We start from the raw sequence: 72089 nt of genomic DNA, 5'->3' as shown, positions 1-72089 counted from the left end.
ACTTGTCACTCAAAAATATTGACTAACTGTGTTAATGTTTTGTATTATCCCTAAATAGGCATGTTGAAATTAACTGACAAAATAAGCAACATAGTTGCCAGCTGATAAGAATTTCTAAAACGTGCTGGCTGCTTTGTGGGAGGATTTCATCCCCGGGGGAAAAGAGATTTTCTGCACTAAAAAGGGGACTTTGTAGCACATCCTTCCCTGATGAAACAATGTGACTCATCTGCACTCAGTCTGAAGCTGTGCAAATTATGGTATTTGTGCTGGGATTAAAGCATGCAATGTTTACATTGTTTGAGTTCACAGAGCTGCTGCAAAAATAAATTGTTTTGTGTGATCCGGTGGGTAGGCACTAGACTGGGACTTAGGACACCTGGGTTCTATTCCTGGCTCTGCTACTGATGTGTTCTGTGGCTTTGGGTGAGTCATTTCGCCTCTCTGTGCCTACTTCCCCCCCCCCCCCCCTTTCTCTGTAAGGCTATAAGCTCTTTGGGGCATGGACGGTCACTTACTAAGTCTTTGTACAGTGTCTAGCACAAGAGGCTCGGATCTTTATAGGGGCTTCTAGTAACTATTATAATATACATAATAATTTTGTGTAGTAGGCATCGGTGATTTTCAGGAAATGGTCTGTAGAGATCATTTAAACACATAAGATTTTTTTCTTGGGGGGAGGGTAGCGGGTGGGCACCGGAATAGAAGGGTGTGGGGCCTTGTATAGATTTGGACAGTTGAGATAAAGACCAAAATTTTCAGATATTTATCCAAAGAAAACTCTCAACCTTTAAAGGTTTCCACATTCCAGTCTATTGTATGTTGTTTTGAGGCTGATTGATGGGGAAATACAAGGGACAAGGGGTCAGTGTGAGTAGCTCAGTACTCAGATCTTTTGAAGGTCAGGCCACTTATTTTGCTGCTTAAATAAGAATTTAGTAGCCTAACTCATTTCCGAAAATCTGGACCAGGAAATATGCCTCTCAAAAGTGCTAGCTATAGAGTAGAGTGGAAAATGCAACAAAACTGTCCTACTGACCTTTCAAATAGAACATTAACCCAATAAACAGCTCACAAAAGCAAAGTCTGCACACGTACCTTACATCACACCAAAATGTTTAGTGCTTGCCACACGGATGTTAAACTGCTGTCACAGTCTCTCCAGTTATACAGTGATGAAGGTGGCAGCATGAGGAAGGATTAGGGCTAAGCACTTGGATTCTGAGTATCTTGGTGTTTGTAATTTTCATGAAGCAAAACAAAAATGAGATCTGGTCTTTTCATGGTAGTATCACGATCCAGACCATGTCTTGTGTTGGTAGGGGCCCATTATGGGCTCTGTGAGGCATGTAAAAATCTTGTGGGGGAAAAACAACAAATACAAATACAAATGCAGGATATTGTGCATACCCTTTGTGAAAATGAGAGTAACTAAAGAATGAACTGATAGAGTGTTATAGTTATTTTTTTTCAGCACTCAAGAATAGGCCAGTACTTAAGAGTGAAACATAGGACTGGTTATATACTGTTCTTGTGTCAGGATGACTATACTGTTTAGGGTACTGGTTTTACCAAAACAACTATATTGGTACAACCCCTATTGTGAATGCAGTTATATCCCTTCCCTCTCACAGGAGTAAGTCATTCTACTATAAGCACCTGTATGCACAACTTTTGTGTGTAGACAAGCCCATAATCCATATCTGGAAGAGTTTAGGTAAACTCTAGAAAGAACAATTATGGTTTTTTTGATTTACTTAATTTTTTTAAACCAGTCATTTTTAGCCAAGTTCCATCACCAAAAATATTCTCTTTAATGAAACTAAAACCTTTGCAGACAGTGTAATGAATTTTCTTTCTTGAAAGAAAAGTACAGTTGTAACCACAATTTAATAGCTTCTCAAACAGTGGAGAGGTGGGGGGGGAACTAAACACCAGTGTCCTTGAGAATGGTTAATACATATTTCATGGTTGGCTTTTACTTCCGAGATTATGTAAAGTGGATGTTTTTGGTGTCTAAAACATTGTCCTTCAAAACATTCAGTGCTCCTTTATCAGCATCATTTTTAATTTGTAGCCCTTTGTTTTTTTGAATTGGAGTATTTCGGCAAAGCTTTCCAATCAGTGTTTATGAAACTTTGGCACAAGGCTGAGCATTTTTGTTGGGCAAAAAAAGGTCAGATTCCGCCCCTACTTCTGAGGCATGAGAGCACAAATCCAGTAATCGGCAATACCTCATATAATGTGAAGAGAACACCTTTCTTTAGACACAAAATGCATCAACTTTAGGAGATACACATTGATGTTAAGTTACTGTTTGAAATGGGGAAAAGTTAGTGATGGTTTGAAAACATTTCCAGATTTGAGTGTCATTTTTCCCAAGCCTCCAAGCAAATGTTGACCAGAATAATAAATGGCTCCGGTTTGGGTCACTCTCCATTTTTTTTTTTTTTTTTTACATACCTGCCCAGCTAATCTCCAAGGATAAAACAATGAACAACAACTTCATTTAAACAGCAAAGGAGGAGGACAGGTAAAGGCTGAGAGCCAAAAAAAATGCATGCAGTAACATTTAGAACTGTACAAAACTAGATTTTATTTTCACCTTGCAGAACCACAGATGTTAAATTTGTAACTTACACAGGCTGTCAAAGAAATGAATGCATCAAGTGCAGGTAAATAATAAATTCTTACGATTGGGTTTCTACTGAGTGCACAGACTTACTTTAAAAAAATAAAAATAAAAATAAAAAAAAGTGAAGTGGACCTATGCTACACCCCCAATCCTGACTCATGGTAGGGGAAGACTATCCTACATCCTTTCTAAAGGTGTAGCGGCAGCCATGCTGGAGTCACACCAACATAAAACTGGAATAATGTATTGGTGAATCAGGCCCACAATATGAAGCATAAATAATCAAACCACTAAGCTTCAGTTTTGCTGAGCAAGTTTTACTTGATTTGGGTATGTCTAGCCCAAAGACAGTGTTCACAAAAGCCAGAAACAGCTGCAAAATAAACTAAAAACATTTGTAAACCAGATTGACAGGTGTCTTAGAAGAAAGGAAGGATGATTTAGGAAGAAGAATGATCTTGTAATTAAGGCACTGGAACTGATCCACAGCATCCTGCAGTCAGTAGGAGTCTTTCCATTGACTTCAGTAGTCTTTGGATCAGGCCCTTAGGATCTGGGCTCTAGTCCCTTCTCTGCCACAGACTTCCTGAATTACCTTGAGCAAGTTGCTTCACCCTGTGTACTAGACTGTTGGTAACATTCCTGTACTGTCCTCCAGAAGGATAGGCTGTGTCCTAATAGATTGTTTTGTACTCTAATTGCTACACCACACATGCAGTTTATGTTCAAAATCTCTTGCTTTTGCATATCTACCCAGCTCAGCTCTGCAGTTAAGCATATAAGGCAGCGTCTATTGCTAAGGACTGCACACAGCAATATTGTTTTAACAGCTAGTAGAAATTATACAGTGATGAATTTAAATAAGTTACTTGAGCAAAAATATAGGCCCCATCCGAAAAGACTTTTGCAGGACAATAATCTTTATCCACAGGAGCAGTCCCATTGCCTTCAATGTAACTAAGCACACGAGTAAAAATTTTCATGGAAAAGGACTGTAGGATCAGGATCCATTTTTTCCAGTGAGAGAAAAATATTCTTTTCAAATCATATGAACAAGAAACAGGCGATAACGTATCTCAAGTGTTACTTATGTAACAGTGTAACTGCAAAGTTGGAATTATTATGTCCTGAATTCTGCAGACTTCTGAAAGCTTTGAAAAGCTTCATGCGGTCTTATAAAATCATGCTACAACCTTCTCTCAGGTTTTTCCTGGTGATATCAACATTCTCTTGAATCAAAATTAAATTAAGTGCTTAGTGGAAGCTAACATCCCTGAAATCAATTTCAGAAGTCAATTTAGTGTACATGGTATCTCAAACAACCATAGCAATGCTATTATTAATGTAAGCAAATCTACTACTGCTTTGTTTTTCTAGGTTCACAACCCACAAGATCTACTGTGATGGGGTGGATAGCCCCGGTCAAATGGATGAAGAAGGGGCCAGAGAGGCCCTTGTGTTAGACTCCTCCAGCCCTGTCAACCATGCATGATAGGGAGGACGCCTTTAAAAGGGAGGAAACTGCAATCAGCCGGAGGGGATGGAGAGCAGGATTGCCCTTAGCAGCCGACTGTAGGAGTGACTTCTGAAGCTGTGCAGGGAACTCCTAGGCAGGAGACCTTCATGCTGACCCAGAGGAGAGTACAGCTGATTCCCAGCATAAGATGGCTGAGCCTGTTTCAAGAGACCCAGCCACAGAGATTTCCCCAAGCTCCTTACACTGGGACTGGATCATTGGCAGCACTGTAAACTTGCCACCCCCTGTTTTGCTGGGACCACAGGGAAAGAGTATCCTTGAAATATGTGGAGATTTGTGACTTTCATTTTGATCCCCCAACTGGAGAGACTTAAGAAGGCCCACAAAAGGACAGTTCTCCCCACGTTCCCCCCCACACAAACAGTAGGGAAATGGGGCCTGTGTTGTGACCACCCAGTGTAGATAACTCGGCATGATCATGTTCTCCCACACTCTGAGGGAGGAATCACCAAGGACTCTTGCACCTACCTTATGTGAGCAAAGCCTGCATTTCAATCCCCCCAACGGTTGAGGATCTCTGTAAGGAAGATTGATTCAAACTGCCCAATTTGGTAAAGCCAAAAGAAGTATCACTGTTTGAATAAACCTTGTGTCCCTTTGTTATTGCTTGCTAACCCGGCAAAATAAGTCTGGTCTTTCCCAAAATACAAACAACTTTGGTACATGCTGCTAGGAAGATGATGTCTGTCATCTCTGTAGCATCAGTTGGGTGCAAACACGTTGATCTTGCAAGGAAAATTAAATTTGGCAAAAGTCTAGAATTTTCTCCAGGACCCACCTTTGGCCATTGAATAGCTGTGTGCCAACATCAGGGACAGCAAACAGGATGTTGTATCCTGTGGGACATCCCGTTTGGAAACTCGTCCCACTATGTGGATAGATGAATCAGCAGATTTAAATACTGAGAGTGACTGTTCCCTTTTAGAACCCCCACAACCTCCCTTCGGAGTAAAGGTGGAGGAATCTCCTATGTGGACTATGACGTTAAATCTGCTGATTTATCTATCCACATAGTGAAAAGAGTTTCCAAACGGGATGTCCCGCAGGATACAAAATCCCGTTTGTAGTCCCCGATGCTGGCACACAGTTATTCAATGACCAAAAGGGGCATCGGGAGTTTGGCATCTACCTGACATTTGTGACTTTTTAAATCTTTCCCAGAGTTTTTAAATGGTAGATTTGCCCATGTTCCAAATTGTTGGGCTGGGTGTGTGTGTGTGTGGGGGGGGGGGCAGCATTCACCCTCTAACACAATACATTTCCTTGTCAAAACTGAGGAAGAATGCAAACTTCTAGCTTAATCACAGAAGTCAACCACAAGCATACTACCAAGAAAAGGTGTGAAATGAGAACTCAAGGCTACCATAATGAATACACAATTTGGTTAAGGAAATTTAACCCCTCAAAGTGGACTTTTAGAGAATACAGCCCCACTTCTCCATTATGTCTGAGGCTGTGTTTGGATGTGGTGAGGAACAGTGGGCACAGGGAGCCAATGGCAGCTCCCTAGGCCTTGGCAACCCAGTCCCAAGGGCCCGCACTGATTTCTGCAACTTGTGTAAAGTACAGTAACTCCTCACTTAAAGTCGTCCCGGTTAACGTTGTTTCGTTGCTGATCAATTGGGGAATATGCTCATTTAAAGTTATACAATGCTCCCTTCTAACGTCGTTTGGCAGCTGCCTGCTTTGTCCACTGCTTGCAGGAAGGGCAGCCCGTTGCAGCTAGCTGGCGGGGGCTTGTAACCAGGGTGGACCAGCAGCCCCCCTATGAGCTCCCCGCTCCCCTAAGTTCCCTGTGCTGCAGCTGCCCAGCAGGCTAGCAATTGCAGGCTATCAACTGCCGGCAGTTCAGCTGTCCCTCCCCCCACTGCCATGTGCTGCTCCTGCCCTCTGCCTTGGAGCTGCTCCCAGAGACTCCTGCTTGCTGTGCAGGGAAGGAAGGGGCGGGCTAATGTCAGGGTGTCCCCCTCCCCCCTGCTCCTGCACCCCACTTACCCCTTCTCCATATAGAGCAGGGAGGGGACATGGAGGGAGAGAGACCGAGAGAGCTTGGGGCAGCAGCTGCTGTCTCAACTTCCTGATCCACTTAAAAAAGACAATGCACTTAAGAGTGGGTCAGCTTACTTAAAGGGGCAGTGTGCATCTCTCTCTCTCTCTCTCTCTCCCACACACAAGGTGTGTGTCTGTCTCTGTCTGCCATGCTGTCTCCCCTCCCTCGTGTTCGTGCTGCCTTGTGTGAGAGGCTACATTAACAACAATGTGTTAACCCTTGAGGGCTCAGCCGAGTGCTAGTTCATCATTTAGCAGCAAGGCGTTCCCTGGGAAATTCCCCTCCCTCTTCCATCCTCTAACTTCACCATCTCAACCAAGCTTCACAATCATCATAGCTGTGAACAGTATTAAATTGTTTGTTTAAAACGTATACTGTGTGTATATCTATATAATATATAGTTTTTGTCTGGTGAAAAAAAATTCCCTGGAACCTAACCCCCCCTATTTACATTAATTCTTACAGGAAAATTGGATTCGCTTAACATCGTTTCGCTTAAAGTCGCATTTTTCAGGAACATAACTACAACGTTAAGCGAGGAGTTACTGTAACTAGCACATGTGGTGGCACCACCACTCAAATTAGGCCTATCCACCCCTCCGCACATGGAGACGGAGGGATGGGATGGCCAAACCTGAATGCGGGAAATATTTGCCTTTTGGGATAGAGGTTTTGGGGGTCAAAGCAGGACAGTTCTACAAAATCTGGGACTGTGGGGAGGTATGTGGTGAACCAAAGAATATGGCTTTTTATGCTCCTCAATTCCTTTATGAAATACAAATGGGGGAACTCCTATTCTTCCCCCCCCCCAATTAAAAAAACATGAGCAAATATTCTGCCAACGCTGCAGCATAGCTCTGTGCTACTAAGGTCTTAAAGAAGTGTTGTGGAGGGATTCTAAATTTGCTTTGTAGCTGCAGAAATGAATAGAAATTATTCATGGAGTATAAGTCTGCAATTATCTCAATTCCTTTTTTCTCTGCATGACCTTACAAACCTAGCATTTTCAGACAGGAGTAATGAATTGTTGTTAAATACTACTTGGACTATATACAGAGCGTTTAAATGCTTTTCATCTGCATTTTCATCAGTTGCAGAAAACCCTTTCTTTAAAAAATAAATCTCTTCAGTGATGATCAACAGGAGCAGAGATAATTTTGAAAGGACATGCAAAGAGTTAATGGATTTATATTTAAATATGAATTTACAGTTGTGCCCTGCCTGGTAGCTTTCAGAAGTAATGGCTACTTCATTGGCTAGAAATGGCTAGTTCAGTCAGTGATAAAATTGACATATTTGAAGAGGGGAAACTGAGAGTCTCATATTTTTCCTCCCCTTGTAGCAAGCTTTCCAAGGGGAGGTTTCTGGATCTTCCCAAGTACCAGCTTTTGGCAGACCCTTCAGGGGTTGAGTTTAAGAGTGTTTTACACTACCCTTCCAGCCCGCTGTCTGTCTGTTTGCAAATGCAACTAAACTTCCCAGCCCCTGGGAACTACTCTTCCCACTCTGTTTTCTCCTAACATGAAATTCAAGCTCCATGGCTTCTCCTTCAAGACTCTGTGCCACTTTCTCTTGCTAATATCTCTGCTCTCAAGTCCTCCCACCTGGCCTCTCACTCACTTTCCTTCTAACTGCATCCTTTCTTCTAACTGCATCCTCTGCTTCCTTCCACTCCCTGATTCATGCCTTCTTTCATATTTAAAGTACCCCGCTCCCACTGTGCCAGCTATCTCCTTCCACCTCAAAATCGTGCCTTAAACTCTGTGCTGATCTCATCTCAAAAAATACAGTCCTTCTCATACCTCTGTCTAATCTGCATAAGATTTGAATATAATGATCATTGCCAAAGTCTGAGCACTTACATTCACCTTCCATGAATCGTATTTGTCTGGATTATATGGGAAGATCTTTGAGTCAGGGACCTTGGATGAAATCCCGTTTCCTTGAAGTCAATGGCAAAACTCCTATTGATTTCAATGGGGAGAGGATTTCACACCTTATCTTTTTTGTGTTTTTGAGACAGGCTGTTAGAGAGAGGTTGTCTCTCATCTTTATACCAAGTTAGGTGCAAATGCTTTCTATGTCATGATGTACACATACGGCTCTATAACTAATCAGCAATGATACATACAACTGTACAAGCAAGTTTGGGGTAAATATACTGCTTTTTCACTAATGGAAAATAGTGCAAAAATTCTTTGTGGAAAAATTAAATATTAAGTGAAAAAGTCAAAACGTTGTCTTTACACCCTTATCTGGGAGGTAGGGGCATAGAGGAGGGAAGGGGCCAGGAAAATGTTTCTCAGCTCCACAGTGGGGATTTTTTCACACTACTAAACCTAGAGGGAATATCTTCCTAAAGACAAGAAGAATTCCGTTTCCATAGTAACTCAGTGAAAGGGCTCCCTTACAGTCCAAATTTAGCAGAATTGTGTGTGCTGGTTTATTCAGCAGACTACCATTCACTTGAGGCTACAGTGTAACCACTACATTCGTTATATCTAGGATGGCAGGTTGAACTGGAACTGGGATTGACAAGATGGCCCGCTAAAAATGTGTAAAGCGAAAAATAACAACATGGCCTTGAAAACCAGTGGAAAAATCACAAGTGAAAAGAGGAGATAAAATAATGTCTTTATATTGACTTGAAATATCACATTATGCTATAAAACTATTAAGTATTTACTATGGATTATTTTCATCCCAGTACGTACCGTTCATTTACTTAACCTCCCTTCTTTGATACAGATATCACCTATCAACCTCATTGTAGAGACCACCACCATTCTCTGCCAGCTTTCATTCACATGCAGCCTACCTGTCTACTCTAGGATATTATATTGTGCTTTCCTGGGAGGATACATATGACAGAACAGGATGGGCAGTAATTGTCTATTGTTTAAATTTAGGGTAAAAAAAATCTGATCTAGCCAATAAATGTACTGTACATAAAGAAAATTGAAGAGTATATTACAGTTCTGAAATATGTCAGCTGTATAATTTATAATTGTAATTACTTAGCTGTGAGAGGCCCAGTGAAGTTCAGGCAGCATCAGAAAGAAGAAGAAACGGAAGTTGTCCTAATGAAGAGGTTGATTAGAGTGAAAGTTAGCACTAAGTGCTGATGAGGATTTTCATTTTAAGATTACTTAGAGTAAATGACCTAAAATTAATGCTCTCAAAATTTCTGTTCCAAATGACCAAGCACAGCTTGAAGTTGGTTGTGACCAAAATAGCTTTGACACACTTTGCCAGGCCAGTGTCAACGAGCTGAGTCCCTCCGCGTCCTCAACAGAACACAGACAGTGAAGCCTCGATCACATGATGGCATTTTCAGGACCAACTCAGTTGTGGTAGCAGGATTGGTGTGGGCAAAACTGTCACCACTTTAATCACCATGGCATGTGCTTGAAAAACCAGCAACACATTGCAATATCCAAGTGTGAGGTGCTTCAACTATCTTTGCATACATAAAGGAGCAAATTTTTCACAACAGGCAGCCTCTATTTTGAGGGCACAATTTGCATTTTTTATCAGCAAATCAGTTGCAGATTCAAATCTGGCTACTTTTACTTGTAACTACTTGGCTGTAGGTATAATTTTCTGTGCACACCACCCAGCTGCTGGCACACCCTGTCTCCATTCCAATGCCAATAACTGTGGAGCATGGGTCATCAGCAGGACTGAACCCAGGACCTTCAGCACCAAACACTTTACACATTAGCTAATGGAGTAACTCCATTATTTTTATCAGCAAGCAGTAACCTGCTATAGTTGCTGGATCCAGCAAGAAGAGCTCGACAATCACACACACTAAAACAGTGTATTTATTACATATGCAGCAGCAGATGTACTGCTGGCTCAAAAGAAGAACAGAGAGAAAAAGGAACAGTATTATGTGTGCATATATGCCCAAGAACCAAAATAACCCACTAATAATGGTAGGTTGACTTGACATCAACAATTCAATGGCTTTGTGGCTGAAATAAGAGAAAAGTAAACAGATTTTACATGATAATCACCTTTCAAACGATTACTAAAAATGCTTGTTCAATTAAATGACAGCTAAATAAATTAAAGCTTCTGTTAACACTTTAACTCTACTCAAAGAGACAAATTAAGAGAGTTAAATGTCTGTCTCTTGGGGTATTGACATTGCTGAAGGCACTAGAGAGAACTAATCAGCTAATTGTAATTTACATATATTAATAAGTTATTAAATATTAAGAAGGACAATGTTTGAGTGAGATTTAACAGGGGGTGTTCAGAGGAGAGACTCTAGCTAGCTAGCTACTACCCTCCAGGAACTTTCTAATCATAAATATGCTGTAACATAAAATGTTAAGTGAAGTCCTGCTAAGCAGTATGATTGACTGTAGAAATGCTGGTATAATGCAAGGTTCAGAGAGTAACAAGAAGGACATATCTTGCCACCTGCTGAGAACTTTTGTTAATTGTTAATAAAAACTCAAACCATGTTCAAAGCCCAACGTTACATATATACACAAGGCTAGTAAGTCATAACAGGATTTGTTTGTGTGATTCCTCATGCAACGGTCTGAGGATACAGCCTACTGTGATGTTTATGATTTTATTTTTGCTAATAGAGCAAATTCTTTTCAGTTAGCAGGCAGGAGTTATATCCCATGTTCCAGAAACACTGCTGTGCCTCAGAGTCAGTTTCTCTGCAAAGAATCCTGCATCACTTCTGTTACCGCGATAACTTCAAAGCACTATTTGTCCATACTGGCAGAATATACTGCCAGCCGACATGTTCTAAGGCTGCCTACTCTACACAGTTCCAAGGCCACCAGTAGTTGCACTGGCATATGAGATTAGCATTACAGGCAATGTCACATAGCGAATTACAGGATATCATGTCATCACTGGGGCTGCTACTACAGAACAAAGCAAGCACTAAGGACCCAAAAACTAGTTTTCCAAAAGTGTTAAATAAACGCTATTAAGGGCACACACTCTATTTCAACTTTACTTTGCACTGCCAGCTGGACCGGTGATGTGATAACATATAACTGACCTGATGACATTAGACATCTGTCTAAACAGTTACTTTAAGGATACCCCAGTATCATTGCCAATGATGTCTTGTGTGAAAAGAGCAGTGTGAAGTTTTCTTCATCCCTCTCCAATTGTGGAAAACCTGAGGACTTTTCACAGCTCCGAGGCCAGAGAATTTTGACTGCTTAGGAACTTTACTATCTGATCAGAATCATTGAGTGGCATGCATAGTTGGAGACATGGGGCAAGGGTCTCTTCTCTCTCCACGCAAGCTGCCAGCCATCAGCATGTTAAGTGCCATCAGCTCATTCCCCAGCCTGTACACCATGACCCACTGAAGGCTGGGTGTGTGGATTAAAGGGATATGTCTCGCCCTGCAGTTGTCTGGCAGGTAAAATGGTCATCAGCAGCAGCCAGCACGGGGGTGGTCGCATACAATGCTCCTGTTGAAAGGATCAGTGATATCCACCCCACAGTGCTTTCCCCTGGTTTGCTCTGTGCTCTCCAGACATTGTACCAACATCTGTGATCCGCCACAATGCACAAGCCAGGGCAGGACTGTACCTTCCTACATAAACAGCCAACTAAGAAATATTTGGAAAAGTTTGTATTTTCCATGTTGCTTTTATTTATATAGTAAAAACAAATCAGCCATTTAAAAAGCCAAAGTAAAGATACAATTTGGGGTACATTTTCCCCTCCTCCCCAGTATTTACCTGTGCTTCCAGGGGAGTCAGGTTAGCCTGTGTCTTATTTAACTCGGCCACGTAAATGGCTACCTTGGCACATTGGATATCCCATCATTTTTCAAGCTGACCTTTACTTTTACTAACTTGGCTGCTGCTGTAGCTATGAAAGAGCAACTCATGCATCATGGCAATCTTTTGTAAAATGTGCTAATGAGAAGCTGTTCTGCCTTTTCCCATCTATAGTCTGTGTTTTTGTTTCCTCACTCTTTATTACCAAGGGCATGTGCATTAACTGGAAACAGGAAGCCAGATTTTCAGTCACACATACACAATTGCACACAAATGTGTATATCCATTAAGTGTGTACACATCAGCCATTCACACATGCACACAGCCACTTAGGCACCTAACTTCATGTAAAGTGCACTGAGATTCTAAATGGCCATATGCATGTACAAATGACTGATATACGCACGCACACTGGATACTTGCACACATGTTAGGCATATGCTAATGTATATGAGCAACTGTGTGTACCTAATCTTGCCCAACATCCTTTTCTTTAATTAGTTCGTCTTCTACTCCTATCTATCCTTCATTTGAAGTTCAAATGCTCTTTTGTGATATCACAATTGCTTGCAGTAGAAATGACGGTCATCAAAATCAAAGGGGGGAGTAACCCCAGCTGTGGAATAAAGTAACAAGATGATACAAACTTTGAAGGAACAAAGATTCTGTTTCGATGCAAATAACCAATTTGATAAAGAAATCCATAATTGATCAAGGTTGGATCCTCTGCGCAACAAGGATATCGGTCCTTCTCTGCAAGGGCTTTCCATTTGATTTGTGTGGTAAGAGTTAAATCATCCTACAAAGCCCATCATCATGCTGCTGCTGCTGCTGCCACCGCCAACCTCCCTAAGAAGGATGGAGAAAGTCAACATTCCCGGCTTGGAAGCACTGATGAGAAAAAGAGCTCTCTGCAAGGTCAGTGTGTGATCCCGGACTTCATGAATTAATGTGCCTAAAGTGCCTTGAGATCCTCAGATGGAAGAGTTTACAAACTATCATAGCAGCGACTGATGGTGGTTTTCTAATGCTTCTGGTCTGTTACCCTGGAGAACAGAGAAGAGCAGAAAACAAGCTGACCATCTGCGGGACCTAGTGGGGGGAATGAGCACCAGCCCTAGCAGGATCAGTATTACTCCTTGCAAAGCCAAATATCCAAGAGGAAAAACTGAGGAAAGGGGTAACTCAGGGTAGAGGAAACTAGAGACAGCTGAGCCTATAAATAATAATGTTTTGCTCTTCTATTGTGACTTCCATTCAAAGAACTCATAGCTCTTTATAAAGGGCCTGATTCTGAGACTCTTGGCCGAGCACTGTATACACTTGAGAAGTCCCACGGAATGTGAGTAAGCATTGCTGCATCATGATCTAAAAATATTATTCTCAGCAACCCAGTGAGATAGGCAGGCATCATTCTCCATTTAGCAGATGGGCAAATTAAAGCAGAGAGTGTCTAGGTGACTTGCTTAAGGTCACACAGGAAATTGGTGGCAGCATCAGAAACCTCCAGCTCTTATCATTCCCAGTCTTGTAGTTTAACCCCATGAGTGGAATTGGTCCTAACGAGGCTGGCATGGGACTTCACTGTAGGGGCAGGTCAGAGGTGATCCAGGGGAATGGAAGTGTCCAAGATCTGCATCTCTGCCAATCCTGTGCTTCATGTAACTGGCAGGGGGGGGCTGTGGATGCTGATCCAGACCCTAGGCTGCAATAGGAGGCACTGGGCGGGAGGCGCTGTGTGGTAGATCCACAGGCTTGTCCTGGGTTCGGTGTGGGAGGTGAATTTTACCTCCTCATACTCCCTGTGCTCCACCCACACAGAGCCAAATGTGCAGGTTTCATGCATGTGAAGTGATTTTCACCCTGCAAGCACAAAAGAGGGAGTGGTGGGAGAGTACTCCAGTGGCTATGTACATTGAGAATGAGGCCAGTGCCCCATTTATACTCAGGAACCAATGAGCGTACAAAGGCCAGCTCTGAAACAAAGACCTAGAAGGGTGGTGTAAGGACACCCCCAGGCAGCCACTCATTCCAGACACTCTGCTGCCCTAGCTGCTGCACACAGCTCTGGCTGCAAAAGCCACAATAGAGTATCCTCAGAATGAGCCAATGATGGCATAAGATAAGCAAAGCTGTTTTTAAATAACGTGGCTTTCTATGAACTGCTCTATACATATTGTTGATCAGATAATTATTTTGTTTAGGATTGTAATTAATGAGGGAGTATTCATCCATAGCATACAGAGAACACAGCTATTAATAGAGTTTTTGAACAAGACTATCACAACAATCGAATCAGATTTATAATGCGCAGGTCCATGATCTGCTCTGTTATACTTATGCAATTCCAGGGAAATCAGTGGGGTTTGCACTGATATAATGGAAAGATTAATTTAGCTCACAGTTTTTTAATACCAAAGTCAGTAATTTCATCCACTAGGCTACACAGATTCTTTATTATAGCAAAATCAAGAACTTTCATGTAAATTGGCTACAGTGTGTGCCAAGCCTTCTCCATGAAGCATATTCATGCTGGCAAAATAATTATACATTTTCTAGCAGAACTACAGAGCTCAAAGTGTGCTCCTTAGTTCACACAAGGTCTAAACACATGCAAAATTTTAGGAGCCAGGTTGTTGTTTTTTTTACTCAGTTTTGTTTGTTCATTAAAAAAAATCATCACACACACACACACACACACACACACACACACACACAGAGTAGCCAGTATCTTCCTAGCCCTTCGCTGACATTAACCAATTTACACTCCTGAGAGGTAAGGAGGTATAACTCTCCATTTTAAGGAGGTGGAAAACAGAGACAGAGAGCTTAAGTGACTTGCCCAAGGCAAAAGTCCATTGATAAAGCAGGGACTCAAGAGTTCCTAGTTCCCTGCCCTGGGCTGTTCAGGATATCCACCGTGCACCCCCTTGCACAATTATGGTGTAGGAAAAGGAAAAGAATGTTCTTAGCTTTTCATTAAACGTTTTTGGTATAAATTCCACTCCTGCTTACAAATTATGTCTGTACATGATGGAAGACTGTACATGTCTCTTCAAAGTACATGAAAAATAAAGTTCCAATATTTAGTATTACCATGGTGATTCTCTTGATTTTTCACCATGTTAGGCCTGGTCTACACTAGGAGTTTATGTCAAATTTAGCAGCGTTACATCGAATTAACTCTGCACCCGTCCACACAACGAAGCTATTTAGTTCGACATAGAGGTCTCTTAAATTCGACTTCTGTACTCCTCCCCAATGAGGGGAGTAGCGCCAAATTCGACATGGCCATGTCGAATTAGGCTAGGTGTGGATGGAAATCGACGGTAATAGCTCCGGGAGCTATCCCACAGTGCACCACTCTGTTGACGCTCTGGACAGCAGTCCGAGCTCGGATGCTCTGACCAGCCACACAGGAAAAGCCCCGGGAAAATTTGAATTCCTTTTCCTGTCTGGGCAGTTTGAATCTCATTTCCTGTTTGGACAGCGTGGCGAGCTCAGCAGCACTGGCAACGATGCAGAGCTCTCCAGCAGAGATGGCCATGCAATCTCAGAATAGAAAGAGGGCCCTAGCATGGACTGATCGGGAAGTCTTGGATCTGATCGCTGTGTGGGGCGATGAGTCCGTGCTTTCCGAGCTGCGATCGAAAAGACGGAATGCAAAGATCTACGAGAAGATCTCAAAAGCCATGGCAGAGAGAGGATACAGCCGGGATGCAACGCAGTGCCGCGTGAAAATCAAGGAGCTGAGACAAGGCTACCAGAAGACCAAAGAGGCAAACGGACGCTCCGGATCCCAGCCCCAGACATCCCGTTTCTACGAGGCACTGCATTCCATCCTAGGTGCAGCCGCCACCACTACCCCACCACTGACCGTGGACTCTGAGGATGGGATATTGTCGACGGCCGGTTCCTCAGACATGTTAGCGGACGGGGAAGATGAGGAAGGAGATGAGGAGGACGAGGCAGTCGACAGCGCTTACAACGCTGATTTCCCCGACAGCCAGGATCTCTTCATTACCCTTACAGAGATCCCCTACCAACCGTCCCCAGGCGTTAACCCGGACACAGAATCAGGGGAAGGATCAGTCAGTAAGTGTTTTAAACATCTAAACATTTATTTTTAACAGAACAGGAATATTAACAATATTAACAATGGGTTTTTCATGATTACTTTGCCCTAGGCGCTTAACGTTTCAGTCCTTGGCAGTGCAACTACTGAAAAAAAAAATCTAACAATGTCCAGTTTAGCATGATTGTTTTGCCCTAGGCGCTCTACTGTTTAGTCCCTGCCAGTGCAGCTACAGTAAAATCCGGTCTATATGTCCGGGGATAGAGCAGAAATCCTCCTGGGACATCTCCACGAAGCTCTCCTGGAGGTAATTGGAAAGCTTTTGCATCAGGTTCCTGGGGACAGCGGCCTTATTGGGTCCTCCGTGGTAGGAAACGTTTCCGCGCCAGGAGACAAGCAAGTACTCGGGGATCATTGCCTTGCAGAGCATGGCGGCATATGGCCCTGGTCTTTGCAGGCTTTCCCGAAGCATCCTTTCTTTCTCGGTCTCTGAAATCCTCATCAGAGTGATGTCGCTCATGGTGACCTGCTTTGAATTAGGTAGGGGAATGTTAGTATTGGGACTGCTTGCCTGTTCCTTTACAGAACTGTAACCGGCGGTTTACAGCCACGCGGTGGAGGTGGGAGAGGGGCAGCATACAGGGATCTTTCCCTGGGACAGCCGCGAGGGGGTGGGACAGGGGCAGAGTTCATGCTTGCCGGATTGCTGGCAGCAGGGACTGGCATTGCTTTGAACGTGAAAGGAGGCCAGTGCTATTATTAAAGTTTTAAGCAGCCACAAGTCTACGGCTTACCATGTCGGCCTGCTACCCAAATTCCGCTGTCCTGCCCCGCTTGTCTGATCTGCACTGCAAGACCCCAGGCACTGAATGCGAAGGCCAAAAATTCGACCTTGTCCTGAGTGTCCCCCGTCCCAGCCCTGGGCTCCTCGCCGGACCCCCTGCTGCCCCAGCCCTGGGCTCTTCCCCCCCACCCACACCCCTGCCACCCCAGCTCTGGGCTCCCTCATTCCCCCCCACCATTGCCCCACACACACACCTCCTGCCGCCCCAGCCCTGGGCTCTCCCCCCCCCCCCCTGCCCCCCCGCACCCTCCTTCCGCAGCAGCCCTGGGTCACTGGTAACTCGCTCCCAGGGCAGGTCATTCAGCAGGAATTTTAGATGTGCACAGAACACAGACAGGATTGGTTCCCATATGGTTACAGAACTGCAGTAAAGTGGAACAATTTTCAGCTTGTGTGACTGGAGGATATCTGGATGCATATTATAAGACTGTCCTACATAAATGAAGAAAAGTTGAGGTGCCTTTATTATTCTTTTGTTCCACTCTTTCTTTCTATGGGGAATTTGCCAATGCAATATCACTGTCTTCCTTTTAAACAAACAAATAAACAAAAAAGGCAATGGCTGTTGAAAATAGCAATTCCAGTCCTAATAACCACTGGGAAGCATTTCTTGCTCAATTTTATCCTACTTTTTCTACAGCAAGTTACAGTGGATCAGTATATTTGATTTGGGAGAAATGAAGTAACAGCTGCCCAAACTGAGCTTGAGCACTCCTGAATTTTGAGGTGTTCAAATCTGGAAGACAGGTGCTGGGGGGAGGGGGCTGTGGCTCTGCGGGGGAGCACGGCAGCATGTATGCAGCAGTGTGTCTGGTGCTGCGTGGAGCCAGACATGCTGGTCTGAGTAGCACGGTAAGGGGGCTGGGAGGTTGGATGGGGTGGAGGTTCGGGGGGGGGGCAGTCAGGGGCAGGGAGAATGGCGAGTTAGATGGGTCAGGGGTTGGGGGGGCAGTCAGGGGACAGGCAGCGGTTGGATAGGCATGGGAGTCCCGGGGGTTTATCAGGGGACAGGTAGGGGGTGGGGTTCTAGGGGGGAAGTTGGGGGGGGTCTCAGGAGGGGGCAGTTGGGGACAAGGAGAAGGGAGGCTTAGATAGGGGGTGGGATCCTGAGGGGCAGGGGTCCCGGGAGGGGGTGATCAGGGGACAGAGAGCAGGAGGGGTTGGATGGGTTGGGGTTTCTGTGGGGGGCAGTCGGAGGGAGTGGATGGGGGCAGGGTGGGGCTACCCTCCCTCCCCGTGGAGTGTTAAAATATGGTATCCCTACCTTCACAGTGCAGCTCTCCATTCACTGCAGCATGAGGTCTCAGCTACCTCACTCCCTCCCCCTCTTTCCTGTTGGTAGGAAATGCTGGGAATGCTGGGAAATGTAGTTCTTTCCCTGCTCCAGGGCTGGCTCTATAGGCAGGGAGCTAACCAAGGAACTACAGCTCCCAGGGCCCCCTGTTGGTTCTCAGCTCCCATGCTGGATCCCTGCCGCCCCTGCAAATGGGCTGCCCCAAGCACGTGCTTGCTTTGCTGGTGCCTAGAGCCGCCCCTGAATGTGGTTACCAAACAAGTCTGGGGAGCGGATAAACCTGTTTCTCAAAGACAAAGGACAAGCTGACCCCTCTAACCAGGCATCATCAAAGTTGATGGGCAATCACCTGTCAAGTGACCATTATTTGGCAAATAAGTGGGGCAGAAACAAACAAATCTACATTTTAGCAAACAACAGTACGGAACCTCTTTCACCACGAAACTCCACGACTCCAACATCACAGCCAGAATGAACTTTATCTAGAGGTAACCCTCAGGAAAATTAATTTCAAAGGGTGACTGGACTATAAAAGTGAGGGGCAAAACCACCTCAAAAGTATCTCTCCCTATCTCTCTCTCTTTCACCTAAAAAGACAAAAGAAGCAGCCATTTGACTTTGGGAGAGAGCCTAACCTGAAATTTGGTCAGCCCTGTTGCTGGGAGCATTGGTAAGAATTTTTTCTTGAACCAAGTCTAGTTTGTTAAGGTTTAGCTCTAGGATGTGTTTTAATTTTCTCTTGAAAACATTTCTGACTAATGCCTGTACTGACTTAACATCTCTCTCTTTCTAGTTAATAAACTTGTTTTATTGTTTAATCAAAACTAATCTAGTGTTGTGTTTAAACTGAACTGTGTACATTGACCCTTTACAGTGAAGAACACCTGTTTTTGGGGGGAAATCTAGGACTGGGAGTGTATTGGGGGTCACCTTGCAAGTAGTAATCAAGGCTAGTGGAAGCCAGAGTGTGACTGATGTGTGGCTGGCAGGCTGTAGCTACATGCAGACACTCAGGGTGTTTCCTGGATCCTGGAAGGCTGTTTGTGAGTGGCTCAGGTGGGAGTTACTGCAGCAAAGCATTGTGAGGCACCCAAGGCTGCTGGTCAGGTTGTGCAGAATGGAGAGGATGGAGAAGGCATAGGGAACCAGGCAGGTGGTGACACAACCCTTCTCTGGTCTGGTTCGCACCCCAGAATATGACAATGCCAATCAAAAAAAGCATTGTGGTAAGACTGTGTGAGAGCAAAAGACTATGAGGATAGAAACAGCATAAGGGTGGCTACCTGATACCATGACCAGGGTAGAACCACAACTCTTGTCTTACCAAGCTATGCAATGTATAGGGATCAGATATCTGGGATTACTAGTCATTGCACCTAGGCTTGTAACCACTTCAATAAGGGTCAAAGGGAAGAGTGTTTGTCTTCCAGGCAAGCTAAAGTATGTCCAGTGGTAAAGACAAGATTCCAACAGGGTTTAGAAACCTCTAACTCTGTAACATGACTTCAAGATAAACTAGAAAGGATGCAATTGCCTGAAGCAAAGTGGAGATTGTTCAAGCAGATTGCTCAAGCATGTGGACAATGAGACTAAGGTAAAGTCTGTAGAATGTATACCTGTTTATTTGTTTTTTAAATGTTTGTATGGAAATATAAAAAGTTTTGAGGGGAAATGTAACATATTGTAATAGACTTTTAAGGCAGGAAATGTTAGATCTGTCATCTGGAGGACCACTTTATGGTTCTTGGATGCTGACAACTTTCTGTTCCTGTTTTGCATGGTCATGAGCCACTAAGGGTACTACGTCTACCCTGCAATTAAACACCCACAGCTGGCCCTTGTCAGCTGACTCAGGCTTGAGAGGCTTGGGCTGTGAGGTGCTATAAAACTGCAGAGTAGATGTCCAGGTTCAGGCTGGAGACCAGGCTCTGGGACTTGCACCCCTGTGGTTATGGGTCTATCTATGGAGTGGGTGGCCGAGGTTTTGTGGTCTGCAATGTGCAGGAGGTTAGACTAGATGTTCATGATGGTCTCTTCTGGCCTTAAAGTCTATGAGTCTGAGACTATGTGCTACTTTTACACTTATAAAGAATTGCCCCACTTTTGACCATTGGCAAACAGCAATCAGAAGAATGTGTGTTATTGTTATTAGCACTGGGGTAGCACCCAGAAGCACGGGAATCAATGGGAAGCTCATGGAGAGTAAGCTGAGTAACTTGAAGGAGAAAAGCAAGCTATGGCCCTTCACATTCATTTTTATGTGCTATAACATCCACTGCGTACACACACACACACACACACACACACACACACACACACACACACACACACACACACACACAAAATCATTAAGGTAAAAGAGCCAGAACGCACCAAGCAAACAAGGTGAACTTCATCTTATATTATCAGTTCTATTCAATGGCACAGCCAAAAGGAAAAGGGGATCTTGTCCTCTTTTCCAAAAGCTGAACGATATCCACAACACCCTACTCACAAACCTGTGTGTGTGTGTGTGTGTGTGTGTGTGTGTGTGTGTGTGTGTGTGTTTAAGAGGTTTAGCTTCACCCCTATTCCACCCAGACTCAGCCCCTCAAGGACACTGACCAAGACTAGAGGCATTAGTGGAACTTCCTCTTATACTCACAGAGTGAAATTAGCTACACTGTTGCTGATCCCATGTGGGAGCACTATGGGGTGGGGAAAACATAGGGGTTCCCTACGCCTTTTCCACCCTCTCCATTCTGCACAACTGGGATGAGCAGGGCCGGCTCTAAGTTTTTTGCTGCCCCAAGCGAAAAAAATTTCCCACGCCTCCCCTGCCCCAACTCCGGCCCTTCCCCAAATCCCCGGCCCCGCCTCCTCCCCCGGGCGCGCCGCATTTCCCCTCCTACCCTCCCTCCCAGGTTTGCCTGGGAGGGAGGGGGGAGAAGCGGAGCGGCGGCGCACTCGGGGAGGAGGCGGAGGTGAGCTGGGGGGGGAAGCGGTTCCTCTGCCCCCCCCCCCCGCGGGTTACTTTCTGTGGCCCTCCCCACCCCCCCCACCGCGGCAGCTCACCTCCGCTCCGCCTGCTCCCCTGAGTGCACCGCCGCCGCTCCGCTTCTCCCCCCCTCCCAGGCTTGCCGCAAAACAGCTGATTCGCACGGCAAATCTGGGAGGGAGGGTAGAGAAGCAGAGCGGCGGGGCGCTCGGGGAAGCAGGCGGCAGTGGAGCGGAGGTGAGCTGGGGGCGAGCGGTTCCTCTGCCCCCCCCAGGGTTACTTCTTGCAGCCCTCCCCGTGCCCCCCACCGCCACAGCTCACCTCCGCTCAGGGCCGGCTCCCAGCTTTTTGCGCCCCAAGCAAAAAAAAAGGGGGGGGCGGAGTGCCGCCCCTTGGAAAGTGCCACCCCAAGCACATGCTTGGAGCGCTGGTGCCTAGAGCTGGCCCTGGGGATGAGGAAGCCATAGTACTCACGGCATATGGTGTATTGCATCTGCCCCACATCACTGAGTATTAGGGGTTATAAATTATACAGACACAACACCAAGCTTCTAACAGGCATCTGCCTTCAATGGAGATGAGAAGATATCAATATACCATTACACCTTCCTTTCCAGTCACCTAAGGAGTAATCTCTGCTTGACACATTCTGAGGCAGCAGTTTGCCCACTCTCTCAGCATTATCAACAGGAAAGAGGATCACAAACTTTAAAGCATGATTAAACAGGATAAAACAATTTATTAAAGATACCAGTTTTCATGAATATTCATCAACAATTAACTCAGAACTGGTAGGTAAGAAAATCTAAGGGAAAAAGGAGTTCTGGTGAGCTGACAGTTTCTCAAAGAGGCAATATTAAAGGCACGACAGAAAATTATCTGAAGGCAAAGGAAAATAGAAAGAATAGTAAGAGGCCAATATGGCTCTATCAGGAGCTATTTAGTAACCTGTAAATCAAAAAGGAATCCTACAAAAAGTGGAAACATGGACATATTGCTAAGAATGATTACAAAAGAATAGCTCAAGCATGTAGGGACAAAATCATAGAGACTAAGGCACAAAATGAATTACACCTAGCAAGGAACATAAAAGAAAATAAGGAAAGGTTCTATAAATACATTAGGCACAAGAGAAAGACGAAGGAAAGTGTAGGTCTCTCTGCTTAGTGGGAAAGGAGAGCTAACAATGGATGACATCAAGAAGGCTTAGGTGTTTAATGCCTATTTTGTCTCAGTCTTCACCAAAAAGAAGAATGATGGCCAGATATTTAATGCAATTAATATTAACAACAAGGTGAAGGAACACAAGACAAAGTAGGGAAAGAACAGGTTAAATAATATTTAGATAAGTTAAATGTATTCAAGTCAGGGGCCTGACAAAATTCATCTTAAGTACCTAAGGAACTAGCTGAAGCAATCTTAGAACCATTAGTGATTATCTTTGAGGTCTCATAGAGTCCTCATGGTGAGGTCATGGAAAAATGGAGAAGGAGTACCTATCTTTAAAAGAGGAACAAAGAGGACCAAGGGAATTATAGACCAGTCAGCCTAACAACTTCGATACCTGGAAAGATACTAGAATAAACTATTCAACAATCAAACTGTAAATTCTTAGAGATTAATATGATAATAAGTTATAGCCAACATGGATTTGTCAAGAACAAATCATTCCAAGCCAACCTAATTTCATTCTTTGACGGGGTTTCTGACTAGTGGATGGAGGAAGCAGCAGACGTAATATATCTATGTAATATATCTATCTATATATATATATCATATATATATATGTAATATATCTATGTGATCTAAATGAAATTACTATAAGGTGAGTGCACAACTAGTTGAAAGACCGTACTCAGAGTAGTTATCAGTGGTTTGCTATCAGACTGGGAGGACATATTTAGCGGGGTCTGCCCTGGATGTGGTACTATTCAATATATTCATTAATGACTTGGATAATGGAGTGGAGATTATGCTTATAAAAATTGCAGACACCAAGCTTGCAGGGGTTTGGAGGTCATAATTAGAATCCAAAATGACCTTGACAAATTGGAGAATTGGCCTGAAATCAACAAGATGAAACTCAATAAAGACAAGTGCAAAGTACTACACTTAGGAATGGGAAAAAAATCAAATGCACAACTACAAAATGGGGAACAACTGGGTGGATAGCAGTAATGCTGAAAAGGATCTGGAGGTTATGGTGGATGAAAAATTGAATAAGACACAACAATGTGATGCAGTTGTGAAAAAGGCTAATGTCATTGTGGGATGTCTTAACAGGAATGCAATATGTAAGACATGGGAGGTAATTGTCCCGCTCTGCTCAGCACTGGTAAAGCCTCAGCTGGAGTACTGTGTCCAGTTCTGGGTGCCACACTTTAGGAAAGATGTGGACAAATTGGACACAGTCCAGAGGAGAGCAACAAAAACGATAAACGGTTTAGAAAACCTGATGTATGAGGAAAAGTTAAAAAAAACTGGGCATGTTTAGACTTGAGAAAGAAGCCTGAGGGCAGACGTGATCTCTCTCTTCAAATATGTTAAAGAGGACTGGGATCAATTGTTCTCCATGTCCACTGAAGGTAGGACAAGAATGGCTTAAACTGCAACATGGGAGATTCAGGTTAGATATTAGAAAAAATTTTCTAACTGTAAGGGTAGTTACATTCTGGAATAGGCTTTCCAGGGGTGTTGTGAAATCCTCATCACTGGAGGTTTATTTAATAACAGGTTGCACAAATACCTGCCAGGGATGGTCTAGGTTTACTTGGTCCAACCTCAGTGCAGGGGGCTGGACTTGACCTCTCAAGGTCCCTTCCAGCCCTAGATTTCTATGATAAATCATGGCAGCTTTATATGGTTGCACTAAAATAATCTGTTCTACAACAATTTTCCCCAAGGTGTTTTACTGTGTTTGGTATAAATGCTTTCCTAATTATTATGGCCAATGCAAGACAATTCCTTCTTTCCCAAATTGGTTTATATCTACTCAATGCACAAGGGTATTGTTGCAGCAAGGAATCTTATTTGCCAGACGTGTCGTGCTGTGTCATGCCGTGTCATATGTGTGTGTGTGTGTGTGCGTGAGAGAGAGAGAGTGTGTGAGAGAAAGAGTGTGTGAGAGAGAGTGAATACTCTAGTACCCTAAGATAAAGGATATTTAGTGCTTAATGACTATTCACTACTATTTAGTGGGAGCATAAGCGTGGGCATGGGAATCAGGAACTCCCAAGTAAAGCTAGATGAATCATTGATTTTTCACTTCAGCCAGGAAATTGAAAAAGCAGAAAAAATATTTGGCTTGGTTCCAAAAATGTTTGCAATTTGTCAACACCTGTATTGTTCCAATGAGCTTTTGAAAACCATGTGCATTTGTCTCCTCTAAATCAGGCACAGAGAAAACTTGAATCCACATCTCCTATGTGAGTGCCTTAATCACCAGGCTACAGAATAGCTTCTCTCTCTCACTCTCTGGCTCATGAACATTTATGTGTTTATATCAAGTTGACAGCTTCAACAGGAGAGATTGAGAACAACCCACTCCAGAACAGCCAATAGCCTTATGGCTAGGATGCTTCCCCTGAGAGAGGGAAGATAGGAGTTCAAGTCCCTGGTCTAACATAGGTATTTAAACCTGGGTCTCACACACCGCAGCAACTGCCCTAACCACTGCACTGAAGGTAATAAGGGGGCACCCAGATGAAATTTTCTGAAGCTGTCCCTGAAAAACTTTTTCCCAATCGAAACTAATCAGGTCAAATTTGTGAATAGTTTTGGGTTGAATGAAACTGCATTTTTGGGCAAATAAATGATTCCACTGAAAGATTTTGCCTAGCTCTACTGCTGAGTTCTATTCCTGACTCAGTTACTTGCTGTATAAGTTTAGGCAGGTCACAATCACCCTGGCTCAGTTTTCCCACCTGTAAAATGGCAATAACAGAAATTCTTAAATAATTCACAAAGGCCTTGTGAAGACTAATTGTTTAGGGCCAGAATTTGATGTACTAACTCATGCTGAGCATGAGTGAATCCACTGAAATCAACAAGATGTTGAAGAGGATAGTGCTTTATCCTGCTCATAATGAGAAGGTGAGCTGGAGAATTGTCTGTGGTTGGGGTTGGAGTCCATATGTGGTAGGTGGGTTTAAGAATGTTCCTAGTCTAAAGACTGAGGCTGGACAACAACATATGGACAGAGTCAAAACTATTTTGAGGATGTGCAAAATGCAATGTGTGTGCATTTACTCATGTACGTTTAATAGATTGTATGGACAGTAAAGAGATCAGAATATTTCTCAGCTTTCCCTTATTTTATATTTACTTACTTGCAAATGCTTTGGGTTTTTTTTTGTTTTTGCTTGGTTTGCTTTTTTATCGTAACATTATTTTGTACACATATACAAAACTGTTATATGATAAACTATTTAAAGTAACAGCACTGAACTACACAGATGGGTTCGGCAGGAAAGGGTAGGATGGTTCTGACTTAAGTTATTTTAATTAGTAAGAAGAAGGAAATTATCTTCATTAATATCTGAAGTGCACAGTTGTCCAAAAATCACCCCGTTTTTGTTATTGCTGAGTTTGTGCACTTCATGTTGAATAATATGATTTGGTTTCAGTATTCACGTGGCCCCAAAGAGAAATCATGTAGAGATTAAAGTGTCCGTAAAAAGAATAATGCAAGGACAAATATTATTCATATTTATGTTCCCCGCTTCCCTTTATCTTTTCACTAGAATTGCAAATTCCTGCAGTAATATGATCATGGCTCATGTCACTATATTTTGACTATATTGTAAATATTCTTGGTACAGTTAGCGGTTGGAAATAAAACCTGTTTCAGTTTATATCTATACATTTGTAGTATCTATATTGATTGGTTTTGTGTTTACCTTTCTGAACACTAATATGCTGCATGATGTTAGTCGTCAGCACTAAACCTTGGAGACCATTCATGTCAATGGATGGAAATGCAGAATTATAGACTAATTGAATGTCCTTATATTATATCACAACATTCGTTGTGTATTACACTGCATCTTCATGACCCAATGTCATTGCACATTAATACTTCACCATGATGAAATGATTGCAAAGTAATGTCAGGTCATCAAGTAGTGATTATTATCCCTACCTCTCTCAGTTTCCACTTGACTCCGTTATTTCCCCCATTTCTTTTTGCCCAGCTGATAGGCAGGAGGACAGGGTTTCCTTTCCTGGCTGTAGGGAGAGAGTGTCTCTCCCTTTGAGTCCCATTCCAGACTGCTGAGAGGAAGGGAGTTTCTAGGAGGGATGGGAAAGGATCCTGGCAGTGCTGGTATATTTCTTGAGCATTCCCTAGGTAGCCTTGAATTTATCTCACATTTTCAGGCATCACAGGGAGCATTTATATGATATGCACTGTACTCACTCAACCTAAAACCAGGCACAAGATGAGCTGCAATCAGATACACATACTCCAGGACAGCTGCAGGTGATACCTCAAAAAGCCCCGTGTGACTCTATAGCCAAAGGCATCACAGAGGTAGGTATTTAATTTTGTATGATTTTTCCCTCTCTCCCTTTCACACACACATACAAATATATACACAACAAAAGTTTAAATACTTCTGAGATCCTTTGTGATGAAAGGTGCTATTTGCTATGGGCAGATCTCCGTCAAAGTCAGAGAAGCTAAGGCAATGTACTCCAGCTGAGTATCTGCACTAATGGGTCACATTTTGCTTTCATTTAAACTCCTGTTACTCCACTATCTTCACTAGGATTGCAAGAGCAGTATTTCACCCAGTAAATTCAAGACGTGTACAATTTATTATGTGCAAAACAATAAATGTCAAGAAAGCCTTAAGTTACCAATAAGTGTACACAAAATAAATGTGGCCCCTCCAGCTACATCAGCTTTTATTGATTTTGTATAAAACTGGTAGTTCCAGTGAGCTGACACAGTCAAATCTGGAAGCTGATGCAGTCCTCTTACAGAAATGATTGGTTAGTCCTAAAAGCACCGCTGAATAGGGTGGGTGTCCTGATCAAAGAGAAGCATTCACTACTACGGAGTGTAAATGAGGGTCAAAATTACAAGAAAAAATGCTAAGTATAAATGAAGAGAGACGGTGCCTCTTAGCACAGAACGCACTGCAATAGTCAGGAGGTCCATCACAAATAGCAAGTTCCGTAGCAACTTCAAAGGCCATGATTTTTAGGTCAATGATTTTAAAGCTCTCCTTTACTCATTGCTAAAGTTAAGCTTTCAGACGGATTCAATTAATCAGTAAACACTATAATAATAAAATTCACTGCAGAACCTGGCAAAATTATTACCAGCATGCTTATCTAATATGGAGATTGAAATAACAAAGACGATCTAACTAACTTATCAGGGATCATAGAAGTCACTATATTCTGCAGATACCAGAAGCCCATTAGCTGCCTTAACTACTCCACTACAAGTAACGATTGCCAAATTCTGCCCTGATGGGGTAGTTACATCTTGTACTCTACTGAAGAAAATGTGAAACCTGAAATAATTTGTTCAAACTGATACAATATAGAAAAATCAGGAATCACTGATGATTACACAATACAGGTAACCAACCAGCCTTGGGTGCTATTAGCTCCTGAGTAGAAAACAAGACCAAATATATATTTTGTAATGTTCAAAAAAGTTGCCACCCCATAAAAACACAGTATGAATGGTTTGGAACAAAGAGATGACACATAGATAAGCAGTAGCAGATTAAGATGGATGAGGAAGCAACTAATTAGAGAGTGTACAAAGTACTTACATTAAGAAGACATCACAATGAGACTGCACAAGAGGCACACCAGAATCCTGATCAAGAGATACAACAGGAGACAATAAGTAGGAATATGTCAATAGAGAGCAGAATTTGAGCATCACTGCAAGAGAGAGAATGTAAAGAGATTTTTTTTCAACTTGTACAAGAACTCACCAAAAACATCAGTCACTCCCAACTGTGATGTCACCAAGGTGGTGGATAGCAAAGCATTGATGGAACATGAAGACATCAAAATCCCAGGTCATCTAAATGGATTATTTCAGAACCTGTATAGCAGTCAACAGTCAGCAGTCTGAGCTACAAATGAAATGATACACTGATTTAGGGTTGGAAACAGAATTCAGTAGGATTGCTCTCTCTTGCAATAGGTTTTCTTTCAACGGTTCTGCTAAAATGGGAAGGATAAAGGTATTCAGATAGGTGAGAGATGGGTGTATATGCAGGTGACCCTAATATACAGTGAAAAGGGGGTGTGATATATAGGTGTCCTACAGAGGAGAGAAATGTGAAAAAAGTAACATTACAGTTCATGAACACCAGTTAGAACATAACCCATAATGGTTAAAAATCTAGGGTCATCATAGCAGCTCAGCAGTACATCATGGTAAGTTTTAGAGCAAAGTCATACAGCAACCGACTGGCATGTGATGAAAAATGTCAATAGCACTGGCTCAGAAAGCTTTTGCTCACCAAAAATGATAAAACCCTGATCAGATCACGACACCTTTAAAAAAACTGTAAGGTATATGAACTTTAGATTTAATCTTAACTAACGAAAGCTATGAACATACTTCAGCAAAATAAAAGATAGGAGATGGGGAGAACTGTATTAAACAATCATCTGCTATGTAAGCCTGAGACACAGCAAACCCAGACTGTCATACAGAATCTCAGGCAAGAAGCAGAATAATGCAGGCATAAGATAGCTGAAGACAGGTGGGGCTAAGAACCACTAATTAATCAGAAATGAATACCTACCCAATGGGAACAACCTTAGTATTAACATCTGCAATGACTTCACTTATCTACTACCAATGATGACAGTGAGAGGCTGATCTGGGAAACCTAGCTAACTGTGTTTAGAAACAAAGCAACCCCAAACCCTCTCTTTTTCTCTTTCTATATACGGAACGCTAAACAAAAAAATTTAAACCGAGGAAAAAGTAGTAAGAGTCCGTCTAAGGGTAAGATTTTCCTTGCAGCTTTTGGTTACATTTCATCAGCAATCATTTTACCACATTTCCTTATATACAGGTGTAAAATCCAATCTATCCTCAAATTAGGAGGTGGCCAACACTTGCAAATTCACCAGATATGAATTTATCATCCCCTGAGCAGGTTGTTATTCCCATAAAGGAAGGTCAGCAGCCTAGTTTCTCTTAGTCCTGCACCTTGTGTAGTCATTTACATCACTGCAAAGGGAGTGCCAACTGGTTGTAAAACACTGCCAAATTAAACTGAGTGGTTTACACTCTCTTTGCACTGGGGTAAATGACTATGCAAGATGCAGGGGCAACAGAGAATTAGGATAAGTGACTTTACAGCTGCTGAGCATATGAGCTGACCCTTGCCACAAGGCAACAGGGGATTCAGTCACCAAAACCAGCCAATGCCATGAGATCAGCAGAGGACCTGTGCACTATACTGGCACCTAACTCTCTACAGCCCCTCCAGTTCCTGGCAGCAATACTGTGTTTGTAGGGATATTAAAGAAGGTACTAACAGTGATTCCCCCAAGTGACAGTGACCCCCCAATAATTTGTCCCCCACATTTTAAAATCCAACAGTTTCACCAAGTACAAAACTCTCTTGGGTCTTCTGTTAAAACTTGTAAGCTACTGTCTGTAGAAACCATTGATTGTCTCTATCCTGTGAAAGATACTTTATTACTATGTAAAACTTACAAACAAGTTAATTGACTTTGTTCTTGAAGTAATTGATACAATGTAAACAAACACTATAAGCCGTTAAGTGACTTTCACTTCATTATAACAGCAACGGCTCCTAGACCCCCACCCTCTGTGATTAAAGGGCCGGAGTCTCAAATGAATTAGCACACACCCTGAAAGTGGTGGAGACAGTAAATTAAAATATGGTTAAGATATGGAATGTATGTTGATGAATGCTTGATATACATGAATGGTTAGGAAGGTGCCAGCCTAGAAAGGGAGTATCCATCGGCCGAAGAATGTGTAAAGTGGACCACCAGAACCCCCGGAGGGTAAACTGGGATCCACCCCATCACCTGGAAGGATGAGAAACACAAACTTTGGACAGTTTGGAGCCACCAGGAATGTGCCATCTGCTAATTGAGTCAGCAACAGCAGAATGAAACAGCTCCCATAGACTAACATAGGAATTAATTCCTATAAGAATGAACTCTCAAGACTGAGGATTTTGAGTCTCTGGTTCTGCTGCCAGCCTCCAGGAGCATCAAGTGCACCTGACACAGACTCGGCTCCATCCTCATGACCAAGATACCTGGCCAGTAACTTGGCATGAGCAACTTCTAGGCTGGTAACTATAACACCTATACAGAACTTGAATGAATGATTGTGTAAATGAATCTAATCTATCTATCTATCTATCTATGTGTGTGTGTGTGTGTGTGTGTGTGTGTGTGTGTGTGTGTGTGTGTGTGTGTGTATAAGGAATAAGTAGTGATAGGAATAAGTAGTCAAACAACGTTGTTTACTTTTATCTTTTGCTTTATCATTATATTTACAATAAATGTGGCATCTTTGCCTTATCCCTCTTAATAAGATCCTGCTGGTTTTTATTCTATTGGTATAACATGTTATGGGCTCCCCCTGCCAGCTGTTACCACTAGACTTCCCCTCATCATGGAGCTCAAGAGCACAGAGGGGCACCCACTGAATAATAATTTAATGCTGCCATCACTTCTCATAACCAATACAAATACATCCAGGGCCAGATTCTCGTTAGCTTGATACCATGTGTTTTCCTTTGAACCAGGGCAAGATAAGGTAGTGTTTTATACTCACTTTGCACTGGTATGAACAGCCAAACAGGATAAAAAGGCAGTAGAGAACTAGGTCCCAGTCTCCACATCAACGAAATGGAGGCTTTTGTTCAAAGGGTTTGTGTGTCCCATTTTTAAAGAATGGGTGTGAATTCATTAGAAATTGTGCTGAGCCAGCCAAAAATGTCTTATGAACTCTAGACTTTTCAGTGACCAAACATACTTATCAGTGAACAAACACTTCTTTTCTCACCAGAGTAATTAATCCAACTTCCTCAGGATATTTCTGACTAAAACATAAAATTTTAAGCTGCCCTGGTGGCATAATGTGCAACAGTTGGGGAATTAGCTTTTGGGGAAGTTCTAAGGCCCGCATTATACAGGAGTTCAGACTAGATGAGCACAATGGTCCCTTCTGGCCTTGGAATCTATGAACATATGGGAGTATGGTCCACACAGATGATACTTTTATTTTTCAAGTGAGAATGATGATAATGTCCCATGAAATAATTCAATGCTAATCTATGGCCAGCCAGGAAAGAGTTGCCAGGATGTCAGCTGACAGAAAAATAAGAGAAGATACTTTAGTGGGGAAAGAAACAGATGTTCGGATAAATAGCTGGGAAACTAGAAAACATTTTAGGCTAAAGCTATAACCAAAATGCCCCCTGCCCCATCTCAGCAGGGGGGTGTTTGAATGGACCGGAAGGTAAATGGCAACCCCTGACATCCTGAGAGATGGGAGAACCAAGGGCAGACTTAGCTACCCTTAGGCTTTCTCCCCTCCCTCTGTCCAGAACACTAATAGAAATCACACCTGGCGGGGGAAGGGGAGAAGAGAATTTTCTGTCTCTCCCTACCACCATTGGCGAGGCTGGAGATGGAGTCAGGGAAAGAGCTGATTGTCTCTTGCGCCCCTCCTTTTCTGTATGTGAAGCCCTGAGGGTGTGCCGCAGCTATTCTGCTGTGTTTGCTGCTCTGCCCTACAATGGAGGTACAACATGAATTGTGTTCCTAAATGCTGTGGGTCTGACCAGATCACTGGCTTTTGAGAACAAGAAATAATTTTTCCCTTGGAGCAAGACTGATAGGGCATCCAGCGGGTTGTTCGCCTTCCTCACAGCATCCTGGAGGCCCAGCTTTAGTTTAATACAGAGTAAATTGATAGTGAGTTTATAATTTCATTACAATTTGCTCCCATGTCCAGCACAGGTGAGAGGTTCAAAGCGGCCAGCTCCCACAGGTGAACATGAGACGATGAGAGAACTTGTAGATCAGGGATCAGCAACCTTTGGCATGCGGCCCGCCAGGGTAAGCACCCTGGTGGGCCGGGCCTTTTTGTTTACCTGCCACGTCCGCCGGTTCAGCCGATCTCAGCTCCCAATGGCCGTGGTTCACCACTCCAGGCCAATGGGGGCGGCGGGAAGCGGAGGCCAGCACATCCTTCGGCCCGTGCCGCTTCCCGCAGCCCCCATTGGCCTGGAGCGGCGAACCGCGGCCAGTGGGAGCTGCGATCGGCCGAACCGGCGGAAGCGGCAGGTGCCAAAGGTTGCCGATCCCTGTTGTAGAGACACTATTGACCTTGAGGGAGAAGGAAAGACTAAGTCTATGTACACGGAGGTACCTTTCATGTGCACTCTCATTCCCCCTCAGCAATGGGCTGAATCCTGGAGGTTAGACTGAACAGGGACAGCCTTGAATATTGGTTATTGGCATGGAGGCCATTTAACATCACACTAGACCCAAATTAGTGCCTTGATTAGTGCTTTGATTTTCCTTCCCTTCCCCATTCAAATTGAAAGTTAATAACGTTGCAACCTTCAATTTAAAAATCCATCCCTGTGGCTGTGTTTCATTCTTCTACATAACCTGATCGCCTGCTTCTGGGACAGGACAACATATCGGCCAGATACCATATGGCCAGATCCTCAACTTGCTAAACTGAGGTCAATGGAGGTATGTTAATTGACATCACCTGAAGATGTGGCCCATAATATTCTCCTATCCCCCAATAGCACAATAATAGCCACATCTACTATGCTGCGCATACTGATAGCCCAGTACACTGATCAGTATCTTCAAGCAATGCCACAGTATTAAAGGTTGTATTCCACCTTTCTAAGTTCACCTCCAGTAGCTACTCAGACTAACTCTGGAACTAAAGTGCCATTCTCCTTCATCCTGTTCCTCATCTTATCAGTTCTACTTTTACCATGGTATGTTCTCCAGCTAATTCAACTTCCTGCCTGGTTCAGCTTGTGCTTTATGAAAGCTTTTAGCTTCAGACAGTATTTTCACCCATGTTGGAAAATAGCTATGTTCATAGAAAGAGTTTTGATTAAAATATGAGATGAAAGGAACAGCACAAAATAAAAGGATGGGGAGAACAGAGAAAATTTACAGACAGAGAAGAATCCTATGAACCTCTGATGCAAAACTGCAGTAGCAATGCAGTTTTCCCATTTAATTAATTATGAAAGATGTGGGAATCACAAGTGATTACAGGACTTATCTGTGGACAGAACACTACATTAACTAGATATCTTGCCAAACTATGCAGACTCTTCTGTTGCAACTCCCTGAGCTTCATATGTTTCTTAACAGTTTATCCAGCCAAAAAGGATTGTTTCTAATTAAAAACTGTCTAAAATTAAAAAAAAAAACTTTTATGGGGCAAGATTCTAATGTTTGGTAGCTGCGGGTGGAAAGTCTTGATCATCTGGTGATCTTAATGTCAATATCAACCCAAATCCTCCCCTGTCTATAACCAAGCTCATACTCTTCTTACTAGTTTGCAGGATGATTTCAAGATATGCACTGCTCAAGAACACGTTCAGTGTTCAAACAACAGCAAGCCCAAAAGTTAAGCATGTGTTGCTGGTTCAAGATGCTTTGTTTTGGTTGTTATGCAGAGAAAAGCCTCCTTGGCTTTTGTTTGAAACCACAGAGACTATCACCCCAAATAAGAATACCATTAATTGACAGATATTTGTGTTCGTGCTGGAAGATCGGAATTGCAACAGATTTATTTGGAAGATTGTTTTATGATGGATTGATTCCACCTAATGTTTTCCAATTTTTTTCTATGAAATTAAAATTTTCCAGGAAATTTCTCAAATCTAGATAATGTTCTGGAATGCTAATATTTCAAACTGCAGACATTCTGTGAAAAGAGAGCTCCAGCCATCTTCCTAGAGGCTGCACCTTGGAGGAAGCTGCCACACATTTACTCCACCTAAAGTTTGGAGTAACTTTTTCACCTGTTTTCCCAGGTATCAGATTGGCAGAATCTGACTTCATAGTCCATTCTACTAAAAAAATCCCTACCCTTTATTGGCTAACCCATGACCCCCCTCTTCCAACCTATTAGCCTTAGGATATCCAACCTGTGGCCCCTCAGGCTCTAAACTCTGGCCCTCAAAGGTGACTGTGTTAGAAAATGTGTATTTGATTATGAATTAAAAATGTGCTCCCTGCAACTTTTACACAGAACTGTTTGAATCAGCCCATCGCAGCGGGAAGGAAGAAATGCCTCCTCTGCAGCCCTAGAATCTGCATGGATGTGAGCTGGAAATGCTCTGAATCGCTGCTGTCCCTTCCCTGCAGCTCCTCAGCCTGACTAGTGTAAAAGGAACAGAATCTGTCCCAAAGCACTGACTTGGCCTTTTAAAAAGAATATGGTTGACCCTCAGGCTGAAAAGGTTGGACCCTTCAATGCTGGGGCTAATAGAGTGGGAAGTAGCACAGCTTTGGTTGAAACACTTTGGCGTATGGAAGAGTCCGTGGATCTCCAACTACACACTTTAGCCAAAAGAAGCCTTCAGTTAAGCTGCTTATCTGAAATCCATGCTTGTGGACCTGATGGCAGAATATGGCTTTTATAATGCATAAAAAATGTTCAAGTGCAAATCCCTTCTATTAATCCTCTTTGTCAACATGACCAGAACACTGAATACACACTTCATGAGAAATACACCACTTCACTTACTATGTCTTATGAATGCATTTCATTTAACTGTTGTTGCCTCTTTAGAAAGAAAGGAACCAAATTAAGCTGGTTATCTGACCGTGATAATTGTTTGACCCCTGTACTACTGATGCCATGGTCCAATTTCAAGGTTGATGATAAAAGTCCAATCTCAGGAATGCTCTCCACTATGCCTTCCATACACCTGTGTTGGAAGTCCATCTATGCCCTGCATCTAACAACTGCTGTACAAAAATTAAAATCACCTTGGAAAAGAAGATCAAACTTTTTAATGGGCTACTTGTTGCTGCTAAGCAGATAGAGCACTAGTTGTCAGTGCATCCTGTTGCTGTATCCTCCTTTATTTTTAAATCTATTTTCCCAACTTACAACAGCTACTCAACACCAATGCCCAGAAAGGCACCAAATGAAAGTAGCTATATTTCCACAAATAGAGGAGCCAGGTGACTTTTGTCTGCGGAGTGTTTGCACGTGCCTTTCTCTTGTACACACACTCCAATTTAAATGGCAACCAGCATTAAGTTCACAATCCTTTTGACAGTTTGCCCATAGTCATCATCTGTCAATTATTATCATTCACATCCAACCATTTCCAGGTTTGTATGTTAATAAATCTCTATGATATTCTCGTTCTGAAGCAAAGTTCAGGTTACAAAACTATTCATAATTCATTATTTGTATTCACATGCATACCTAATATATGCAGACACAAGGAAGCATCCTAAAATCTTATAACAGTCATACTAATGACAAGCCAATTAAGAGTTACTTTCCATTAAACCTGCGACTTTTGCTAAAAGATTAAGACGATTAAAAAATGTGTTTGCTTTCTAGAATGTTGATTTTTCAACAGTTTTATTAAATTCCAATAATTTGTAAAAATTAGGCTCTTTTCAATATGTCGAGACCTCATCTGTATCCAAAACAAAGGGGGGGGGGGGAAAAGACTTATCTTTAGCCTTTGACAGTCAGGGATGTTATTCCTAGCTATCCTATCTTACAATCTCATTTAAGAGAGCACGCAGCTAATTTATTCTCAAATTATCTGCGAAGAAGTTTCTGTAGACGGAGAGGAAGGATAATTTTTTAACAGCCAACAAACTTGCAAACTTAACCTGGAATCTGAAAGTCAAGTTGGTTTTTTTCTGTCTTGTGCATTACCAATGAAAAAAGGATTCTTCATATGGAACCTACATAGTTAACAATTCTGTTTGATGAGACGTAAGAAAAGAAAATCCAGCTCATTCTCCCATAGCTATGTAGACTCTGGAGTGCAAAGAAGAGCAAAATCTTAGCATTAGTCAGTCATGTCAGAATGTTGAACTTCAAGCAGATCTGTTGGTAAGAATGTGTCATTGTCACATAATCAGCTTTTTGATTTTACCCTAACCGTACTTTCCACCTAAACACAGAACTTGTATTTAGTCTCTTGTTGTTTTTTAAATTCTATAGAAAACGTTAGTGTTCAAGATAGGCTTAGCTTGCTGACACTGTGCAACTCACAAATTTCAGTGTGTGTGTATATATATGTATTTTTTATTGGAAGATATTGTAAGATTTTCACTCCTGGGTCTCAAGCCTTCAGAGTGAGGCAAAGTCAGAAACACCCATAGTTAAAGAATTTGGAGGGGATGTGCCCCTACACAAATCAGCAGGTGGCACGTTCTGCCCTGGAGTCTGAGTGGAATGGCCCACTGGTGCCTCCAATCTCTGGGGTTTTTGTCCCATGAAAGGGTGGAGCCTCAATCTCACCCTCAGGTTGAGTAGTGCCTTATTCTATGAATAACCTCTCTGAGTTTAATGGGACTTGTTACAGTGCAAGATTTCTCAGCATGATTTGGGTGGCAGAATTTGTCCATTATTGAGCTAATTGTTTTCAATGGATCCAGATTTTAAGGTTTAAAATAATCCTGGGAAAATCCTAAATCAAAAAAGATATGGTAAGGAGTTGAGCTATTAAGATACAAATTGGACTAGTTTTTAATAAATATAACACTACATGTTACTGCTGAGTAGCTCTGAATATTTTAATTGCCATTATTATCAGAACACACATGCTTTTTGTGGTCAACTTTTTAGTTAAAATGGAACATGTGTATGTAAGAGAGATTATTTCTTCACTGTAATTCTCAGAAACTTTGGATGGTGGACCCAAAAAAGAGATCTTTTCTACTTTTTTTTGTACTCTATATTAAAGAAAATTAGAGATCTTAAAGGGTTTTGAAAGACAAAGCCAGGTGTGCTGTGATTGTCAGCGTTTTTTATTTAAAAACCCCTGAACTTTAATGGTATATTGTCGCAAAGCCTGTCATAGCGGCAATTATTTAAACAAAATTGCTCATTTCCCTAGCTTATAGCTGCTAAATAAGACAAACTTTTTTAAATGTTGTTTACCTTACAAAGGTGTAGCAGTTACTAACTCTGAAGAAAACTTCATCTGGCATAAATACTGGATAAATGGAATTGTGTGTGCTTTATCACCAACAGTCACACTTCTAATTCTGCCCTCTACCTATGGATGATTATCCCCATCAGTTGACTCAGCTGGCTAACACATCTTGTATAAACTATGCTAGAAACCAACTTTTACAACATAATATCAGCTACAAAACTGGAGAACTTTGATACATTGTTTTCAAACAGGAAGAGATTAATGTTTTAGGCAGAAAAAAATAAAAGTGACTGTATAAAAATGCCATTGCTGGGTTCCATGTTTATTGTCGGTCAGTAACTCCATATCACATAGTCCTGTTGCAAGGGGACAGATGTGTTTTCAGCCAGTCTGCCTCGCTAACTCAGGCAGGACTCAGAGTCAAGCTGACTTCTTTCCCTCACACAGTAATAAATGCTCTGCAGGCTAAATTAGGTCAGTGATACCTGTGCAAGCCCACAGAGTTCAAATTATGTTTTCAGTGACACCCCTGAAAACCCCATTGTCTTCAATAGGTTTGCAAAGTTGTTACTGATTGGAACTTATCATAGGAAACAATTCTATTAATGATGCATAAAGTGGAACAGAAGACTCACCCCACTCCCCTTCAGCTGTGCTGGCTCAGTAGAGCTAACAGGAGACTGAGGCAGTAAAAAACATCTTTGCCATTGAAGTGAACACATGAGACTCAGAATACATGAAAGTAATAGATCTGTTGAGTTAGAAGGTACAGCTTTTACACAGTCAACTTTCTGAGCAGAATTTCACTTTTCCTGTTAACTGTGGTTAGAAAGGATAGACAGAGCCTTCGGATAAGAAGAATGTGCATTGACATGAATACCCAGTCACAATGATATTTGGAGCTCTGTTTCTTGAACCTTAAAATCACAGATATTTGGAATAAAAAGAACTTGAACAAATCTTTGTAAAGAGAGAGCACAAGATTCGTCATAATTATAGTAGATGGTTGCCGGGGTCTCTCCTCTACTTCTCTCTTACGGTCATTTGTGAAGGTAATTCAGGGAGCCCCAGAAATGAAACACAGAATATTTCTGTATTTCATGGTGTAACAAATTTCAACCCGTTAGGAAACAAATGAGGTGGTGTGTTGCAGTAACATTCTCAGCTATTAAAATACTCAATACTTGGGTCTGTCTCACATTGTATATGAGAATGTGAGGCAGAGACCTGTTGAAAAGTATTACAAATTATGTACTGATATGGTTGTATTGGCAGTTCATTACCCATAATAGTAAGATGAAGCACAGAACTTGATGCCCAGGACAGCGGGGGCAGGGGGCTTAAGGTGCCATTAAACTACCTTTGTGCCCTTCCAATCCTGAGCTACTTTGAGGTTTGGTGAGGCCATGGTGAGACTTAACCCTGGCAGACTCCCTGGACTGTCCAGAATCTCTGCAGTGCTGTGTGCTATAGACCTACCCACAGCACCCTCAGCACTTGCAAGGGAATCTTCAGAAAGTAACCTTACAGCTGTTTTATGCAGTGCCTGAGCTGGGGAATCTTCCTCAGCCAGATACAAAGATTTTAGAGCCCCTTTTATGCGACACAAAGGGGCCAGAGCTGGGATAAGGATTTCACTCAATGTGTTCACTCTTAATATGTACATTAAAGTATTTTTAACTGTTACCTTTAGACCAGTGGTTTTCAACCTCTTTTCATTTGTAGACTCCTAAAAATTTTCAAATGGATGTGTGGAACCCCTTTGGAAATCTTAGCCATAGTCTGTGGACTCCCAGGGGTCCACGGACCACAGGTTGAAAACCACTGCTTTAGATAAATATAAGTCTTGAAAAATCTGGTTAACATTTCCTTTTATTTGCATGGTAATTTCCTTTCTGAGTATGACAATTTAGGGTCCAGCCCTGAGAAGCAATGGGGGTTCATAATTTCTATTGAATACTAAACATCATGTATCCAACCTTTAAGGTCCCCAGCCTGTTTCTACTGAAGGCCCCTTGCAATATATTGGTGCTTCCTTTGAAGCCAGCTCGATACCTCTCGCTATAGGCCATTAATTAGAGTTGTTCTGTGTGCCTGCATCGTTCACCGTAACAGGTTAGGTTCTACATTGCGGTAGGGTTGTTTCTGCCCTTTCGTGAGGGACTGTAAGCACTTCCTAATACAACTATTTCTCACCTTGTGTGCATTAATGCATTTCTTGGCCCCTGTCTCAACCATCTGTCTCCAAATAAACTCCTCAATGGAAAAAACTTACAGCTGCTGTCTGTATTCATCACGCGGGTTGTTTTTTTGCATAGTATATTCTTTCTGGTTGGCTACCATTTGAAAGGACATTCACTGATAAAAGGTGATTTAAGGTGTCTTGGGGTTAGGTTACACAGAAAAAAAGAAATAATTACTGCTGGGCTATGTAAGGGTACTAGCCCAGGGAACCAGTTCCTGGGAAGATAACAGAAGACCTACAAAGCGCATGGAATTGCTAGTTGGAAGATTTCTGTTTATCCAGAATCTCTACAGTATTTGCTTGCTTATTGATTGATTCTTTGTTGATGGAAATGACATTACAGCAGCTACCATCTATATTTAGTTAAGAACTAGGACCCAGATCCACAAAGGTGCTTAGGTGCCTAACTCCCACGGAAGTCAATGAAATAAATACTTTACCAGAACCTGGCCTAGGGCTCTTATTTTAGTTGACCATTAAAGATTTTGGAGGATTTATAGGACTCCTCTTCTCTCCTGGTCCTGTTCAGATGAAAGACATTTAAAGATGTGGAAACTAAGGCATAGAAACCTTACATGACTTTCCTAAGGATACACAATGAATCAGTGACATAGCTGGGAATAGATCTCCTGAGTCCAAGTCTGATGTTTTAGCCACAATATCATCACAGGCTTTTTGTGTGTGTGTGCACACACGTTACACACCAACATGTTACATACAAGAGTTTCAAACATTTCCAAATAGTTTTTATTGAGGTGAAGCAGTTTAGAAGATCCTGTCTACAAGTGGTGCCTGAGGACACCTCTAAATGCAATTGGGGATACTGGTGAATATACATTTGACTAGCATATTTTCTCACATGAAATGTAACTGTTTCTCTTACTGTTGAGTGAGTCTTTGTACCTCTGTGTGCGGATTTAGTCCTTTAGACATTTGAGAGTTCAGTGTGAATGCTTTTAGCCATTTTGCAATCAATGCTTTTGAAGGTTGGGGCTTTTTTTTTTTTTTGGATGAAAGAGTATGACAAAAGAAAATGATTTTTCCACATTCTTAGGTCTTTTGATGTAGCAATTTTAATAATCTTCTCACATCCAGTTTATTTATTTCCCTATATTCTAGATTGCTGTATGAAATTTAAAACAACAATTAAACCAGTACCAGATCCAGGAGCTCACAAAAGCCAGCTACTGTAACAAACAAAAGTAGGGGGAAAAGAAAATGTAATCTAGAATTAGAGAGTTGGTGAATAAAGAAGGCCAAAATGATCAAGGATACACCAGCCCAAAGACAAAGGCCTTGTGCTGACTATTAGACAAATTTGCTGTGGGATTCTGAAAGACATCCTCAGGGAGGGAATTCCACATATGGGGTCACCGAGATGAGCTACTTCCCCCGCTACCCCACCCCAGCCTGACCCAGATGGAACCTCAGGACAGAGAGAAAGGACAAACCATCCAATCTCAAGTGCCTTGGAGGAAGCAGGGAGACAGATGGTTGCTCAAGTACCTCAGGCCTCAATTATCATTATGCCAAAGTCTCTCTCCTTCTTCCTAAATATGAGGGTAGTACAGGATACTGGAATCTATGGAAAATTAAGTTCAACTTTGAGATAAATTCTGAGTGGCTCTCAAAATTTGGGGTGGAATGTTCAGAGTTATTCTTGAATTGATTAGGATCCTAATTCCAATATTCCAATCCTTGTAGATATTACCCCTACTTAAAAAAAAATGAAGAAATTGATTTTAAAAGATTGAAGACAGTAGCTATGAGAATCTATAGCACTCAATTCATATGCTACACATCTGTGTTTATTTAGGTTTCCAAAAGGCACCTCCCAATGGAGCACACACATTTCAAGAACACATGATAAAAATTAATACAAAGTTTGAGCACACAGAAAATGGAGGTTATTTATTGTAACTGGTAGTTCTTTGAGATGTGTGGTTCCTATATGTATTCCACATGTGGGCATGCATACGCGTTGTGCACCTAAGTCCGGAAATTCTTCAAAGCAATGTCTGTTGCCCCACACATGTATTCTTTACTGAGGGTATAGGAGGCGGTGGGATCAATGCCTCTCCTGTTCCCCTTTTTACCGCAATCCAACAGGATCCAGAGCAGAGGGGAAGGAGGGAGGAGAATAGTGGAATACAGATATGGCCCATACATCTTGAAGAACCTCCAGTTACAGTAAGTTACCTCCATTTCTTACTTAAGTGCTGATCCCTATATGTTTATTCCACATGTGGGTGACTAGCAAGCGGTGTTCAGAATGCAAGGAAGCTGGTACCAGAGATGCTTATAGTACTGCCACTCCTGCAGCTGCATCCGCAGTTGCAGCTTGAGTGAGAGCATAGCGTGCTGCAAATATGTGGACAGAGCTCCAAACTGCTACTCTGCAAATGTCCTATAGCGGAATGTCCGATAAGGATGCAGTGGAGGCCACTTGTGCTCACGTGGAGTGAGCAGTAATACCCCCAGGAGGGGGAAGCATTGCTATTTTGTAGCATTCTAATATGCATCCCAAAGCCCACGTAGAGCCTCCCTCTGAGAGGATATGGTCTGCCCATCCAACCGTTCTGCTATGGCAACAAAGAATCTTGGAGATTTTCTAATGGGTTTGGTTCTTTGTAGATAGAATGTCAGGGCACAGCTGAGGTCAAGGGAGTGAAGTCTCTTGTCTGTGGAAGAGGCATAGGGTTTCAGGAAAAATACAGGTAAGTAAATCGAATGATTGATACGGAACTCAGAAAAAGTCTTGAGGAGGAATTTGGGGTGTAACTTAAGTGAGACCTTCTCTTTGTGGAATACTGTATACAGAGGATCTGCCATCATGGCTCCTAGCTCACTGACCCTCCTAGCTGAAAATATAGCTACTAAGAATGCCACCTTCATAGACAGATGGGTCATGGCACATGTTGTCATAGGCTCAAAGGGTGGACCTTCGGGTGCTGACGGAACAAGGTTAAGGTCCCTCTGAGGTGTAAGTTTAATGACCAGTGGAAAGGTCTTGATCAAGTCCTCATAAAATTGCACAGTAGCCAGGTGTGTAAAGATAGAACGTTCCTCCACCAGAGGGAGGCAGGCACTAATCACTCCTAGGTCTTTAAGGAGAGGAGATAGTCTAGGATAATCAGAATGCTGGCTGTATGAGGCAGATGATGGTGGTGTGGTGCCCAGGATGTGAAGCACTGGCATTTAGCCCAGTAGGCTCTAGTTGAATCTTTCCTACTTTGGTTAAGAATTTCCTGGATGGGGTGGAGCATGAACTTTCTGTGGCTGATGCCCCTCCAAACAGCAGGGCATGAGGTGAAGTGCTTGATCTCCCCCCCCCCATCCTGAGTTGGGACAGATTCTGATAGGTGGGCATGCGGACAATGTCAGGAGTTCTGTGAACCAGAACTGTCTGGGCCAGTAGGGTGCTAGTATGAGGACAATGGATCTGTTGCAACGGATCTTCTGGACAACTTGTGATAATAGGGGAATGTGAGGAAAGGTGTATTTGAGGCCATCTGTCCAGGAGAGCGTTGACCTGGGAATCGCAGCCCATGACTTTTCTGAAGCAACAGATGAGGAGATTTCTGTTCACCTGGGATGCGAGGAGGTCCCATAGAGGAATGCCCAACTGTGAAAATATGGCAGCTAAAGCGGTGTTGTGTATCTCCCATTCATGGTCTGTAGAGAAACATCTGCTCAGTCTGTCTGCCAGGCAGATGTGAATACCCAGGAGGTACACGGCTTGTATTGTAATGCGATTTCTGAGACACCAGTTCCAAAGTCTGATTGCTTCCAGGCAGAGAGGACGAGATCTTGCTCCTCCCTGTTTGTTTATATAAACCACTGTGTTGATATTATCTGATATTACCTGCACATGGAATGAGCATACGAGTGGAAGGAAAGCCTTGCAAACAAGTTTATGTTTACACAAGTTTATGTGTAGCCTGGCCTCCCTTGGAGTCCAGGTACCCTGAGCAGTGTGGTGGTCCACGTGAGCACCCACCCTGTAAGGGAGGCATCTGTCAGGACAGTGGCCTTCTGTATGGGAGGGTGGGAACAGTGACATTGGAGTCGATGCGATCTCTGTTTATTCAGCAGCGTGAGTGGAGCCAAGCTTGCAGGCACCTCAAGTGGAGTATGGCAAATGGCATCACATAGGTGCACGCAGCCATGTGGCCTAACAGAGAAAGACACGTGCATTGTGCTTCATGGTCTGCAAGTAATGTGAGATATCAAGTTACTCATTGCATAAAACCTATCTGCAGGGAGAAATGCTCTTGCAGACACTGAGTCCAGCTGTGCCCCTATAAATATTATTGTCTTTCTGGGTGACAAAACAGATTTTTCTTTGTTTATGCAAACATCTAAGGTAGTCAGAAGGTGATGAAGAAATCCTGTTGCTGACTTGACTTCCTGGCAAGAGTGGCCTACAAGTAGCCAGTCGTCCAGATATGGAAACACTGTATAACCCTGGTGTTGCATCTGGGCCGCTACCACAGCAAAAATGTTCATGAATACCCTAGTGCTGTAGCAGGCCCAAATGGAGGACACAAACTGGTAGTGCTCTTGGCTAACTGAAGCGCAGAAATTTCCTGTGAGATGGGTGAATATCTATGTGGAAATATGAATCCTTCATGTCGAGAACCATAAACCACATTCCCCCCTGAAGGAAGGAGATTATAGACGCAGCATAATCATCCTGAATTTCAGTTTTGGAATAAAGATGGTGAGTTGCTGAAGGTCCAGGCTGGATCTCCACCATCTGTGTTTTTGGGGGAGTAGAACCCACTCCTTTGGTATTGAGGCGGGAGGTGTTCTATTGCTCCCCTCCCCCCTTCCCAGTGAAAGAGGGATTCTGCCTCTTGTTGAAGAATCACTTGATGAGAATGCTCCCTGGAGGGGGATCAGTGAGCTGGTTTGTGGGGAGGGAAGGAAAGAAACTCTACTGAATATCCCTGATGGATAATCTCCAGGACCCTACTGTCCATTGTGATCTTGTTCCAGGTGTGGGCGAAGAGAGAGGGGGATGGCCTCCAAAGTTAGCAGGGAAAGGCATAGGTAGCATAAATTGTGGTGTGCGGGTCTCATCCTGCATGTCAAAAATGGTCCTTGGCCACAGTTGGGAGTAAGCAGAGGTTGCAGCAGCAGAGGGAGCCAAAAAAATGGGACCTCTGAATCCTCTGTCATTTACATGGTGGGTCAGGTGGACACTGGTAATATGGAGCATGTGAAGGGGGGAGGCCATAGTCAAAAGGGCTGTCTCTGGTGTCTTCTCCTGGGGGCTGGAGTGTAAATCCCCAGGGATCGCAGAGTGGCTCTTGAGTCCTTTAGAGAGTGAAGGGACTCGTCCATCTTTTCATTAAAAAGGTTGGACTCGTTGAAGGGAAGGTCTTGAATAGTGTTTTGGATCTCTCTAGGAAAGCCTGACGACTGGGGCCATGAGTCCCTTCACATGACTAGTCCTGTGGCCAAACTTCTGGATGTTGTAGCTGCGGTGTCTACTGCCGCCTGGAGAGCTACCGTCACTACTAATCTTCCCTCATCCAGGAACGATTAGAATCGTGCTCGGTCTTTGATGGGGAGTTTGTCTCTTAAGTCCACAACCTGGCATAGGTATTGAATCATATTTAGCTAATAGAGCTTGGCAATTAGCTAAATGAAATTGGAGACCTGACAAGGAGAAGACTTTCCTACTTAGGAGGTTCAGTGTCTTTGCACCCTTTTCTGCCGGGGCAGATTTTTGGTAGTGTGACTAAGTTCTTTCTGTAGCTGCTGGTATCACCGAGTTACAGGCAGGTTGGAAAATAGGAAGTCAGCTTCTTTGGCAAAAACAAAATAATGCCTCTCGGCTGCTGTGTGCCAAACTGCTCTAGCCAGCTCCATTATAGTCTCATTAATCAGAAGGGGTTATTTTGGGCGGTCCTTGTGGCTATAAAATGTCCAAGAACCAGTGCTGAGGGTCCTGGATCTCTTCCAGTCAGATCTGTAAATCATTAGCGACCCTTTGCAATAGCTCCTGATACTGACGGCGGTCATCTGACAGAGAAGGTGATGACGAAGTAATGGCATCATCCGGAGGTAACAAGTAAGCCCGTCAGAACTGGTTCCGGCTCTTCCTCCTCATACACCGACAGAACTGGCCGAGAAGAGAGGGAGGAGCAGTAGGACTCCTGAGAAGGGTCTGGGAGCCCGCCATAGGGTCCCAAGGGCCTCAATAAGGTGAGAAGAAGGGATCTATCACTCTTGGTGGCCTACAAGGGAATTAGTATGAATTTTCCCAGGGGGGTTCATATCCAAAGGGTTGGTAAGCATAGCCTCTCGCCTGTCTATCGGGGCTCCTGTGCCTTCTCGGAGATACTGGTGCAGCTATTTCCTCCGACTCTGATGATGATTCTGTTGGTAGCGGTGGTACCATCAATACTGGGGACTCCTATCTGATGGGTGGCGATGAAACTGCTACTGGGACATAGATAACAATTCCTTCTCTGGGGTAAGGAAGTCTCTCAGGAACACAAAGCCCAAAAGGAGGAGAGACTGAAGATAGGGGAGGAATATATCCTCCGGTATTACAAAGGTCTCTATATGGCATGGAGTACAGGGAGCTGCAGCAGAAACACGTGAAGGATCCGGCTCATCTATCACAGTCAGTTGGTCTTTGGATAAATGAGGAAGGACCAACAGCGTGTCCAAATCTGCACTCATAGACGGGACTGGTGAGTGCCTCATGTGTTGCCTTCAGCGGAACCAGTTCCACGGGTTCCATACGCGATGTCTCACCCAACCCGGACCAGCTCAGGAGGAAGCACGTTTTTTATGGATAGTCCTCTGTGGGGATCTGTCCTTGCGCCCATGAGAGCGCCTTCTACTCTCATGTGGAGCCCTGGGGGTGGAGTCTTTGTGCTTTGGTGGAGGGGCGCTGCTAGTCAGCGGAGGCTGATGTACAGGGGAGTCTCCCAGGCCTGGGTCAGAGTGGGACCTCATAGCTTCCTCCATCAGGAGTTTTTTTTAGTCGGAGCTCTTGAGCCTCTTAGTTCTGGGTGGGAAAGACTGACGAATACTGTACTTTGCAGGGATGTATGCCGCACCCAGGCAATACAGGTACCGCTGATGCTTGTCACTGACAGAGAAGGAGAGAGGGCAAGAGACGCAGTTCTTGAATCCTGGGCACTGAAGAGGATTTCCTCCAAATGCTGGGGTAGGGGAAACTATCCTGTGCTAATGCTATACTAACTATAACTACTAAACTACTTAGTGGATTACCTGTAAAGAAAACTCATTCTAACGAAGAACATGATTCTGACTTGGGACATGCTTGGGTCAACAGACACTGCTTTGAAGAATTTCCAGACTCGTGTTCAGGGCACACATGTGTACCCACATGTGGAATACACATAGCGACCAGCACTCAAAGAAGAACAGTAATTCTTCTCAGACCGCTCATATCACTTAAGTACCAGAAAAGCCTGAGAAAGCAGGTTTTACAATGTACCCAACATAAACTTTGGCTCTCAGGGACCAAGGGTTGGAAAGTGAGTACTAAACTTGAGTGTCCTTCACCGAGATGAAGCCTCACACATCTTTACTTTTCAAAGGGCACTGCAAAACTTAGGGCTTGTTTTGTTCAGACAAGACAAATTCTACCTTTTCCCACATATAAGTAAGGCCCTACCAAATTCACAGCCATGAAAAATGTGTCACAGACCGTGAAATCTGGTCTTGTGTACTTTTACTCTATACTATAAAAGTACCCTCTGCTATAGGGTAAAAGTATCCAAAAGTACACTGTTTTTCAGACTGAGGGTCCTGACCCAAAAGTGGGTCGCAAGGATATTGTAGGCGGGGAGTCACAGTATTGTTACCCTTACTTCTGTGCTGCTGCTAGCAGCGGCACTGCCTTCAGAGCTAGGCACCCAGCCAGCAGCCGCTGCTCTCCAGTCGCCCGGCTCTGAAGGCAGCGCAGAAGTAAGGGTGGCAATACCATGACTCCCTTACAATAGCCTTGCAACTACCTCTTGGGTCAAGACCCCCAGTTTGAGAAATGCTATGTCTTAAGGGCTTTAAATGTTTATATTTTGCTGTTTTGAAATAGATTCATGTTTTGTTACAACACCGTGAAATTTAAGATTTAAATATCTGAAACAGTGAAATTCAAGATTTTTAAAATGCTATGACCATGAAATTTATGAAAATGGACCATGAATTTGGTAGCACCTTACGTATAAGGCTAGCTATGTTTGATGTCTTTACTTTAATGTACTCCATTATTCCCAAAGAGATGTCTCTCCATAAACAATCCAACTTTGGACCAATCCAAACATATTTTGGGGAATGTGCACCACTGCTTAAATTTCATCTATTTCTTATATATGTTGGTTCAATATTTTCCTGATACCATTGGGGTTATGTTTTGTACTGGTAAGTGTTCTTATAGATAAGTAAAAAACTTAGAAGCCCTGTGCCGGCCTTTCATACAGTAGGAACATGGATATAAACTTCAACCAAATCTACTGGAGGTTCAAAATTTCCCTACAGAAATGGAGGCCAGAACAGATTTCATTCTATGCATCTGAAACCTTAATTTTTTCCTCCATTTGTTGAGGGATTAAAATCCAGCACAGCTCCTATGCCAAAAGATTTATTTTAGCATAGCACAAGACACAGGGACTGCTGAACCACAGCCATCTAGTCCCACTATCCTGTCTCTGACTGAGGCTAGTACCAGCTGCTTCAGAGGAAGGTGCAAGCACCCTGGAGTGAACAATAATGGAATAACAGTCAATAAGGGAAATTCCTTCCTAACTGACACCAGTGCTTGGTCTACATCCTGAACATGAGGGTTATATCCCTTATCAGTTGTTTTTAAAATCCTATTTAACTTTCTAACCATTTTTTTAATCCTACTAAACTCTTGGCCTCAGTAATATATTATGGCTGCATAGGTGAATTGTGTACTAGATACAAAAGTGTGTCCTTTTATCAGTTTTAAATATGTTGCCTTTCAGTCTCAGTGAATCTCCCCTTCTTCTTGTATTAGCAGAAAATCTGAATAGGAGAACCTGACTTAGCTGCCTAGTACTATTCATCACTTTGTGTACTTCCATCATGTCCCTCTTATTCTACTCCTCTAAATTACACAGCGCCAATCTTTTAAATCTCTCATTCTGGAAGTCTCCTTATGCCTCGAATAATGAATGACCTTCAGTTAACAAAGACTAATAAATGCTCAGATTATATAAAAGGTTTATTCTTGCTTTAGGCTGAGAAGATTTCAGATTCAATAGTAAAATTAGTGAAGTGAAGATCTTCCTTTATTTTATTTTATCTACCCAAGAATCACTGCTGTCTGTTTAAAAAAAAAAAAAAAAGAGGAAAATAATTACTTTTGCCCCTGCAAGACTGGTGAAACTGAGTGAAATAAAATGTCCTCTGCTAAAGCATGAGAAATATTTAGCAAAGGAGTTTGATTGGCTGGGATGAAAAATTGCTTTGTGTATATGAAAACAAAAAACACTAGGATGTACCCAGGTGTGACCAAACACAGAGAAAAAAAAAAAGAAAAAAAGACCCAAATCACAGTAGCCCTGCCCCTTGTGTAGTCATTTACACTAGTGCAAAATGCTGCCATTATAATGTGATAGTTTTACACCCATCTTGCTTGTGTAAATTACTCAGGAACGGGGCAATCATGAATCAGGCCCACAGTGTGCAGCAGTTTACTGCAGGAAGCCATCATGTAGGAGTAAGCTTCATAGCATATTTGAGTTCCGGAGCAAGGAAAGGATAGGAAGGGATAAAACTTTTGAAGAAATTCTGGGAGAAAGGTAGAGGGACACTTTGACAACTAAGCCTACCAGTGGAAACATTCCACATGATGCCCATATTGCTATGCACTGCTAAGAGAAACTGCTAAGAGCATTTAAACTGAAAGAGATCTAAGCAAACCAGACACTAGCCATTCACTGGAGGGAACAGATGTCAGGAGGTGTTTTGAAGGTTGGAGGTAAGAATGATGCAAAAGCCAGAGTGAATAACCAGATGTCATTGGTGAAGAGACTATACATGTATAAAGCAGAAGACGACACTTGGGAGTGTAATTTAGGCACAATGAAACCCAAACAGATGAAAGATGAGACCAGGATAAATCAAATAATACCAGAGCCCTTTTAGTGGTGACTAGTATTGTCAGCCATCAGCAAATGAGACAAGTACCGCCGTTTATACTGGAAGGATGGTGACTATGACTTCAGTGCTGTAAATGGTTCTGTTTTGTTACTTGGGGGTTATGAAGGAATTTTCATGTTAATTAATTTGGAAGAGAGTTATTGCAACTACCTTTTTTTAAAATACTTGGAGTTAGTTAAATAAAATGTAATGACAGGGATAACAATTCACAAATCAGTAAATTTGTCAAGTCCCAGGAATAATTTTAGATAATTTTGTGTACTAAATATATTAATCCTGTGAAAGACTAAAAGGGTAAATATTTTCCAATTGTTTAATGGCATAAAATCTTGGGGTATAGCAACTACATGCTTGTTTTATAAAATCAAATGTCGAGATTAAGAAATTAACACTAAGGATCATATTTTTCCTAAAAAAAAAAAAAGAGCATGTTGTTTCTTAAGATAGACAGTAACTCTTAACTGTTAAAATTTGTGAGTTTTAATCCTTTCTGTTTTTTAAATTAAGAGATAATCTGAGAAACAAATTACCCATCCTCGGTCAGATGGTTAGCGATAATTAAAACTTCACCGGTCTCCTGGTAACTAGCCTCTAACAACTTTTATAAGGTTTGTAATTATCCTATAAAACTGACTGACACTTGAATTGGCAACCAATTTTACCACCTGTTACAGAGTCGCTGCTCATGGATCAGCAAATAAATCTGCAGTTAGTTAATACAATATTCTTATTCCCATTTTACAGATGAGGTAGTTGAGACAAAGAGGTTAAGGTCACACAATTAACAAGTCTCAAAACTGGGTATAAAATTCAGGTTTTCCTGGCTTCTAGTCCCATGTTCAAATAGACCACACAGCCTTTCTAATTGCATTTCTAGGAAATGCAAGCTTGCCTCGAAGAAGTCTCTGTCGCTTTGCATATTTCTCAAAGCTTGCAACTGAATAAGGATTCGTCTGGAGATGTTCGTGCACGCTGACAATTTTTTTCTTCTGGCTTTCAGCACCCACCTGTTGGATGTTGTGTAGGCCTCATCCCACCTCAAAGCAGAGCCAGATGAACTCTGTTCCTAAAATTTTATCTAAAATAATTTTTAAAGGGATAAAAATAAAATAAGACAATTGAAGGATGTAAACTGGTGGGTCAATCCATCAGCCGTGGAAGGGGGAAACATGCTGCAAACAACAGCTCAATTCCAATTCCTCATTGCAGGGCCTTTTTATTTAAATTAATTGGAGAAGCAAAGATCAAAAACAAACCAAAGTAAAAGCAACCCGAACAGTCTCACAGCCTGCCAGGGTCTTGTCTAGGCCTTGTCTCCAGAGCTTCACAGTCCTTCCAGCTCTTCTTTCAGGGCTTTATAGCACTCCCCAGCTGAACCTTCCCCCAAACTAGCTCCCACCCCCCTTCTGGTTTGTCCTTCCCTGACCCTAGATACCTCCTAACTGTTTTGCTACTGAAGAGGCAGGAAGACTTGTATGCAATTTCCTGTAGGACACATGATTAGGAGCAGGCATGTGACCTACAGCTCCCAGTTTTAAATGGCCCAAGGACCATAACAGATGCACTGGGATATGCATATGCAGCAAATTAATTACATCCAAAAAAAAGGTATTAGAGGAAGAGTATCACATTTTGAAAATGCTGATGAGACCCTCTAATTTCTTCTTAAGAAGGACTCCGTTTTCCTGTCTTGCAGGTGCTTATAGTAAAAAATTCTTCTTTCAAAGGATTTACTGTGTCCTTGCTAACTGAGTGACATAATCTGGTTTTATTTTTGGTTGAATTAAGTTTTCATAGTTTGTCTGTTCAGCTTTCTGCTTTAACTAGCAATTTCCTAATAGGGACACATTTTCAAAAGAGCTCACAGGAAGATTACACGTGCTCCATACTCACAAATGGGACTAGATTTTCAGAGGAGCTCAGCACCCAGCAGCTCCCACTAGGTAGAGAGAGATTTTCAAAAGAGATCAGCCTCCAATATGCTGAGCACTTTTGAAAATCTGGCCACTTATATTTGTGCCTAAATAAGAACTGAGCTCATTTGAAAATCTAGACTAGATTACGGCTAATGAGCGTTTCTGAAAACCTGGCGCATAATGTCTGTCAATAAGTGTAAAGTGACATGACATTTTTTACACCATTCCTGGGGTTTTAATTATCCTCTTAACCATATTGTCATATTATTCCCCAAGACTAAAACCTTTCCTAGGTCTCTTCAGAGACTTCCAATTTGGAATCAGAGCTTTATTTATTCTGAGAAAGAGAGACTAAAAGGAAGAATGCTTGTGCCTAGGTTTCTTTGATTTGTTTTTATAAGATTTGGATTTTTTTTCCTTTCACTTTTCCAGAAGAAGTCTGGGAGCTGTACATCTCACACAAGGATTTATAGTGCTTCTCATGCTCAGATCTCCCTCTAGAGATAGAAAGGGCAAAATCAGCTCTCTTCCTCCAAAGAAAAAATAAAGGGGATGACTAAGTTTTTAGATCATAATTCTGAGTTGTCCATAAATGTGTGTCCATGAATCAAAACCCTGTTCATAGCAGTGCAATAGTTTTGTTCCCAAGGATAATATACACTGGGTTAAATACCTCATTAGATATAATGTCTACAAGCACTTAGAACCTGAGCCAGCTCCCATACTCAATTGCAAAAATCCCACGGACTTCAATGGGAGCAAGAGCAAAACCTTCTTTGAAAAGTTTGAACAATGTTTTCATTTACCTCTGAAGTTGATACTGATGGTCCTTTGTTATCCAGTTAAAACATGAGATTGAACTTTGCTCTCTTAGATAAAGTCCTTACTAAGGAACATCCACCCCTTTCAGCACTGTCAGTTCTCTGGTGCTGGGGGGCAATCTAACCTCATGCTGGGAATTCAAAATGACTCAGTTAATTAGTTGCTCCATTATCTATATACAAAACAGACAGTGATTCCCTTTAACACATGGTCACAATGGGATGGTATTAAATCTTCTTTTGGACTTCTGTTTCTCTGTTTCTCTTGAACCTTGCTGCCTCTAAGGAGACTGCCATTTGTTCACTGGCAAAAGAGAGTGTAAGCAATCTGGGGCAGGGACTGTTTATTGCATGTTTGCACAGAACCAGGCACAATGGGGTCCCCATATGATGGAGTCTTTTAGATGCTACCACAATATGAATGATTAGTGAAGCACATAGGAAAAGCCTCCCTGGAATATGCAACAGTCCATAGATACAGATCATTTGAATCCAACTTAACCCAGTCAATTTCAAATTAGTGCAGGCAAGAAGGAAGAAACATATTGTAGAATTAGCCAGGACACTCAAAACAAAAAATTGCCCCAACCTCGTTCTTGGAAATGGCTGAACTGGTTCCCCGCCCCCATCCCCTTTATAAAAACAGCCTGAGGCAGACACCTGACATGGAAAATTTCAGCCCACATGGTTAAAGTTTGGCAAAGTTATAAGCAACTGAAACCAGGGTCTTATAATGGAACATGCTAGTCAACTTTAATTAGTGATAGGCATCACTACCAACTTCATGTATAACATGAATAGTGTATTTCATGCTCTTCTCCCTTTCCTGGTTATAGAAAGCTGTGCTTGGAAACGACAAGAGCGGAAGAACACTAAGGATCTTGCTATGCTTATCTAACTTACTTATGCAATGTTCAGATACCAGTGTGACAAGTGCTAGAGAAACCCTAAAAATAGACAAATGTTAACAAAATCTTAAATTTTTCTTCTCTAAAATCTTAAGCAATATGCACCTTGGTGAGCACTTTTCAGATAAATAGCGTCACTGAAGAAATCAATAGATCAGGAATGCTGATCACTATTGCTTTGAAGTCAATGGGACTGCTCATGTGAATAAGTTCTCACAAAATGGAGTAAGGGTTGCAGAATCTAGCGCTAATTCTGTAAATGAAGTACTGGAAACTACAGTTGGAAACACCGATATTTTCAGGAGGCAGTCACTATGATTTGGAAAGCAGCATGATCTGGAGCAATGGGAACAGTGTTGGGAGTCAGAATGCACGGTGCTTTAATGCCATGGTCTCATTGTGTGATCCTGAGCAAGTCCTAGCTACCATCTCTTTGCTTAGCTTTGCCAAAACTCAACCATTTGCCTGAAAGTTCACCCTTCTATCTCAATTTCCCCATCTACAAAATAGGGGTAATAATACTTACTGCCTCACAGGGGTGTCATTACAATTTTCAAACTATACAGTATAAATGCTATTCATTATTACAATGCTAAGGCATCCCCCCAGCTGGCAGATTGGTTGTGTCTCTCATTTTCCCAAAGAGAAGGAAATCCCTGTTGTGAGCATTGGTGTTCATAAGTGGTGACTCTCAAAAACTTGCAAATTGTATTAGATAATCAAATAGGCATAAGTGGTTAGGTAACTACTGTATTCGCTCTAGAAAGTACAGAAAAGTACAAAGGAATACTGCAAATACAGGGGCAAATATATCTATTCATCTTAGGTAAAGCTTGCAAGAGTTTGAAGGCCAGCAATGTAAAAGCTGGCTGACTGACAATTTATTTCTTTTAAAACAACCCAAAGTTCTAGATGAAGGGTCAGATTTACATTATCCAAGTACCTACAGCTGGAATTAGGAGCCTAGCCTGCTTACACACTTTTGAAAACCCTATTAGGCACATATCTACATGTTTAGGTGCCTAAATACCTTTGTATTGGGCCCAAAACTTTAACACACCAAGGAAGCACTGCAGACTTAAAGCCAAGTTTTGGCTGAACACTTTACAAAATAAAATAGCTACAAATGTTTACATGGCAAATGATTTAACTAGTATTAGGGATCGGGGATTCCCCCCCCCCCCCCCCCGGGGGGGTGTACACCCCCCTGAATTTCCCCAACACCCCCTTCCCCCAGTTTTGTGAACTAGTTACATTCAGTGTTGCCAATTTAGTGATTGTTTGGACATTTGAATTGAAATTGAAACATTAATACACACTTTAAAAGCATATGAAGTGTATGATAAAATACGTGTATCTGAAAAAGTATAATAGATTTGAAAAGTATGAACATAGACTAGTTTCCTTATACAGCTGTTTTTTATGACAACGTCAGTGCATTCATTTAGGTGATGTTGGCCAACCTAATCATTTCAAATGATGATTTTTAAGCGAAGTCTAAATGAGCTCTCCCTGACAGCTAGTGATGAGCTGGGGGCTGGGGGGAAAGGCTTCAGGACCAGATTGTATTTACATTCACCTAATCTACCTAGGTATCCAGCAAACAGAGCTGTGTTGCCCAAGTGATAGATTTGGGCTGGGGCTGGGTTACAAATCACTTGAATGTGGGTGATAATTAAATATTGTTATTCTTACTGTATGAGTAAAGGGCAGAAGAACTGTACCTAGCCTGTGCTGATTGAAGGCATCAAGAGAGGGGGGGGGGACAGGTGTTTTGCTTGATGGTCTGCCTGAGTCACAAGTACTATTTGACCTGCCCCTCTCCACTGTTTAAAGACAGAGCTGATTAGGCTCCATAGTCAGTCTTTTGTTTTGTTAAGTGACCTCTGCAGCTGAAGTCACCGATAATCAGGTCTAAGTGCTTAGACCTGCTGTGGGACAGTGTTTCTGTGGAAGAGACAGCCCAGACTGCACTAGCAGTGAGGTTCCCCCACTGAGAGCTCAGCTGAAATCATTGAGAGCTGGGTGGAACCTCAAGAGACCAACTCACAGAGGTCACAGTGGCAGGTGGCAGCAGAAGGTGACGGCACAGGGCCATTCGCAACAGAGCAATGGAGTGAATGGTGGCACAATGAACAACAGTGGCCAGAGCGAACAGTGAGCAGCTGGAGAAACGAGCAAGGTGCTTTCTTGCCCCCCACCTGGGAGGTGAACTCATGTGAAAGCACCTCTGAACTCTGAGTCTCCACTGACCAAGGACAACACCGGTGAGTGTTAATGAGGCTGTTAAGAATGCCGGAGACACACCACAGTTCATGTGAACAAACATGGCTGTGGCATCATACTTTCTATTCAAACAAGAGATACCACACACACTACAAACTGGAGGCCAATGTTAAGTTCACCCTGAAGTTGAACACTGGTTCCAAACAAGACCAGCAAATGCTCACTGTCTTTCTGCAAGAAACAACTGACTGGCTAGAAGCATGTGGTGCAACAGTGAAAGACTCAACAGTTGAAAAAGTGAAGAACTCTCTCACCACATTCAAAAAAATTGCATATATCGCTGATGAATGCACCGATGCAAATGGGCATCCAGTATTAAGTCATTGTGTATGTTATCTTGATGTCAGTGGTAGACCAGTAGATGCATTTCTAGATGTTCAAGTTATAGAAGACACATCGGCTGCATCTGTGACAACCCACATCTTAGAGTTAAATGCTTGTCAATTGGACCCCAAACAGATAGCTGCTTGTGCATTTGATGGAGCTGCAAACTTCTCTGGAAGACATGGTGGAGTACAAGCCTTGCTCAGAGAAAAGTGTAACCCTAATCTCTCCTATACACACTGCAGAGGCCATCTACTCCAACTAGCACTAGTGCGAGCTGCAGACTCTTCAAAAGATATTAAAAAAAGCTTTAAATTTAATGTCTTCATTATATTCTTTTTTCAGTAAGAGTCCCAAAAGACTGAATATCATGGAAAATATAGAAGATACACTGGGACTGAAGTTCAAATTAGTCCAACCTGGGAAAAACCCCTAGCTTTCTCATGAGCGATCCTTAGCTGTCAGCGGCGGCTCCAGGCACCAGCGCGCCAAGCGCGTGCCTGGGGCAGCAAGCCGCGGGGGGTGGCCTGCCGGTCGCCGTGAGGGCGGCAGTTAGGCTGCCTTTGGCGGCATGCCTGTGGGAGGTCCTCCGGTCCCGCGGATTCAGCGGCAATTCGGCAGCGGGTACGCCGAAGCCGCGGGACCGGAGGACCTCCCGCAGGCATGCCACCAAAGGCAGCCTAACTGCCGTGCTTGGGTCGGCAAAAAAGCTAGAGCCGCCCCTGTTAGCTGTTGTCTTAAAATTACTCCAGCCGTTACTTTCCAAAGCCAGTAATATCTATCAAGACGGGATGAATCTAAGTAGTGAGGCTGGTAGATTACTTTTGCTACTATGTTCAGAGAAGACTATTGCCATTCTCTCTCTGTAAGTCTACTGCTGAAACTACTTGGGTCATTAAACAATGCCATCCAGGCATCTGCTACAACAGTAGTAGATCTTTGTCCAGCAATAGAAGCTACATTTGGATCAATCAGAGAGATATCAATTGAAAAAGTACTGGAAGAAGCAAAGACTTCAGTCCAGAAGATGACTAATTAAGGCATTTATATTGAATCCTTAAGTGAAGAGGACAAGTAGTGTTTGTTAAGACAACTGAGAAAGTACAGACTTGATTCTTAAAAATCTACAACAGTGACTTCTAGATTCTACTCAACCTCTATGTAGCTTTTACAGATCCCTGTCCTATAAAACACCAACAGTTGAGTGGAGTGAGGCACTACCAGCAAGGGGGCTGCCATGTGCTCAGGACAGAATAGAGAATTTGAACACAGAGTGGAACATCATACGACGAATGAATGAAGATTTGACTTCAACTTCTTTATCATCACTAGTGGCTCGACCCGATCTTTATGCTATGTTTCCTGGGATGAAAGAAGTAGGAATTCATCTCTCGCTACTCCCAGTCATAACAGCTACTGCGTTCTTTTTCATCATTGAATAGAATTTTGTGTTCTGAAAGAAGTTGCCTTCTGCCCGATCATGTGAATGAACTAATGAGCATATCAATTGAAGGAATGGAAGTATCGGACACACGAGAAGCCACCAAAGATGAACGCATTGCATTCAAGAAGTTAATTAACAGAGTTGTGCAAAATTATAACAAAAAACCAAGAAGGATGTAGATGTAGTGCTTCATAGAAGGCTTGAGTAGCCAACTTTAATTTGTGTGATGGTTTTAAAACATGAGTTAAATCTAATAAAATGGTCATGAAACATTTTTCAGTTTTTACTATGGTGCCATACAGCCCACCTTCACCCTCACAGTCTCACCCCTCATCGGCCCTGACTCCCCACCCCATAAATTCGAACACCCCCCCTAATTTCAATTCCTGGGGAAAACACTGTTAGGGATGGATTCTAATACCCTGTACCAGGCCCGTCAATGGGGGGGAGGGGTAAAGGGGGCAATTGCCCAGGCGATTTAAAAGGGCCTGGCGGCCAGGACACCTGGGTGGGCCGCAGGGCTCAGAGGCAATGCCAGGGGGAGGGGTGGGAAGGGTCGGCTGCCCTCCCTCCCCAGACGACTGCTCGGGGCACTCGACCCAGCAGCCAGCCCCGGCTGGGAAGAGGAAGGGGCAGGGCCAGAGCCTCTCCTCTTCCGGCCACGCTGCCCAGTGCAGCGCAGCGGCTGCCCTGGGACTCAGCTTCTCTAGGGACAGTGGCCGAGTGAGCCAGAGCCCTCCTTGGCATGCTCAGAGTCGGCTCCTGTCCCCAGAAGCTGAGCCTGGGCAAGGCAGGGAGCAGCGAGAGCCAGGGAGCAAGGCCGGGGAGGGGGGAGCTCCGGCTCACTCAGCCACTGTCACCGGAAGCTGAGCCTGGGGGGGCAGCCTGCTGCTGCAGCAGCCAGGCGCTCTCCCAGGCAGCTGCTGTGCTGCACCGGGCAGCATCGGGGCGTGGCTCCGCAGCAGGAGGATAGAGCCCCCCCACCCAGGTAACATGGGATGGGGAGAATGGGACGGGGAGAGCGCGGGGGGGCCCGGGCTGGGGGTGGGGCAGGGAGAAGTCACGTGGGAGTCTAACATGTCCCCCCCCTTAGCTGGTGCCCCCCTTTGTGTCCCTCCCATTAGTCGCCTCTGGCAGGGCTCTTAGGTGCGCACGGGGTGGTACCAGTGATGGCAGCCGGGCGGGCATGTGGAAGCCCTGGCCATGCCTGAAAAGCGCGCCCAGCAGCGCAGCTGGCAGCTCACTGGACACCAGCCAGCGCAGGCACAGCATCGCCCAAATGTCAGGCAGACCGCGTCCACGCGTGGGGGCCCATTGACCGTTCTGCCCTGGGGCCCGGAATTGCTGTCGGCGGTCCTGCCCTGTACTTATGTTGAATAGTAGTACCTTAAGCCTGGATGCACAAGAAGAGACTAAGTCCCAGTTTTAGGCTCCATGGAATGAAAAAAAGACTCCCACTGAACCCTGTAGGTGCCTAAACTCACACAGTGCCTACATTGACTAGGCACCTATGTTTCTGCCTCTGGGCATGTGCACGACTGTCTCCCTCTAGGTGCCAAGATACCTATCTCCCACCTAAGCCCCAAGATGAGAGATGGGTGTTTGGTTGCCTAAATTACGTGTGGAGCTCAAGCCAGCAGGTGGTCTCTGATGCTCAGCATCACAAGACCTAACTCCAGGGTCCAGGCCTTTACTACTTGAGTAACATCACTGAAGTGAACTGGGACACTTATGGAGTTTTGTGTTATGCAACAACATGAGTATTAGAATCGGATTCTTCACTTGTTCAATACCTAATTGTTTTAAATGGGACATTTTGTTGTATTTGCAACTATGGGCCAATCCTGCAAACACTAAAGACCAGATTCTGAAAACATTTACATAACATGAGTAGCTTTATGCATGTGAGTAGTCAGACTGATTTCCATTGGAACGACTCATGTGCACAAAGTTACTCATGCATGGAAGTGTTTGCAATATTTGGGCTTTAAAGTGCTCTACATTTACAGCGTCCGATTCAAAATTAGGTGCTATGGATATTTAAATAAAAATAATTAATATACCAAACACAGTTGATATTATTCAACACTGTATGAAGTAATTATCAGCATCATTGATCTATTGATTTCCTTTACAATATGAGAAGAGTAAAGATAACACAAAAGTACTTGCATCTCCTAAATATATTTGTAAAACCTATTAATATATGTAGTGAATTAACAATACTTTACCTTTCCATCATTTTTGTGTAAAGACAATATACATGAGCTACACAATAAATGTGATACTATATCCTAGTTACTCACATATATTAAAAAAATCCAACTAATTTAAATACTTTTTAAATCTCAGATCTTTTTAATTTTCCTCTTGCAAAAAGACCAATTATATATCTCTGATAAGAAGAGCACATCAGATAAGCTCTAATGAGTCCATATTAAATCAGGAGATACAAAATAGAACTGAAATGCTTGGTACCATTCTCATTATTAGCTTTCTATCCAGAAAATTCTGAATGGAGAAAAAATGTTTTAATATAGCTAACTGTAAATGTATATATCTAGGAACAAAGGTAGGCAGGCCATAAGGACTACTGTGAGCCTTGAATACAGAGGAGGAGGAATAATTAAGTTACTTTACTCCATATTTGGCAATGGTGCCATCACAGCTGGAGTACTGTGTGCAGTTCTGGTGTCCACAACTCAAAAAAGATGTTGATAAATTCGAGAGGGTTGAGAGAAGAGCCATAAGAATGATTAAAGGATTAGAAAACATGCCCGAGAATGACAGACTCAAAGAGATCAAACAACCGCATATACTCAATCATAAGCCGGTTTGTTTATAAGCCGACCCCCCCAAGATGGATAAGTAAAAATGAAAAATTTGTATAACACATTCATAAGCCAACCCTATAATTCAGGGGTCAGCAAACTTTGGCTCCCGGGCCATCAGGATAAGCCGCTGGTGGTCCGGGATGGTTTGTTTACCTCGAGCGTCTGCAGGCACGGAGGTAAACCTAAGTAAATAAAGTGTCCGGGTGCACCAGCTGCTTACCCTGACGGGCCGGGACAGCAACTGGTGGGGAAATTTTTTTGGGGGGGGGAGAAGCTGGGATTCAGGGGAGTAACCCGTGACCACCACCCCCACATGACCCCACCCCTAGCCCAGGACCCCCACACTCTCCCCATCCCATCCCTTCCTACCTTATCTGGGGAGGGCCAGGGGAGGATGTCCCTGACCTGGCTGGAGCTGCTCAGCGCGGCCGCAGCCTGCTATGGCAGGCCAGACCAGGCAGCGCTGCCGCAGCATGTTCCAGCAGGCTAGGCCGGGCCGCGTGGCCGCAGCGTGCTCCGGCGCCCAGGCGGCGCGGCCACAGCCTGCTCTGGGTAGCGGGGCCGAGCGGCATGGCTGCAGCCTGCCAGCCCCAGAGCTGCAGCTGCTTTGGAGGCTGGGGGGAGAGCAGCGTGGCCAGAAGTGGAGAGACTCTGGCCCCACCTCTTCCCTTCTGTCTCTCTGGCTGTGCTGCCTCTCCTTGCTCCCTCTGTTGGGGGGAGGGGCTGTGTCCCACCTCTCCCTCTCTATACCCGTTCATAAGCTGACCCCCATCTCTGGTGCTTCCCTTTTTTACTAAAAAAATTTGGCTTATGAACGGGTATATACAGTATTTATCTTAACAAAGAGAAGGTGAAAAGGTGATTTGATTAGAGTCTCTAAGTACCTACATGGGAAACAAATATTTAATAATAGGTTCTTCAATCTAGCAGATAAAGGTAAACCACAATCCAATTTCTGAAAGTTGAAGCTAGACAAATTCAACCTGGAAATAAGGCATACATTTTTAATGGTGAGAGTAATTAACGTTTGGAACAATTTACTAAGGGTTTGGTGGATTCTCCATCACTGACAATTTTTGAATTTAGATTGGACGCATTTCTAAAACGTACGCCCTAGGTATTATTTTGGAGAAGTTCTATGGCCTGTGTTATGCAGGAGGTCAGACTACATGATCACAATGGACACTTCTGGCACTGGAATCTATGCATTTATTAATCTCTGAAGAGTCATTAAAATTACAGCCCTATTTATTTCACAATCCAGGCACTCCATTTTAAAACAAAATACAAGTTTTTGAGAGATACTAGTGGATATTTACAATTTATACAATATTATACTTCTCCTCCCAAGGTCTTGACATGGAAACCTCAGATTCATAGATTCTAGGACTGGAAGGGACCTCGAGAGGTCATCGAGTCCAGTCCCCTGCCCGCATGGCAGGACCAACTACTGTCTAGACCATCCCTGATAGACATTTATCTAACCTACTTTTAAATATCTCCAGAGATGGAGATTCCACAACCTTCCTAGGCAATTTATTCCAGTGTTTAACCACCCTGACAGTTAGGAACTTTTTCCTAATGTCCAACCTAGACCTCCCTTGCTGCAGTTTAAGCCCATTGCTTCTTGTTCTATCCTTAAAGGCTAAGGTGAACAAGTTTTCTCCCTCCTCCTTATGACACCCTTTTAGATACCTGAAAACTGCTATCATGTCCCCTCTCAGTCTTCTCTTTTCCAAACTAAACAAACCCAATTCTTTCAGCCTTCCTTCATAGGTCATGTTCTCAAGACCTTTAATCATTCTTGTTGCTCTTCTCTGGACCCTTTCCAATTTCTCCACATCTTTCTTGAAATGCGGTGCCCAGAACTGGACACAATACTCCAGCTGAGGCCTAACCAGAGCAGAGTAGAGCGGAAGAATGACTTCTCGTGTCTTGCTCACAACACACCTGTTAATACATCCCAGAATCATGTTTGCTTTTTTTGCAACAGCATTACACTGTTGACTCATATTTAGCTTGTGGTCCACTATAACCCCTAGATCCCTTTCTGCCGTACTCCTTCCTAGACAGTCTCTTCCCATTCTGTATGTGTGAAACTGATTTTTTTCTTCTTAAGTGGAGCACTTTGCATTTGTCTTTCTTAAACTTCACCCTGTTTAACTCAGACCATTTCTCCAATTTGTCCAGATCATTTTGAATTATGACCCTGTCCTCCAAAGCAGTTGCAATCTCTCCCAGTTTAGTATCATCTGCAAACTTAATAAGCGTACTTTCTATGCCAATATCTAAGTCGTTAATGAAGATATTGAACAGAGCCGGTCCCAAAACAGACCCCTGCGGAACCCCACTTGTTATGCCTTTCCAGCAGGATTGGGAACCAACAACAACAACTCTCTGAGTACGGTTATCCAGCCAGTTATGCACCCACCTTATAGTAGCCCCATCTAAATTGTATTTGCCTAGTTTAATCGATAAGAATATCATGCAAGACCGTATCAAATGCCTTACTAAAGTCTAGGTATACCACATCCACAGCTTCTCCCTTATCCACAAGACTCGTTATCCTATCAAAGAAAGCTATAAGATTGGTTTGACACGATTTGTTCTTTACAAATCCATGCTGGCTATTCCCTATCACCTTACCACCTTCCAAGTGTTTGCAGATGGTTTCCTTAATTACTTGCTCCATTATCTTCCCTGGCACAGAAGTTAAACTAACTGGTCTGTAGTTTCCTGGGTTGTTTTTATTTCCCTTTTTATAGATGGGCACTATATTTGCCCTTTTCCAGTCTTCTGGAATCTCTCCCGTCTCCCATGATTTTCCAAAGATAATAGCTAGAGGCTCAGGTACCTCCTCTATTAGCTCCTTGAGTATTCTAGGATGCATTTCATCAGGCCCTGATGACTTGCAGGCATCTAACTTTTCTAAGTGATTTTTAACTTGTTCTTTTTTAATTTTATCTGCTAAACCTACCCCCTTCCCATTAGCATTCACTATGTTAGGCATTCCTTCAGACTTCTCGGTGAAGACCGAAACAAAGAAGTCATTAAGCATCTCTGCCATTTCCAAGTTTCCTGTTACTGTTTCTCCCTCTTCACTGAGCAGTGGGCCTACCCGGTCTTTGGTCTTCCTCTTGCTTCTAATGTATTGATAAAAAGACTTCTTGTTTCCCTTTATTCCCGTAGCTAGTTTGAGCTCATTTTGTGCCTTTGCCTTTCTAATCTTGCCCCTGCATTCCTGTGTTGTTTGCCTATATTCATCCTTTGTAATCTGTCCTAGTTTCCATTTTTTATATGGCTCCTTTTTATTTTTTAAATCATGCAAGATCTCGTGGTTAAGCCAAGGTGGTCTTTTGCCACATTTTCTATCTTTCCTAACCAGCGGAATAGCTTGCTTTTGGGCCCTTAATAGTGTCCCTTTGAAAAACTGCCAACTCTCCTCAGTTGTTTTTCCCCTCAGTCTTGATTCCCATGGGACCTTACCTATCAGCTCTCTGAGCTTACCAAAATCCGCCTTCCTGAAATCCATTGTCTCTATTTTGCTGTTCTCCCTTCTACCCTTCCTTAGAATTGCAAACTCTGATTTCATGATCACTTTCACCCAAGCTGCCTTCTACTTTCAAATTCTCAACGAGTTCCTCCCTATTTGTTAAAATCAAGTCTAGAACAGCTTCCCCCCTAGTAGCTTTTTCAACCTTCTGAAATAAAAAATTGTCTGCAATGCAGTCCAAGAATTTGTTGGATAGTCTGTGCCCCACTGTGTTATTTTCCCAACATATATTTGGATAGTTGAAGTCCCTCATCACCACCAAATCTTGGGCTTTAGATGATTTTGTTAGTTGTTTAAATAAAGCCTCATCCACCTCTTCCACCTGGTTAGGTGGCCTGTAGTAGACTCCTAGCATGACATCACCCTTGTTTTTTACCCCTTTTAGCCTAACCCAGAGACTCTCAACACTTCCGTCTCCTACGTCCATCTCCACCTCAGTCCAAGTGTGTATTTCCTTGACCTGGATATTTACATACCTTCCAATAATAACCTACATTATCTTGTAATGTAATACAGTACTAATATAATAATATTTTGGACTGCCACTTACCTTATAGTAATGATTGTCATTAGTTACTACCTCATAGTCACTAGAAAAAAACTAAAGTGCTTTGATGAAAAAATATCCACTAGTACAGGACTCATGCTGTACTCTACTCTCAGTTGCGTGCACGAGAGCAAACTAACTGAAAGCTACTGATCTATTTTCTATTTTTACCCTATTTTTGTCTTTTTATTTTGAAGATCTACAAGTGAGATTTCTGAATTATTACCCTTTTTTATCCGTACAGGTTATTTTTATTCTGTTATACTCTCATCCCTGCACAAAGGTATAGGTGGGTAACTCCCTAAGCATTAATGATTTCATGAAATCATTAATGCCAATGGAACTAAACAGCTATACCCTACTGGGTCATCTAACCTATTTCCCTGTGAACTTTGGGGAAAAGAGATATGCTGCAGTATGTTGTGGGGTGGGTAGAACGAATCTGGCATTCTGCCTTACAATCACAGATTAAGACTGGGATTTTTATGGGATCTGGAGCCTAATTCCCTTTGGCTCATTTAAAATCCCAGTCTTAATCACTAATTCCGGTCACACATGGATTAGTGAGCAGCCTGCAGGCAAGACAGTCCAAGGTATGTGATCATATAATTAAATTTTATGGCTACGATCATCACACATTTGTGAGGAGCAGGTTATGTACGTACACACACACACACACACACACACACACAAAGTGTTGTTTCACATGGATTTTATACTGACTATGATGTTATACAGCTGTTGGCAATAAAGAAATAGTGTTGTGTTTATGACCTTAACCACTCTGTGCTTAAATTGCAAATTGGTAAGTTAAATTAGTAAATTATATTTTAAAAACATAAGTGCTATGGGAGGGAGAGGAAAACAAGCGAAAGTAGTCAAATTACACCAGCTTTTAGCAGCTTCCAGCTCCTGCCATGGGGGCTAGGCACCCATACCCAGCCAGGGATTCCTTTACATTTGGAGAATCTCCAGCTGCCCATTTAGAACTTTACAGACCTTTTGCACCACTGAAGCAGCTCGTAGCTGCCATATCAGAATGTGACCCATAAATTACATCAGCCAGTGTTAAGGGGTGACACTAAGTAATGATCCCATACTTGAAGCCAGCAGGCCTAGGTAGTCAAATGTTAAAAATGAAAAACAGTCACCATCACACCCCCCTGTTAACACCCATAAACAAAGAAAGTACTTAGTAATAATCAACGAAATGATCAATGAAAGCCCAGTCCTGCCAGAATAATAGCATCTCCAGTAAGATGCTGAGTGCCCTCTCTGACACTTAGGGGTTCAGCCCAGACCAGTGAGGCCTGCCCTCCAATGCTATGCTACTGTGGCTCACAGCCCTGACACCAACAGTCAGCCTACAACCCATATGGGTCACACCCTGTCTTTCACCACCCAGTTACTTTTCACAACACCTTCTCAGTCCCGAATTTCCCTCAAACCATCCTCCAATGTGACATCTGCTGATGTTCCCAGAATTGTGAATTACTGTGTTACCCCTCTCAACCTCAGCAAGTGAGAGCTTTGCCACTGTTAAACTTGTGTGACAACTCCGTGACACACCAGCTTGTCTGCCTTGCCAGCAAACACTTCGGGACTCTGACAGTCAAAACCTTGCCTTGCAGGTAACAAAGAGTCAACCACAACTCCTGAGTTCCTCAGAGATGTCTCTCTGCAGAATCCAGCCCCCCTTCTGAAACACTTACAGACGTTAAGTTCATTGCTCCTTTAAAGAGACAATACATTGCAACCTGCTAGATTAACTGGGTTTCATACACCCTTCCCTTCAATCAGGGCAGCGAATTGGTTTATAGTAAAAGTAAAACAAGTTTATTTAACAAGAGGACATACGATTATGTGATACCAAGGAATAAGGATAAGGAATAAAGACAGGAAGGGTTACAAACAAACAAAAGTAACAATGTGCTTCTAAGACTAAAACTTCATTTCAGCAAGTTACAGCCTTTGCCTAAGCAGGTTTCTCACCTAAACTCTGGTCCCAGAGACTTCAACCAGTTTGGTTGAAGGATCTAATGCTCTGTGATTTCACGATCTCCAGCCCTTTTAATCCCCTACGTGATGGATAACTAGGTGTCTCTCCCCTTTCTTTTTATAGTCCAGTAAACTTCTGAAATTTATTTTTTGAAAAGTGAGCCCAGACAAAGCTTCTCTCCTGCTGCGTTTGTAGATAACATGCTGTCTTCCCAAAGTTCATTGACCCTGTTTTAAGAAATCTGTTTCTTCCTGTGTTTTGGTCACAGACTTTAAAGCATAAAATCAGTAAGTATCTGTAATTCCTCATACAGAGTTAATTCATACATTTCATAATTATATTAATCACCAGTGGGTCACAGCTTTTGTAAGATCTTACTAGATACGCTTTTATAATACAGTAATATTGTATACTATCAGTTGTTTCAATTGCTTACCATTTGAGGTTCAGACTCCCATCTTTACAGTTAAGTGGCTGTCGCCCCCACTCGTTAGGTTGATGGTTTTGTTTACCTTTCATATAAGTGTATGTTCATTGTCTCTGCCTAAGGCAGGCTGGTCTTATGCATTGCTTGCCAAACACATCTTAAGAACATAATTCTAGCACATATTTATAACTCTTTGTACACACCCCATATATACACACCACACAATGATATTAATGATCAGTTGAGTTAGTAAATTTCCAGTTGTATATTACATGCCACCTTTTGAGTGTATTTCATACCTACAGTGTATTAGGTGTAGCATGTCAGTTCTAACAAGAGCTGCTGACACAGAGGAGTGAACCACCAATGAGACTCAACTCCCACCAACCTAAATGAGAATTAAGGGTGTTCAACATCTCTTAGGAGTACTGGCTACCTTGCAGGCTAGGTCTCTGAATACACAACAAAATAATGTGCCTTACATGAGACCCTGAAGTTTAAGTCATGGCTCAGTACTGTGATGAGTGAATTCTGAACGTGAAGTGCCTCAAATGGAGAAAGTCATGTCGATGGCCTCCCCGCCCATATCAAGTGTGATAGGTACAAATGACTGAATCTATCATGGTCCTGCCTTGTTACTTGAGAGAGCCACATCATATTGGCATCTCATAGTCATCCTGTGATCAAGCAATACACCCAGGTCTTTCTTCTCCTCTGTCGCTTCCAACAGATACATCCACAGATTATAGCAAAAACATTTGTTGTTAGTCCCTAAATGCGTGATCTTGCACTTTGCTCTATTAAATTTCATCCCACTTCTATTACTCTAGTTTTCAAGGTCATCCAGATCTTCCTGTATAATATTCTGGTCTTCCTCCATATTGGTAATACCTCCCAACTTTGTGTCATTCAAAAATTTTATTAGCACACTCCCACTTTTTGTGCCAATGTCATTAATAAAAATGTTAAATAAGATTGGTCCCAAGACCAATCCCAGAGGAACTCCACCAGTAATCTCCTTCCAGCCTGAAAGTACAGCTTTCATATGACGCATTGAACTCTCCCCTTTAACCAGTTCCTTATCCATCCATCCTTCAATTCTCACATTAATCCCCATCTTCTGCAATTTAACTAATAATTTTCCACGTGGAACTGTATCATATGCCTTACTGAAATCCAGGTAGATTAGATCTGCTGCATTTCCTTTCTCTAAAAAAATATGTTATCTTCTCAAAGAAAGAGATCAGGTTGGCCTCCAGCTCAGCTCTGCCTCTGGGATGCTGCTCCAGCTCCTCTCCTCAGCTCGAGGCTGTTGCACTCTCTCTGGCTCTGCCTTATTGTCTCCTGGCAGCCCCAGCTCACACAGAGATTGGGCCCTGGGCTCTTGACTCCCTCACTGGCCTACCTGCCCTGTCAATTCAACTAACTTGGAGTGCTCGCCTCTTCCAATTGGACCTGGGGACCTGTCAGTCTCAGGATCCTGACTCCCTTTCGACCCTTCCCCTGTTTCCTAGTATTGGGAGAGGACTAACCAAAAATAAAACCAAAACAACCCACTAAATTTCAGCAAGGGGCCAAGAGCACCATTACAAAAACTCCCACTAACTTCCACAGGGCGAGGATTTTATCCCCAAACTTCGGCAAAATAACTTAAGACACTGACAGACATCACCTGTAAAAACATTTCAGTCTTGCCTTATACAATGTGACCTCAGTATCCACAACGCTCCCTACACTTACACAGGGAATACTGTAACTACACCTCTACCCTGATATAACGCTGTCCTCAGGAGCCAAAAAACCTTACCGCGTTATAGGTGAAACCGCATTATATCAAACTTTCTTTGATCCGCCGGAGCGCACAGCCCCGCCCCCCCGGAGCGCTGCTTTACCACGTTATATCCAAATTCGTGTTATATCAGGTCACGTTATATCGGGGTAGAGGTCTACTGAGAAAACACACACTAATTATCTAAGTCAAGAATAGAAAGATTTTAAGGGTGACCATTATACAATGGGCACAATTCTAACCACAAACATTCATAATCAAGCAACACTTGTGGTGTTCATTATGCTGTATTTTGGATGGGAAATGTTGCAGCTACAACGGCAAGTGTAACTACTACATGTGGTAAGTATCCAGTCTTTTTAAAATGACCACTATATGTTTCTGTCTTTGGAGATATTGTTCCTAAAATTTAATTTAAACCTGTCCTCTTACATAGACTCAGATGACGACATCTGCTGAGGAACAAAATATCTTCTAGTATATACACCATCCCACAGGAGTCTATATTTTAATAGGACAAAGTGTAAATTCAAAACATAATTTTGTTTCTTTTCATTTTAAAATTGAAACTATGTGAAGATTGATATGTTTTTACCTGCAGTAAAATTTTCTGAAAAATTTCTTAAAAGGAAAGACTTTGCTCACAGCTTTTCACACATCTTTCTCCCATATATATTAAGCATTGCTGTTTCACTGCTGCACAGGCAAAGATAAATATTTATTCATACAAGAAGTTAAATGTTCATGGTCAATACTATTCCTTAGTCAACTGCAAAAATGTGTTTTGAATGACAATGCAAGGGGGAGCCTACTTTTCCTTTTACTAGCTTACATACGTCAAATAAGTTCATGCTGGTGATCTCAGCCAGACTTGCAATCAAGAACCATGAGTCCTGCCTTGAACTTAAAAACCTGATACCTCTAGCACCATAAACTGCATCTGCCACCAGAAACAGACACAACCTTTTTTCTTTTTCACTTTTTTAGTTAAAGCTAACCTACTTGCTGTAACAGTCTGTACTTACAATTTAATTCTATATTGTCACTTAAAGGCTAAAATATTTGAGAACCACTAGGATTTTTCCATCCCTTTAAAGGGGAAAAAAAATACAAAACCAGAAACAGATGTTTTATAATGTATTGCATTTATTTTGGCCACCCATAAAGCTGCAGATCATGTTAGTGCCAACCAATTTAATAATTCTACAGAAACGCTGTATAATATATATTAGGATTGGTGGGGGGCTGCCTTTCACTAAAACCCTATTTAATACGTAATTTCCTATTTCGGGAAAATAAAATAGGAATTACTGCACACGTAAGTGGTAATCACTGCCACTTGATCAGCTACCCCAGTGATCTGGGAACTTTATGCGGCTTTTTATATTGCTATTCCCATGAAAGGATAACTTGAAAACTGATGTGTTAGATGAAAAATAGAAACATCTGAAGTTAAACCATTCAGAATAATGTCATATAAATAATATTCAATATGCTGATATTGTACAGCAAATGAATAAATCTAGCTATTTAGCAACTAAAGAAGTTCCCGCAAAGTAAGCAGTACTTATCCAAACACACATCAGGATTTGGCCAGAGTTTTTGTGTAGTAACACTTATTTTTCCCTGTCTGTGAATCCAAGCAAAGGCATTTCTACAGTTAAACCCATGAGGCGAACAGTTACCATAGTACTTACTTATAAGGTACCTACCTCGTGAAACTTACAGTTACAAACTTTACTGCAACTTCTCCTGTATCCATTGTTATTTAGACTGAAAAGTCATTTCTCGATATCAGTACCATTTTAGCAGAATACCTTCAATACAGTTCTACACAGAGTAATATGACGATCTTAAACAATAGAGAATAATTGGTCTCTGAACATTTTTATTGTTTATTGACAATTTGCTGCATGGACTACAGAACACAAAGTGGGTATAATTTGCTGCCAGAAACATTTTCAGAAAAACCATAAGAAAAAAAGTAACTATATTTTTAATAAGACAAACAGTGGCATTCAAAATTATTAGCTGTACATGTTGGCTTGCTGTCCAAGTAGTCAAAGATAATTTGTATTTTTTTCCATCTTCCCTGTCAGACGTGGGGAAGAAAGTGGATTACAAAAGTTAATGAAAAAGTAATAAAAAGCAAAGTCTTAACAATTCAGTAAAACTATCTGCAGCACACACTTTGATTACATTTACAGGATTATGTTCTCAGAATGCAAGTTGTTGACGAAATGATACCTTTAAAAATAAAAAAGGCTAATGACCAAAAATTCCTTTTGACTTAGTAAACAATACAAAGATCATCATTCCACTATCAAATCTGTTGTTCATACCAAGCCTACATACAGAAAGCTTACTTTTATTCACAGGGACGTTAAAAAGCAGTCTAAAACCCAAATATTCTTTACAATTATTGATCCAGTTAAATATTTGCATTACTTTTCTTTTATAATGCTTTCCTTCCCAGAAAGAAACACTCCACTGTGCCTGACACAATCAGAATGCCAATAGTACCTCCCCAATATGCTGACAGAAGACTGTAATTCATTTAAATTATGCAATTGGATTCCCAGAGCTGGCCCACTTGCTTGGCTCAGAGCTGAATACAGTGTCAGTGATCCTTTCTGCTAATATTGTCCTAGCTGCTGACAAGGGAATAAATCTAACAACTTATATTGAAGTTTTAAGGCTAATTAACAGAGCAAAAAATGCTAACATGAGCGACAAAAGCTGGTTAACAGTGACCATGGGATTGATGCTGCCAGCAGACTTAGCATTTTCCATATTTTCCTTGGCATTTTGCAGAGTGATAATATATATTTTAATTCTCAGGACATTTCTTATCATTTGTTTGAATGGATTTGGTGACAAGTTAAAAACAAATCTGGATGTAAATACAGCTACAAGAAAACCCCTGGCTCTCAGACAAGTAATCAACAAGAAAACATGCAGATTTATCACTTTGGGGATAAGGGTAAGGAGGAGGGAGTAGAGGGGAGAGTATTTGAATTCTATGTAGCTTTCCACAAACAGCCTTTAGGATTCTTGTTTCTGGCCTACCTGGACATTACCAAAACATTTTTATCATAGCAGACAAAAGGTAGGAACTGAATTGCAAACAGTTAAAACTGAAAGTCACTATACTGCAAAATTAAAACATGCTTCTCTAGTTAAGCTACATAGACACAATAAAACAAAGCCTTCACAACCACCTGTAATAATATGCCTGCTCAGCCAGCAATTCCAAAGTACCGAGGAATACAAGGTAGACATTTTCTGCAGCTGCTTTTACATGTACATTTCTGCCAAATTGTTGTCTCATCTCTTCTTACCTTCACGTTAGTCCGGAGCGCACAGTAACATGCAAAAAACATTGCAGTAAACAAGGAGCATATGGACCAGTATTCAGCTTCTCTGCTCTGCACAAACGGAACACACACGATCCTGAGC

Source organism: Emys orbicularis, chromosome 1, assembly GCF_028017835.1.
Source record: "Emys orbicularis isolate rEmyOrb1 chromosome 1, rEmyOrb1.hap1, whole genome shotgun sequence".
Lineage (NCBI taxonomy): Eukaryota > Metazoa > Chordata > Testudines > Emydidae > Emys > Emys orbicularis.
Note: the sequence above shows the minus strand (reverse complement) of the source record.